Consider the following 53,270-nt stretch of genomic DNA (forward strand, 5'->3'; position numbering starts at 1 on the left):
CTCTTTCGGTCCAATTTTTTCCTATAAGAATAGCAATGACCATGATATATCAACATATGAGCAAACAAAAACATAATGGTGTGTCAAATTTGAAAGGATAATGATATTTTGACTACTAAATTTTGACAACTTTTTTTTACAATATGAAGTATCATCTTCTAAGTGATTTTGAAATATTAAAAATGAGATAATGAAAAAATAAAAAACCGATGACACATAAAGTTGTAAGTGAAAGTTGTCAAAATATAATAGTAATAAAAATCATTTTCCAATTCGAAATTACACGTAACAGAGTTTCACAAGTACCCTAATACCCCAATGACCGATGTTCCATAATATACGAAGTTTGATTATATAAGCATGAACTGAGGAAGGAATATACTAATAAATAAAGGGTATAAACACGATAAAGAAGGTGCAATTTACTCCAATTTTGTAAACCAAGCTCTTCTATAATTGCTTATAATTGCTTATTTACTAGGAATTCTTGAAGGGGACGTTTTTTATCATTTTAAAAATCATTTAAATACTTTTTTAAACATTAAAAATCATATTGAGTATTAAGATTTCAAATATGAATTTGGTTTTATATTAAATAAAAACAATTAAGATAAACAAATATATAAGAAAGAAAAATAATAAATACGTTATTTTAAAAGTTTGGATTGAATGTAATATTTTATATGATTTTATTCATAGATTATGGTGTCAAATCTACGTCACGTTTTCATATCTCCAACATACCCTGAAAGATTCAAGGATTGAAGTCCAAATTGGTCCAGGTGCTACAGCATTTGTACGAATGTTATCCTTTGCCCACTCCAATACTACGTTCTTGGTGAATATATCCATAGCTCCTGAATTAAATTATGGAAAATATCTTTTGACTACTAAATTTTGATAATTTTTTCTTATAATTTTAGGTGGCATCTTCTAAATGATTCTCCATTCCAAATGATTTTCCATTTCTCCATTTTTTCATTTTTAATATTTCAAAACTACTTAAAAGATGACACATCGTTATAAGAGAAAGTTATCAAAATTTAGTAGACAAAATATCATTGTCCTTAAATTATATATTTTGTTTCTATCAACAAGTTATATTAATATATGTGGAAAATTAGAAAAAGAAATTAGTATGTATACCTTTAGCGGCTGAATAAGCGGATAAAGATGCAATAGCTTTTGCACCAGCAATGGATGAAATAAATACTATGCTCCCATATCCAGATTGTTTAAGAAGTGGGTGTGCAAGTTGAGTCAAATGAAACACGGACTCAAAATTGGTAGCCATTATAGTTGATACATCTTCAGCAGTGTGATCTGATATGTCCTTTGTTATTTCTATCGCTGCATTGTTCACCTAATACAACCACATAACAAATAAACAAATCTTAATTATATTCTTAATCTTGCTTCAGAGTTTTTGCAGGGAGTAGATGAATTTAAGATGGGTGGTTGAATAATGTTACCATAATGTTAAGCTTTCCGTGGAAGATTGAGGAAACAGTTTCCATAAGCTTCTGTCGTTGGTGGCTATGTTTGACATCACAGACTGAACCAGAGACGTTGAATCCCTTCTTCTTCCACTCTTCCAAACACTTATCAATATCATCTTGCTTTCGTGAACATATATGAATAGCTGCACCAAATTCTGCCAGTTCCTCTACGATGGCATGTCTAAGACATTCAAAAGGAAGAAGAAAGATTAGAATATAAAAGGAAAAATGAATGCGAAGAGAGAAGAAGATTAAAGCATATGATGAGATGACGAACCCAATGCCTCGGGTGCCTCCTGTCACAAGTGCTGTCTTGCCATGGAGTGACCACCTATTGTCCTTTATGCCGCTCAGCTTTGGTTCCGCCATTTTTGCTTCTGATCAATCCTCCAGAAAACAGAAAACACAGTGCTCTCTCTCTACACGTTTTCACTGAATAGTTGTGATGTGAAGCAGAAGCAAGAGCTGCAAGATAGCTCTCTTTTTATATACATGTCCAAGTTCTGATACATTTGTGGCTGTGAATGATTTTAATCTTATCGCCAAATAAAATGAACCTGAAGTGGGTCCTCAGAAAACAAAACTCGTTGGCCCATAACTATGCATCTAGGAAACATGAGTTTTTTTTAGTAGTATGCGTACATTGTCTTTCGACATATTTGGTTTAATAAATATATTCCGAAATTAAACTTTGTATGTTAAGTTTATTATATTGATCTCATTGAGATAAAGTACTAATGGAAAAATAAACATGTACAAGTCATTTTAACGGAATATTTCACGCTGCACTTCTCATAATGAGTCCATGTCATTTAGTTATGTCAGCATTAGTGTTTAGTTGGGATTAATGCAATTAAAATTGTTTTGATTCTATATGCGGATATAATCAATGGACAAGATGTTTTGGATATACTCAAGGTATATAACGACAATTTTAAGTCCATAAAATCTATCACATTTATAAGAATATATAGTGAGAGATTGTTAACAATTTGGGTCATATATATATATATAAAAAAATATATATATATATATATATATATATATATATATATATATGATAAATAATTAGATGTGTCAGAGTCGTCATATTTTATTAGTCAATTTATTGAAATGATCTGATTAATTATATTTATAGTTAAGAGTATAAACATTATAAAAAAATTATTATTTAGTGGGAGTTAATTTATGGACGTTATAAAAACCCTCCGCAAAATCATAATATTTAAAATGGTTGTGTTAAGTTGTGTAAGTGTTAAGATTAATGGGGATTTTAATTGTTTTTTGAAGAGTTCTATAACCTCCGTAGATTTCTACACCTTTAATTCCCTTATTTTTTTAACCTTTCCCTCCAAAGTTTTACATTCTCGCTCTACTCAAGGTTTTTCCATACATTTCCAAACCCACATTCTCATTTTCATTCAGAATGCTTCCTCAAGCTCGATTTGGATTCATCAAACTGGCATTCATCCTCTCATCTCCGTCCAAGGTTTTACACTCACTTTACTCATGCATTTTCTCCAAAATTTCCAAACACTAGCATTTTCGTTTTTGTTCAGAAAGCTCTATCATCAAATCGGTGTTCTGAAAGCTCGTTCTGGAAGTTCGATTTGGATTCATTAAACCGACGTTCATCTCCATCCTCGCTCGTCCGCCAGTGCTCGTCCTCTCCATCGTCGCTCATCGGCCAGTGGTCCTCGATTAATGTTCGTTGGCCATTGCTCATCTCTCAGTGATCGTCTCTTAGTGAGTGTGAGTTTGACCCTAATTTTTTAACCCTCTTTGATATGCAGAGAGATGTAAATCAATTGCTAGTTCTTTAATTCTCCATTTTTTACTCACAAGTGGACTTCGGATAAATTGAATGGTTCATGTTCCTGTTGTCTACATAATCGGAGCATTTATCCCAGCGACCATGATTGTTGTTCTTTATTTCTTTGTGTTCCCTCCTTGCTTAACTTTAATTTGTCGTATATTAATACTTAATGGATAAACTCTCATTCAATCACTATTTAAAAGACTAAATAACGACTTCTAATTGGTTGCCAGTATAAAATCACATTCTAGATTTAATTGGATAATTATTCTTGTAAAGGCTTTTTTTTTTCTGCATGGAAGACGTTAATGTGTGGCCATATTGAAATTCCTCCAACAAATGCAGTCATACTACATTCTCCAATGCACACAAAGAGTTTGGCAACACTGAAATACCAGGTAATTGATTATGTGTTTTTGTCAATTTCTCCCTAATTAATTTATAATTTTAAGCACTAAATCAACAAGTCTCATTAAAAAACAACAATGGTGGTAAAGTTTCTTTGGAACAAATAATGTGCATAGTTAAGTCCCTTTCATTTGATTGCATAACTTGCATATGTATGTAACTATAATTGAGTTATGCTTCTTCAGCTTTATTATTCTAACTTATAGAAAAGGTTTATGCTTGTTTTCATTCATTATTTGTCTTCTAACTTGTATGATTTACTTTTCTTAGGTGCTTAAGCATTGATGCAAGTTTTGCTTGGTGGTTTTGATTTTTTTTCCCTTTTTATTCAAGTTGGTTAGTAATGAATATTTACTATTCTGTTTTATAAAGGCTACGTACCATCGTAAATTTTAATAGTTCATTTGGACTTTGTTGAAGTGCTTTATTTTGTCACTAATAATTTGGTATATTTTACTATTATCATTTGCTTAGATAGAGATTTTTCTTAATGTAGTGAAATTGAAAGATATGAGCAATTATGTCATGGGCCGCTTTGGGATGATTGTGGACAACTTTAAAGTCGTCAAAGATCCAAACATTGGTTCCTATTCTATCTCATTCCAAAACTACTTTGTGTATAGAAAAGTCATAGCATCAATGATGTTTGAAACTTTTTTAACTCTATTTGCTAATATTTGGTTAGGTCTCGGTTTCATTAACTTTCATCTTCTTGGTTAGGGTTTTCTTGTCATCATGGTTGGGTTCATCTGTCATGGGCTTTGGGGAGTGGCTTATCAAGCGAATGTCACTTGTTCGTCTTATTAGATTGGAAAAGAATAGGTTCTTTTTATATATGTCCTTTTCTTCATTCTATCTCTAATTTCTATTTCCCATTTCTAACTTCTTCTCCAAACAGTGACATCATCCACATGGTTAGTTATGCACCTCTCTTCGTAAACGCCAACGACAAAATGTAATTTTTCTATCCTTTTTCATTTCACCACTATTAATTATTTTTTGTATTCATGCTATTTGATTTGAAATTGTGTAGGTGGACACCGGATGCAGTTGCATTTGACTTTCACCAGCGTTATGGAACTCCCAGCTATTGGATTCAACAGCTTTTTAGCACTTCAAGTGGAGCCACTTTGCTTGATTCAACTCTTGAAACCACTTCGGAGTACATTGTGGCATCAACAATTGAGTATAGAAATCCTGTAGACAAGAACAAGTACTAGAGAATAAAGGTTGTAAACTTTGAGTATGATCCTAATGACTTTAGGTTTTTTATTAGTTTTTATATTTAGAACATTATGTATACTTTTTTCAACATTAGGTATTTTTTTTTCAATATTTACATGGTAATTGTTAACACTTTACCAAATCATCAATAAAATTAATTTTAGTTAATTTTTGTGTACTTTAGGAATTTATATATTTTATTTATTTTTTATTATAAAAATAATTTTATTAAATTAATAAATAATAAATGTAGGTGGGTAATTGCAAATAAAGGAGGTTTCAAACCTCCAGAAAATAATAGTCACTAATAGAAGAGGTTAAAACCCTCCACAAAACAACCTTCGCAATATAACTTGGAAATAGAAGAGGTTAAAACTCTCCACAAAACAACCTCCGCAATATAACTCGAATACCAGGGGTCATTCAAAACCTACGCAAATAGTTTGTGGCAACTCTAACTATGGAGGTTTAGAAAACCTCCACAAATTAATTTGCAGAGGGTGAAAACCCCCACAGATTGAAAAAATAACCTCCACTAAATAATATTTTTTTTGTAGTGAAATATCTATCAGGAAAATATTAACTGTGTAGATATCCGTGATATTCTAATTTCATGAAGGGGGCAAATTAGGAATATTATCTTTAGAAAATAGTAACCAGAAGTTACATAAAGGGGCTATGATCCCCATCTAAGAACATGTTCAAATTTATTTTGTTCCTTTCTCATTCTCCCCATCAGAAAAGTAAATCAAGAGGAATGATGCTCTATAATTGGAAGATCAGATACCAAAATTATCACCATTTCCAATGACACATCCAGTACACTTGCTTCCGCTTTTAGTTCTTTAGAATATGAAAAGTGTTTAATTATCTGTAGAATTTATTGCTCTTTATGTCTCGTAAACTACAGAGCTGAATTTTCTAACACTATTTAGAAATGTACAAGTTATTATACAAAACTTGTTATGTCTGTTTGTTTGATAGTGAACAACCTTCGACTATTTCTTCTACCTTTAGTGGGCCTCGATTTCCATTTCGCATCAAGATTGGGTAAAGGCCGGTGAAGGAAAGAAAGAAAAAAATTTGATACAAAAAGATTAGGTATAATTACTGATTTGGTACCCCAACTATTTGGTTAAGTTCAATTTGGTATCCATACTTTTGGTTTGTTCAATTTAGTACCCCAATTATCTAAAGAGATTCAATTTGGTCATCTCCGTTAAGTTGGAGTTAACACCGTGTCCGTACAGGGCACGTGTCAAGCCATGAAATTTTTATTTTTATTTTTAATTTTTTTTAAATTATTTTTTTTTGAAAAAAAAATTTAAAAACTGTCACGTGTCAGTTTATCATAGTGTCACGTGGCAGCTTACAATCATGATATGTGACAGTGGTAATAATTGTTTTCAATTTAGTACCGAATTTTTTAAAATGATCCAATTTCGTTCTTTCCAATTTCCACCCAAATTAGTAACTAAGTTTAATTATAATTTATATATACATGTTAAAATAATTGTTTTGAATTTATACATCAAATCACTACACCTAAATATTCAAATTATTTTATTTTTTACAAGTGTAAAAAATTACAAAGATTAAAATGTAAAAAGTAAAATAATTTAAGTATTTAGGTGAAATGATTTGATGTATATATTAGAAAAAATTATTGTAACATGTATATATGAGTTGTAATTAAGCTTATTTACTGATTTGGTCTCAAATTGGAGAGGACGAAATTGGATCCTTTCAAAAAATTAGAGTACTAAATTGAACAAAAAATTTAAATTGGGATAATAAATTGAAAAACAACTATTACCACTATCACGTGTCATGATTGTAAGTTGTCACGTGGCACGATGATAAACTGACACGTGACAGTTTTTAAATTTTTTGAAAAAAATTTCATTGCTTGACACGTGTCCAGTACGGATACAGTGTTAACTCCAACTTAACGGAGATGACCAAATTGAATCTCTTTAAATAATTGGGGTACTAAATTGAACAAACCAAATGTTTGGGTACTAAATTGAACTTAACCAAAAAGTTGAAGTACCAAATCAGTAATTATATCAAAAGGTTATTAGGGTGCAAATTAAAGGTTTGAAGGAGTCATACCGTAGATTAACTATTTAATAAAAATTGTACAAAAATTTATAACAGTTAAATAAAATTAACATAAATAAAAATATTTCAGACAGTTTATTTAACTCTTACAAAATAATTGTTACTAAAATATTTTTTTTAATACTTGTACTATGTGCTCGTTTATTAATTATTTCAAATATTAATTAAATTATCTTAAAAAAACAACACAACAAATAAACCAGGATATTATTAAATATTTAATGTAAAAAAGATACATATGTTTTTAAATTGAATGTAAAAAAAATCTAGTAATAGAAATGTTAAATAAGAATATCAAATAACAATTTAGTAAATATTAAAATAATTATAAGAAAAAGTAGAAAGGATAAAATGTGCACCCTAGAATATGTCATAAAAATTAAGGACCAACAAAAGGTTAATATTTTAGATTTCTTGTTTTAATAATTTAAAATGATGATAGATACGAGGACGAAGAGAGAGAATTGATATGTATATATTTATTCCCTCTCTATATTTAATTTTAAAATTCAAATATTACTTATATTTGTATCTAATAAATGTAAAAGTTTCTCATTAGAATTGAGATAAGTTCTATCGACGAATTTATTTATTATTCCTAATTAAAAATATCATTCGTATCTCATAAAAACATTCATCAACATTAAATCTATAAATAGTTTGTTGATTATTAAAATCATGAGTACAAAAATTATAAATTTTCACTTATACACGCCTTCATATTCAAATATACATTTCAAGTGTGAAATTATAAATTTGTAGGTGGTCCAATACCGGCCAAATAATGAATCACACAATAAGTCCAATAAACATTATTATAACATATTCTATATGATTCCAAAACCATATTAGAACGTAAATTTTAAGTTTAACTCAATCTTACAAGTTAATAAAATGTGTAAATTTGTCTCATCGTTTAATTCATGTAATATCACCGACATCTATATAATTATTAAGCAAAAAATTGGGCATAAGATACATACGGGTCAAATACATGCATGATGTTAGACGATGCTTATAATAAGAAAGTTAAAATATTTCATTGGTCTACGTTTTTGTACCAAAATCTCAAATAAGTTTTAATAATTTTTTTAGTCTCAATGAGGTCCATAATTTTGAAAATTTAAGACCTATGAACATAATTGACACTAAAAAAATGTGGATCCATTTGAAGCTAAAAAAAAAAATCTTAAAACCTATTTGAGATTTTGGTATGAAAAGGTGGACCAATAGAGTATTTTAACCTAATAAAAACTTAAGATATAAATGGAGAAGATGGCCGACCAATGATAGTAAGCAATTCAAAGGATAGAAGTGAGTCTTAATTAATTGCGAAGTCACTAATTGAAATTTAAGATGTCAAACCGCCATCAGCATAGAAAATTTGGCCAGTGATGTATGATGCAACTGGAAGACAAAGGAAAGCAAGAGTGGTGATACTTCCCTGGTTTCTCCTACACGACCCAAAAATACCGTGGATGTAATAGCATCACGCTCTTTCGGTTCAAGATTTTCCTGTAAGAATACCATGATATCATGTATGAGCAAACAAAAACATAATGCTAACATATGTGTCAAATTCGAAATTACACAGTTAATGCCATTTTCACACGTAACAGAGTTCCACAAGTACCCTAATGATCCATGCTCCATAATATACGAAGTTTGATTATATAAGCATTAACTAAGCAAGGAATATACTAATAAATAAAGGTAAAAAATAAGTGTCTTGGTCTCTAATCCCATGGATATATTTAGTTTAGTTACCTAATGAATAAATCACTAGCATAAGGGTATAAACACGTTGAAGAAGATGCAATTTACTCCAATGTTGTAAACCAAGCTCTTCTATAATTGCTTATTTGCTAGGAATTCTTGAAAGGGGGCATTTTAATCATTTTGAAAAGGGTTAAATAGGTTTTTGTCCCTCAATTTTAAGTGAAAATTGGAATTAATCCCTTTTTGGAACTCTGGTCCAATTTAGTTCCCCAATTTTAGGATTGTATGAATTTAGTCCTCTTAACCAAATTTTGTTAAATTTATTTGACGTTTTAAATGCGTTTCATTATAATTTCTTAACAAATATTGAAGCAAAAATATGTCAAACGGTGTAAACAACTCAAATGCTATTATAAGATGGGTTTAAAATGTTAAATAAACTTAACAAAATTTGGTTGAAAGAACTAAATCCATACAATGTTAAAGTTGGGAGACATAATTAAGCCAAAGTCTCAAAAAAAAACTAATTCCAAAGTACATAAGCCAAAAATATATTTAATCCTTTTAAAAATCATTTAATACTTTTTTAAATATTAAAAATCAAATTAAGTATTAAGATTTCAAATATGAATTTGGTTCTATATTAAATAAAAACAATTAAGATAAATAATATATAAGAAAGAAAATTAATAAATACGTAGTTTGGATTGAATGTAATATTTCATATTATTTTACTCATATTAAATAATTATTTCTCCAACATACCCTGAAAGATTCAAAGAGTGGAGTCCAAATTGGTCCAGGTGCTACAGCATTTGCGCGAATGTTATCCTTTGCCCACTCCAATGCTACATTCTTGGTGAATATATCCATAGCTCCTGAATTATATTATGTATTTTGTTTAGATCAACAAGTTATATTAATATATGTGGAAAATTAGAAAAAAAATTAGTCTGTGTACCTTTAGTGGCTGAATAAGCAGATAAAGCTGGAAGAGCTTTTGAACCAGCAATGGATGAAATGAATACTATGCTCCCACATCCAGATTGTTTAAGAAGTGGGTGTACAAGTTGAGTCAAATGAAAAGCAGACTCAAAATTAGTAGCCATTACAGTTGATACATCTGCAGCAGTGTGATCTACTATGTTCTTTTTTACGTCTATCGCTGCATTGTTCACCTAAGACAACCACATAACAAATAAACAAATCTTAATTATATTCTTAATCTTGCTTCAGAGTTTTTGCAGGGAGTAGATGAATTTAAGATGGGTGGTTGAATAATGTTACCATAATGTTAAGCTTTCCGTGGAAGATTGAGGAAACAGTTTCCATAAGCTTCTGTCGTTGGTGGCTATGTTTGACATCACAGACTGAACCAGAGACGTTGAATCCCTTCTTCTTCCACTCTTCCAAACACTTATCAATATCATCTTGCTTTCGTGAACATATATGAATAGCTGCACCAAATTCTGCCAGTTCCTCTACGATGGCATGTCTAAGACATTCAAAAGGAAGAAGAAAGATTAGAATATAAAAGGAAAAATGAATGCGAAGAGAGAAGAAGATTAAAGCATATGATGAGATGACGAACCCAATGCCTCGGGTGCCTCCTGTCACAAGAGCCGTCATGCCATGGAGTGACTGTTAGAATTAATTGACGAATTAATTCTATTAGTGACTCATTTGAAATATTATGATGGCCCAATTGTGATTTAATAAATATAGAGACTTATTGGTTATTATTATGGGAAGTGATAATAAAATAAAATAAAGATAAAGATAAAATAAAAACCAACTTGATGGACGTTGGTTTATAAAAAGAATTGGGGTTCTGTCTCTGGCTATAAGGTTCTTTTCACTGTAACTCATCAAGTATGTGTGAGAAGAGAAAGAAAGGCAAAGAGATAGATTGGGAAACGGTGGTTGAAGAGCACACAAGATTATAAATTGAAGAACGCATATTCACAGGATCTCTCATGGATCAAGGTTAGTGCTCTATTATGATTTATCGTGTGAGAATCATAAATCTTAAAGATCCTTAATTAAGTTTTACATGTGGTATCAGAGCCTATGTTGTAGGATTTATGATTCTCCTTTTATGATGTTCGTTTCCAATTTTTATGAACCCTAATTAAAGTTTGAAGGGTTATTTAAGTTTTCCGCTGCTTTAAAATTGAATGCGAATGCCATGGTTGGAAACGAGAATTGTTTTTCGCTGTTGAAACTGAATCTTATTGTGCTGCCATTAACCGGAATTGTTTGCGTAACGTGTCTTTATTTTTTGGCATTGAAGAAAAAAAAAAATCCGTTACGTGTGAAGTTACATGTGAACGTGCATCATGTGAAGTTACTTTTCGCTGTTACTTCTTTATTTTCATTCAAGATTTAGGATTACGTGAATATGCATTATGTTTGATTGGAATAAAGGAATGAATGCGGTGATGTAAACCGTTAGTATGTATGTGCCAATTCCAATTCATTCTCTATTACGCTATTTTACTTGTTTATGTTAATTTATTTATTAACATTAAAGTGTAATGTTTTTATTGGTTTACGTTCCCAATAAATTAATATTAATTATTTTATTTATATAAATAATTAATAATTTTATTTTAATTTGCAATAATATTTATGTTTGTTATTGTTAAATTAAAATTAATGAGGATGTTATATAAAGTCTATAGCAATTAAATGTTTATTTATTTATTTGAAATTAAGTATGATAAATTTTGTTAGTCACCAAAGTGGCCAAAATTTTAAAGTTTATATGATTTCAAATTATTAATGTTTTTTATTTTAATTACCCATAGTATGGATGCTAAATTATGAATAATTAAATTTATGGGTTAATTAAAATTCATTAATTATAAGACATTTAAGGATCGCCCAAAGGTTGATTAATTGTTCTCATAATTAATGAACATGATTGTAGATAATTTTGTATGCGTCACTAGTTTTATTTATATACCCAAAGGTAGTAGGTGGTTCTAGTTGATGCATATTTTAATTATCAATAATGTTATAATATGATTAGCATCATTATGCTTATGTTTGTGTATTAGTGGATCTCCCAAAGGAGAACATTAGTATGCATAGAATGATTGTTTATATCTGAATCTGTTTTTACGTTTAGTTTTATGACTCAAAGCATTAATGTTAGGCATGTGTTAATTGCAGTCTCTGTTCCGGTATCTTTACACGCGCTTGCTTCGTCTGTTCCAGTCTTTAATGGGTTGAATTTCCCTGACTGGAGTGAGCAAGTCCAATTTCACTTAGGTGTGTTGGATCTTGATCTAGCTCTTCTAGTTGAAAAGCCGGCTGCTATCACGGATGCTAGTAGCAATGAAGAGAAAGCCCATTACAAAGCCTGGGTAAGATCAAATAGACTTAGCTTAATGTTTATGAGAATGAGCATAGCAAGTAATATAAAGTCAGCTCTTCCCAAAACTGATGACGCAAAAGAATTTATGAAATTTGTGGAAGAGCGCTCCCAAACTGCTGATAAGTCTCTCGCTGGGACACTGATGAGTACGTTGACCACTATGAAGTTTGACGGTTCGCGTACTATGCATGAGCATGTGATCGAGATGACAAATATTGCAACAAGACTTAAGTCTTTAGGAATGGCAGTGGATGAAGGTTTTCTCGTGCAGTTCATTCTGAACTCATTACCGTCTGAGTATAGTCCGTTCCAGATGAACTATAACACCATGAAAGACAAATGGAATGTACATGAATTGCACAGTATGCTAGTTCAGGAGGAGATCCGACTGAAGAACTTAGGAAGCCACTCTATTCAATATGTGAAGAATCAAGGAGCTGTTGGAAAGAAAGTTGCTAAGAAACATGGAAAGGGTAAAGGACCACTGAAGATTGACGAGTCCTCAACCAAAATCCAGAAGAAAAATGACAAATGTCATTTCTGCGGGAAGTCTGGACATTTCCAGAAGGACTGCATAAAGTGTAAGGCTTGGTTCGAAAAGAAAGGTGAGCATAATGCTTATGTATGTTTTGAATCAAACTTAACTGAAGTTCCCCATAATACGTGGTGGATTGATTCTGGATGTACGACTCATGTTTCTAATGTGATGCAGGGATTTCTTACAACCCGAACCATAAACCCAAATGAGAAGTTTGTCTTCATGGGCAATAAAGAGAAAGTTCCAGTGGAAGCGGTCGGGACTTATCGTCTAATCCTCGACACTGGATATCACTTAGACCTTATGGATACTTTTTATGTACCTAGTATCACTAGAAATTTAATTTCTTTGTCTAAGCTAGATATTGCTGGATATTCTTTTAAGTTTGGGAATGGTTGTTTCAGTTTGTTTAAGCGTACTTTTATGATTGGATCTGGTACACTTTATGATGGTTTATATAAATTGAATTTGGATAATTTATATGCTGAAACTCTTATGACTTTGCATCACAATGTTGGCACTAAACGTAGTTTAGTGGATAAACAATCTGCTTACTTGTGGCATAAACGTTTGGGACATATTTCCAAAGAAAGAATGCAAAGATTAGTAAAGAATGAAATCCTTCCGGATTTAGATTTTACTGATCTGGGTGTGTGTGTGGATTGTATTAAAGGCAAACAAACTAAACACACAAAGAAAGGAGCCACGAGAAGCACTCAGCTTCTTGAAATCATACACACCGATATATGTGGTCCGTTTGATGTAAATTCTTTCAATAAAGAGAAGTACTTCATCACCTTTATTGATGATTTTTCGCGTTATGGACATGTCTATTTACTGCATGAGAAATCTCAGTCAGTAAATGCCTTGGAAGTTTATATAAATGAAGTGGAAAGGCAATTAGACAGAAAGGTGAAAATCGTAAGGTCTGATAGAGGTGGTGAGTATTATGGAAGATATGATGAAAGTGGACAACACCCTGGTCCGTTTGCTAAGTTCCTTGAGAAACGTGGTATTTGTGCTCAATACACAATGCCAGGCACACCACAACAAAATGGTAATCAGAAAGGCGTAATCGAACCTTAATGGATATGGTTAGGAGTATGTTAAGTAATTCATGTTTACCCGTATCATTGTGGATGTATGCTTTAAAGACTGCCATGTATTTGTTGAACAGGGTTCCTAGTAAAGCTGTTCAAAAGACTCCTTTTGAGTTGTGGACGAATAGGAAACCCAGTTTGAGACACCTGCATGTTTGGGGTTGTCAGGCAGAAGTAAGAATATACAATCCGCAAGAAAAGAAACTGGATGAAAGAACAATCAGTGGATTTTTCATTGGTTATCCAGAAAAATCAAAGGGGTACATGTTTTACTGTCCTACCCATAGTACTAGAATCGTTGAAACTGGAAATGCTCGGTTCATTGAAAATGGCGAAACCAGTGGGAGTGAAGCTTCACGAAATGTGGAGATTAAAGAAGTTAGAGTACAAGTTCCTATAACTAGTACTTCTTTATCAAGAGTTGTTGTTCCACATGTTGTAGAAACTCACAACAATCAAGAAGAACAACAAATTAATGATCCCGAGGTTAACAATGAACCGATAATAGAACAACCACAAGAAATAGTATTAAGAAGATCTCACAGAGATAGAAAGTCTGCTATTTCGAATGATTATGTGGTTTATCTACAAGAGTCAGAAAATGACTTAAGTATTGATAATGATCCAATTTCCTTTTCAGAAGCCATTAATGGTGATAATTCTGATAAGTGGTTAGATGCCATGAAAGATGAGCTTAAATCAATGGCACATAATGACGTATGGGACCTTGTGGAATTTCCAGAAGGATGCAAGAGAGTTGGGTGTAAATGGGTCTTTAAGACTAAGCGTGACTCTCAAGGCAATATTGAACGTTACAAGGCCCGTCTTGTTGCCAAAGGTTTTACTCAAAAAGATGGCGTTGACTATAAGGAAACTTTTTCGCCTGTTTCTAAGAAAGACTCTTTTAGAATTATCATGGCATTAGTAGCTCATTATGATCTTGAGTTGCATCAAATGGATGTTAAAACTGCTTTTCTGAATGGGGATTTAGAAGAGGATGTCTATATGGACCAACCGGTGGGGTTCGCTGAAGAAGGAAAGGAGCACATGGTGTGTAAACTTAAGAGATCGATATATGGACTTAAACAAGCTTCTCGACAATGGTATCTTAAGTTCAATGATACTATTGTGTCCTTTGGATTTAAGGAAAACACCGTTGATCGGTGTATATATCTGAAGGTCAGTGGGAGTAAGTTTATATTTCTGATTCTGTATGTTGATGATATCTTGCTTGCGACGAATGATCTTGGTCTATTAAGTGAGACTAAGAGGTTTCTCTCTAATAACTTTGAAATGAAAGATATGGGTGAGGCATACTATGTGATAGGAATAGAAATATTTCGTGACAGATCACAAGGATTGTTAGGTTTGTCTCAGAATGCATATATTAATAAAGTTTTAGAGAGATTCAGAATGGATAAATGTTCAGCATCTCCTGTTCCAATACAGAAAGGAGACAAGTTTAGTCTCATGCAATGTCCAAAGAATGATTTGGAACGGAAACAGATGGAAAATATCCCTTATGCATCTGTTGTTGGGAGTTTGATGTATGCTCAAACCTGTACGAGGCCAGATATTAGCTTTGCAGTTGGTATGCTTGGTAGATACCAAAGTAATCCAGGTCTGGAGCATTGGAAAGCTGCAAAGAAAGTTTTAAGATACCTACAAGGAACAAAGAATCACATGCTTACTTATAGAAAATCTGATCACCTTGAGGTGATAGGTTATACAGATTCAGACTTTGCCGGCTGCGTGGATACAAGAAAGTCTACATTTGGTTATGTGTATCTTTTAGCCGGAGGAGCGATTTCATGGAAAAGTGCGAAGCAGTCTGTCATTGCTGCATCCACCATGGAAGCTGAATTTGTGGCATGCTTTGAGGCCACAGTTCAGGCTAATTGGTTGCGGAACTTTATTTCAGGACTTGGAGTAGTCGACAGTATTTCCAAGCCGCTGAAAATTTATTGTGATAATTCCGCAGCAGTCTTCTTTTCTAAAAACGACAAGTATTCTAAAGGTGTTAAACATTTGGAATTGAAATACTTTGCCGTTAAAGAAGAAGTTCAGAAACGTAAAGTGTCAATAGAACATATTAGCACAGATCTTATGATTGCTGACCCTTTAACAAAAGGGTTACCGCCCAAATTGTATGCTGGTCATGTAAAGAATATGGGCATTATGTCTACTAGTGAATGTTAAATGTTGAATGTTAATGTTTTTAATGTTGATGTGACACTTTGAGCTCCCTAATGTATAAATTTCTGAAATCTGTGTTTTCTTCTTTATGTTTATGCATGCAAATTATGATGAAGAAAACAAATTATGTTATGTTATTGCTTTGTAAAATGACATTGTGTTTGAACCCATTATGGACTTCTCGTTTTTAAGGTCATATTAAGGAGAAAGGGATGATATAGTAGTACATGGAAGGGATCATGTCGATCAAATGATGTGTGACCGCCATGACTCTTATTATTTCTGTATCTTTAATTATGAATAATGATGGAACCAATTTATGCAAGGTCTTTTATTGCGCATTATGTTTATGTATTAAATCACATAATGTTATGACATCGTATGAGTCAAGTGGGAGAATGTTAGAATTAATTGACGAATTAATTCTATTAGTGACTCATTTGAAATATTATGATGGACCAATTGTGATTTAATAAATATAGAGACTTATTGGTTATTATTATGGGAAGTGATAATAAAATAAAATAAAGATAAAGATAAAATAAAAACCAACTTGATGGACGTTGGTTTATAAAAGGAATTGGGGTTCTGTCTCTGGCTATAAGGTTCTTTTCACTGTAACCCATCAAGTACGTGTGAGAAGAGAAAGAAAGGCAAAGAGATAGATTGGGAAACGGTGGTTGAAGAGCACACAAGATTATAAATTGAAGAACGCATATTCACAGGATCTCTCATGGATCAAGGTTAGTGCTCTATTATGATTTATCGTGTGAGAATCATAAATCTTAAAGATCCTTAATTAAGTTTTACAGTGACCACCTATTGTCCTTTATGCTGCTCAGCTTTGGTTCCGCCATTTTTTCTTCTGATCGATCCTCCAGAAAACAGAAAACACAGTGCTCTCTCTCTACATGTTTTCACTGAATAGTTGTGATGTGAAGCAGAAGCAAGAGCTGCAAGATAGCTCTCTTTTCATATACATGTCGAAGTTCTGAAACATTTGTGGCTGTGAATGATTTTAATCTTATCGCCAAATAAAATGAACCTGAAGTACGTACTTTGGGTCTTCAGAAAACAAAACTCGTTGGCCCATAACCCAAAGATTTTGTGGGGGTTTGGATAGGATGAATGAGGATAAATAAAATTAAGTAATTAATAATAGTCGCTTTCGGAATGACCAGAAAACGGAAACGCAATGCTCTCTATTCGTCTTCACTTAACAGACCTGAGGTGAACAGAATCAAGAGATGCAAGTACTCTTCGTATATACATGTTAAAGTTATAATAATTAAAAAAAAAAAAACATAGTATTGAAATAATTTTATCAACGTAGCAAAATTTGTATTAAAATAACATTTATTAGTAGAAAAGAAATTTAAAGATAACAAATTATTCACGAATTTTATCATTTTAATTATCAAAGAAAATATTTATCAGTAATGAATTTATCGATAACTTATAATTTTCATTATTGTAGAATATTTTTGTAGTAAAATCATTTGGGAGCGTCAAAATCTTTAATTATGTTGGTGTAAAATCTGTTAATAAATTTGTTGGTAATCATTTTCTTTTAAAAATTGTAGCTTTTTTAAATCATATATCTTATTTTGAATCTACTCACTACAAGAAAAGAAAAAATGTTTTAGTCACTAATAAAATTAGTAGCAAACATTCCTAATTATAAAAAATAAATAGTAACGAAAATTTTAATCGTAAAACAGTTAGTTATCAATTTCAAAATTATGTGACTAAATAGTCATCGAAATTATGGTCATTAATCTATCACTAAAAATTTGGTCACCTTGAAGTATTGGAGACCAATTTAGCAACCAAAATTTCAGTTGAAAATTTGTTTGCTAATACGAAAAATTTTTAATTTAACAAAATAGTTTTCGATCACTAATTTGGCCGCAAATATATACATTTTTTTAATTTAATTAAAATAGTATTGGTGGATAAAATATAGTTAAATTGGTGACTAATCGGTGACTAAAGTAGTCGTTAAATCAACCTATTTATATTCAATTTTCTAACTTGCTTATGATTGTTGCATGTTTAATTATACTAAATAATAATAAACTCCAACATATAATATAATAAAAAATAGTGTAATACATGATCCAACATAAAACCAAAATGAAACTAGTTCTAAATACATATACAAGTTTACTACATCATCTCCATTACTAGAATGGTTTACTAAATAATCTCGATTGATAGGAGGACTAAAAGGGTCTAACATAAAATTCTTCAACTATATGTTCCTTCTCTTACTCATAATCTTGCATTTGTAATTCTAAATTCAGGCCATAACCATTTGTAATTTCGTATTCCCTTTTTATAATGTTTCCTGTCAAAACATCCAAACTGAATTGTTCATAATTTATCCCAACGGAATTGTTCATAATTTTCAAAGTAGTTGTATGGTAACAAATAAAACTCTTGAAAATTGATTTGTATACATATGCATGTATAAATAGAGGAATAATACTTCTATAACTTGGCAAACATTAACTACACTAATGAGTTCCCATCCTTAAATAATATGTTATAAAGGTTTCTTTTTAGCAAGGCATACTTTGGAAACATCAAGAAAATCCCCTGTCTCAACATCCTTTTCCCTAAAGAGTCAAACGCATATCAGGCTAAAATAATTTCTGCATGTCTTGATAGATTTAAGTGTCAAGTGAGAAAAGGAATAAAAAAGGATTGTATAGGACTTTTTGGTGGCGTTGGAGTGGGTAAAACAATACTTATTATGGAATTGATCAATAACATTGTCAAAGCTCATGGAAGTGTGTCTATATTTGGCAAAGTAGGTAAGCGTACTTGCAAGGAAATGATCTTTATATGGAAATACAAGAATATGGGATAATTAATGAACAAAATATTGCAGAATTCAAAATAGCTCTAGTATATGGTCAAATGAATAAATCACCTAGAACTCGTATGAGAGTTGGTTTAACTACCCTAACTATGGCAAAATATTTTCGAGATGTCAATTAGCAAGATGTACTTCTATTTATCGAAAATATCTTTCGTTTCTTTCAAGAAGGATCTGAAGTATTTGCCTTATTAGGTCGAATGCCCTCTATTATGAGTTATTGATAATTGATATTATCATGTTTTTATTTTATTTATTTTTATATCTTATTTTTATTTTATTTTTGGATTTTATATAATATTTCAGGTTTTATTAAATAAAAGTGGAAAAGATAAATATGTGGATTATATTCTACAAAAAAGGAAATTTCAGAGATTTGGGAATATTATCAACAGAATGAGTGGAATATTGAAGAGTCAAAGATTATCAACAGTATCATATATCCACAAAGTTGGTTACTCAAATTACAGGTCAGAATAATTGAAGAATAATTCAAAGATATGGAATCTCCAAAGATTAAAAGATATATTTCAAGAATTATCTCTTACAATTTATTCAAGTACCCACAATCACACATATCACATTTCCTTACTTCAATTACATCCTCATTTCACATTATATAACACATATATGTCCAATAATAAGAGAACACCATCAAATTTGATATTCACATCCCTCAAATTTAAGTACAATTAATCATATTTTTATCTCTGAATCAAGTGTTAACAGAAAATGCTCAATATATACATCAACACAGATTTTATCTTCTATCACTTATTCAATAAAAATTGGTATGATAATTAGAAAGAACGAGTGTGAGTTTTACTATGCGATTATCCATTTTCGGAGTAAAAGTTCATGTTCGCGTGCTATTTGGTGGCGCAACAACGATCGACGATGGTGTTGTGGTGGACGGGGGCATAGTGGTGCGATGGAGTGTGGTGGACAGTGGCAAAGCAATGGTGGTGTTCACGCAGATAATTTGGAGAAGAGGAACAATGTTCGCGCAGAGGTTTTGGGACGAAGGTGAACAGTGGAAATTCACGAAATTGGGAACCTAAAAAAGGTATATGGCATCGGTTCAATTAGTAACCGAGACTCAAAGTGGATATTGCCTCGGTCCTACTCTACCTAAGGCCAAAGGCTCTGTTGATAATGACAATTTTGAAAAATTGAGAAATTCTGATGAGTTATAGGCTTCGGTTGACTTACAACTGAAAAATAAAAGTCCTTACAGGCTTCAGTTGGTTGGTGACCCAAGGTAGAAAAGTTCAAAAATTTCAAAAATGTCACCGCGTCCTTATAGGCTTCGGTTCCTCAATAACCGAGACTTATAAAGTGATGTAAAAACGCTAAACTGCACTAGTGCTGGTGTTAAAAAAAGTAAAAATCATCACAACAAATAAAACATTATATTATCAAGTATTTATTGTTGAAAGGATACACACTTTCTTTTTTTCTATATCAAATATCAAGAAAAAAATATTTATAAAAATATCAAATAAGAGTATTAAATAATAATTAAATAAATGTCAAAGTAATTATAAAAGGAGAAGAAAATATCATGTGTGTCTTTGAAATAAGTTATAAAAGTGAAGTATGAAAGGAAAGTTAATATTTCTATATTACTTGTTTTATTAGTTTAAAACAATGATAGATACGAGGATGGAGATGAATACTAGATTAAAAACAAGGTACATTTGTGCATATTCATTATGACTTTATATTTATTTTAAAAATTCAGATATTATTCGTACTTATACTTGTAATTGTATCCAATTAGAGTAAAAAAATTTCATTATAATTAAAATAGGTTCGAACAACTTAAAGAATCAAATTCATTTGTCATCCTTAATATTAAATATCAATTCACTCTTATAACACTACAAGAAAACACATGAATAGCCACCCAGTTAAACCCACCCAAACGAAAGAAACGGACGCTATTGAGTCCGCTTTGCGTCCATTTCCAGCGCACCCTCCTAATATGGAAGCTTTTGATCTTTTGTGTGGGGAAGAGGACAGACTCAAACTAGGACGGTCTCACTCACCCTCTCATAGTGCGACTCTTTAGTTTTCTGACAACTTTCGAAATGTGTTTATATAGCGTGGGCTTAGCCGTCGCTTCCCATTTAATATTTAAATTAAAAAACCATATATAGGGAACATCAACCTCCTTGAAAATTGTTTTACTCTTTACATCAATCGTAAAACCGAGGAGTTTGCTTTACACATTGGTTCAACAAGGATTTTTCCCTCAGTGTTTTGTGTTACAATTTTGTCACTTCCTTGGTTACTTCATAAAGCAAGCATCTTTGTTACTTCCTCGGTAATGGTCTCTGTAGGAGCAACTAGTTTACAAACACAAAACAAACAAGGGAAGAAATTGAAAAATTCAAAATAAACCAGTGACTCTTTACAAATCTGAAAGATGAAACTGCAAAAGAAAACCATATTGCAAGGATAATGATAGATTGCAATTGGCGTGTAAGAACTAACATTGAACAAGAAATGATTCACCCACTATTGCACATTGGTGAAAGTTGCACAGACCCATCTCCTTGAGGGTGCGAAGTCAAGGTTTGAAGAGGCTATGACTGCCACCAACACTTGCCGAAGCAAGTCATTGCTTCTCACTCAACTAGAGACAATGCTGGCGCTGGCTACGCGGACGCTATTCCTCTTTCTCTTTGCATGAAGGTGGTTCTTAAATGGAAATCACTAGCGGCAGATGTGTTGGAGGGCAGATAATCCAAAGGCCACCGACCCATCAATGGAGGAAGCCTTTGTGTGTCTCATTAATGATAATGGAGGTATTGGCGATCATGGTTGTTGGAAGATGGAAACTGATACAGTGTGGTTATTGGAGGGGGGAAGGAGATGAATATAGAGGGTAATGCAGCCTCCAATGGTCTGGGTAATGACTAAATGGAGATCCGGATGAGTAGGAAGAATGGAGGTGCTGGAAATCTTGGATGGGTAAGATAATGCCATTAAGAAAAGGATATAATGTTGTTTGAGAAAGGGAAGAGGCAAAATCGAAAATGGAAAGTTAATAGAGGAAAAAAATAATCTGAACTTTAACGATTCAAATTTCATTACATAAGTCCCATGCCTACACACGAGTGGTTTTTTTTTTTCTTATAATTTAAATTAAGAAAATTAATATTTTTATTATTATATTTAAATAAATTATTTATTTATATTATTATATTCTATTATTATAATTACATATATGATATTTAAATAATAAAATAAAAATAATAATTAATTACTATTTTTTTATAATAAATTAATTAAGAGTACATAGAAGTTAATGTTTAAATTCTAAATAGAAGCATATTTAGATACAATAAGATTAAAAGAAAAATAATATTGGAAGGTATTGAGATATGGAATTAGAAAAAAAAAAATTGAAGTTAAACATAAATTATTTTAAATAAAAAGTAACATGCAATTATGAATAAAGTGTAAATATATTGTTAAATGTAATTTTATTAAAAATTTAACATGAATTCATGGTTAAAATTAATAAAAAATATACATAAGATATTGCTATCAATATAGATTTTTGACTCTGAGTTAATTGTTTGATGTGTAAGCATATGTTTTACCGTTAGAGTTGTTAGTTATATATTATATTAAAATAAAATGCATATGTACATTTCATTGTTAAAATAAAATGTAGGTATATTGTGAACTTTGGTCCCGTACAAAAGTATAGTCCACACAAGAATAATTAAATTTAAAAAAATGAAAAAATGCAAATAGTATGCATGATTATAAATTTAAAAAATTGTTTTAAGTAATATTGTAAATACTTTATCACTTTTCTACTTTTCTAATTCAAGTAATGCATTTATATCATTTTTAAAGACATTTATAAATATCTAATTAATAAGTGTGAGCACAATATCGTAGAAACTAAAATATCCCCAAAAGAAATATATATTCTCAAAAATATTCACAAAATATATTTGTTTTTATTGATAAAAATTCATTAAAAAATAACAATTTCAACAATATTCTCGTAGCTTCTCCAACTCCTAATCTCTTATGAAATTTATGGAAACATTAACCTAATTGCGCCATTTAAAGTTCAAAGGGACCAAAGTTTCAATTTTAATCTCTAAAAAGACATTCATCATAAGGTTATCATTGATAATATCATTAACATATCCAAACACCAGTTGTCCTTTAACATAATCATATTACGATAACATCATGTTCTCAACGGGTATGAAATTTCGAGTACTTATATATAGAGAGAGAAAAAGTTCTCAAACAGAATATAGTACAATACAATAATTAAAAAGATCAGTATACCCCAAACCCAGTGGTACATGATCTTTTCAATTTTACTACTACTTAATTTATGTAGAAATCCACATGCATCTACGACATCCCATTATCATTAGGATTCATGTATGTGAGTAAGTGTTTTGAAATAATAATGAGTGACAAATATTCATTTGCAAAACTAAACAAATACTCATTTAAAATGAAATAAATTATCTACGAAAATAACAAAATTTACAAAACAATGGGAGGATTGAGCAAGAAATATAAAGAATAGTGTAATGTGGCAAACAGACTACTATGAATGATCCCTTTGGTAGATTTTCCATCCCACTTTACATTGGAAGCAAATAGAGAAATAATCCAAGAGTATGAAATTTTTCCTACACATTCTTATTTGTAACAGACCTTGCTTCCAAATTCAAAAAGATTCCCCCTGATGCAACAAAGTAAATCAGAGGCCCATTAATTATCAATAAATTCATGGAATATATGGCAATAATTGATTTATCAAACTTAAAGCATGGAAGAAACTATTACACTTCAACCTTGTGCTAAAATAAAAAATTTAGTGACTTCATATAACATACTGACGTAACTTAGTCTGTTTCAAGGTATATGATTACAATACTTCAATCTTTATGATAGAGAGGCTGTTTATAAAATATAGTTTAATCTACACACACAAAGAAACAAATTACAACAATATGTTATACTTGGTTGCATTTACTTTAGCTAAGTTAGTAGGTCTTGCAAATTACAAAATTATGACATTTGATATGGCAGAATCAATAATATTGACTCCACTTTAAACATACCCTCTCTTATGACCTTATAAAGTCAAAACAGAACATGCTTCTAGGAGTAAAATATAATTTCATTGATTTCATATCACTAAAGAGGAACCTTTTGTAATTTACAATGTAATGCATATTTATCATAGCTATCATGCAATTCAAAAAACTATCTTTCAAAACCATTAACTAAATAGAAGATGAGTGTTTTCATTGCCATACCTTCCATGAAGTCAATTATATAAAAGGAAAATCCTTTTTAACTTTGTTTCTGATTGTACTCCAAGGTCTTCTTGCATACCAGTTAAATACAATGCAATGCAAATAAATATGTCAGCATACTTTATTCAAGTAAAAGGTATGTGTTTCATCGGAATCAAGATACTATCAATATAACATAGCCTTTAGATATGATCCCTTAGGTTTGTCTGCAAATTGTACAATTCATCTGGTTTTGTCAATTTTCATCAGTCCATAATCTGATACTCGGCTACAAGACAATTAACACGATTAAATCCAAACTCAATTCAAGATAAAACAAAAAACGATATCATTTTTAGTGAATGTTTAGATCTTATGAATAAGGTGGAGCTCCTTTATTGTGAGAAATCAAATGTTGTAGATTTTCATGTAGAGATACTTGTCATCCATGGGAACACATGAAATTGTGATATCAACATCCGTGTTAAAGTGTCTCTGCAATCATAGTCCCCATCAAAATCAATATTAGTTTCAAAAGACTATAAATGTTATAAGTTGTAATGTTAGATGAAAATTTATACCATTTATACCTGTACAACGTCCATATAGTCCATTCGGTAAAGATGATCCCCAAAAAGTATCAATATATGCTCCGCATTCATGTTCTTAGCATCCTGCAAGATCATGCAGAACCACATTCACCACTCCATATATCAAAATAGTATTTTTAAGAAATACACAACATCATATGTTTTTACCTCAGAAACCCAAATAAATTGCCTAATAACATCAATTGTTCCTTGGAACCATTTCTTCCTTGCTTCTCCAAGCATCTGAGTAGCAGCCAAGGCTTGTTCCTATATAATTTCAAATTATTAAACTTGTAGCAAAAAACACTTTCCAGAAGAACATAAAGATCTTGTTTGGTTCTCTCACCACTTTCTAGTTCTAAAAACCATTTTCTAAAACAATTTTATACCATCCAGCAATCAATTTATCATACAACATCTAATAAGTTCTAAAATCAAAACTTCCTTTCAAACATAACACTAACCTACCTCCATAAAACTGACTCCAAAATTCATGTCATTTCCAAAGTTGTATTTCTAGTTAAAAAAAGGTTAAAATACCTTTTTGGTCTCAATTTTCGTCAAGTTTTTTCAAATAAGTCCTAATTTTGGTTTCGTATTCAAATAACTCCCAATTTTCGTCAATTTTGTTCAATTGGGTCCTTTTTTGCTAACACTATTTAAATCATTAACGACCATGAATAGTGACTGCCACGTGTCACTTCGTGGTTTTTTTGAATTTTTTTGAATTTTTTTAAATTTTTTTTAAAATGTACACGTGTCAACCCAGGAGTGTGCCACGTGTCACTTCGTGGTTTTTCTGAATTTCTTTTGAATTTCTTTTTAAATTTTTTTATAAAATTTTTTTAAAATGTCTACGTGTCAACCGAGTAGCGTGCCACGTGTCAAAGTCAATGTTCTAAATTCAATTTGGTCCCTATATTTGTTATTTTTGTTCAATTAGGTCCCTATTTTTGTTAACAATAACCAATTTGGTACCTCTCCAAATTAAAACAAAATTTAATTTTTATATTAAAATTCACAATTTTTATTAAATATTTTTATATAATATATTAAAATTCACATCATTATGAGTTTGATATAAAAATGAAATTTGGTCACATTTTCGACAAGAACCAAATTGGTTAATGTTAACAAAAATTGGGACCTAATTGAACAAAAATAACAAATATAGGGACCAAATTGAATATAGAATATTGACTTTGACACATGACACACTACTAGGTTGACACATGGACATTTAAAAAAATTAAAAAAATTAAAAAAACATTTAAAAAAAAATTAAAAATTCAAAAAAAACCACCAAGTGACACGTGGCACACTTCTAGGTTGACACGTGTACATTTAAAAAAAATTTAAAAAAAATTTAAAAAATTAAAAAATAAATAAAAAAAAAATTCAAAAAAACCACGAAATGACACGTGGCAATCATTTTTCATGGCCGTTAATGATTTAAATGGTATTAGCAAAAAAGGACCCAATTGAACAAAATTGACAAAAATTGGAACCTATTTGAACACAAAACCAAAATTATTTGAAAAAACTTGACGAAAATTGGGACCAAAAAGGTATTTTAACAAAAAAAAACTTTGAGATGGTTAAGTGATGTGATCTCACTATTGATTATTTTAAAAAGCTACTTTCTATAAATAAAATATATTATATTAATAAAATTATTGAAAATCTAAGATCTTACTGGTAATAAAGTAACATAGGATCCATCTTTTATCTGCACAAAAGAATACCGGAGACTATATACAATATTAGAAGCTATATGCACAAACAATTTTTTCATATTTTTACAAAGATTGATAAAAAAATATGTGGAAATATAATAAAATATGAAGTCAATATATATTACTACTTTTATTTCTCTTCGTATGTAATTGTTATAAATCTAAAATGAGTATCGATTTGGAAAAATTATATTGACTTGGACAAATTATATTGTTATACTCATGGAGTTGGGTCATTCCTAATCACTAATTATAGTAATACAGATGAGAAGGTTCCAAAATACATTATAAGTTGGTAAAGCTTTGGACAATATTACATCATCATTTCACCCATTCTTCTCTATTTTAATAGCCATGGAAATTTTGCTTGTAGATAATTGGGTTGAGTGAAGTTCCTCTGAGATTTGGTCATCATTTGTAACCTCAGTACACAATCTTTTAGTCCGTGTTAAACAGAGAACCTCTGGATCATGATTTGTTATCGTTGATAAACTATGCTGCAATATATAATACAATAGCAATATAAGTATAACTAACCAATTTCTCAAAGTTACCCAGTTGACAAAGTATATTTATATAATTATACTTACAATACAACTATCTGTGTCTGTGTCTGCTCCTAAATCAATAATAGCTCTTGCACTACATTCAACATTCTATCCACACAAAAAATATGAGTTCATAACACCCATTCCAATGCATATAAAACACACACACACACACACACACATATATATATATATATATATATATATATATATATATATATATATATAATTTTATCAGAATACATGCATTACATACCTCTTTTGAATGAAGCAAACTTTTAATGTGCCCAATAATATCAGTATCCAATGATGTTTTCATTACTGACCCACACTTATTTCTTGGTTGGATTCTGACCTTAAATATAATAGTACAATCTAACAACACATTCAAGTCATTTGGAAAACATATTGATCATCTTCTCCATCCTAAATACGAACCGGTCATTGTCCTAAAATATTAAATATATTAGACAATCCATTCATAACCAAAGAAATATATATCATCCATTACCTGAAGGAGGTTTGATTTTTGCTTCAGTCAAAATAATGATCATTGCTTCGGGTTTTGTTTTACAGTTCCAATTACTCAAAAAGTTTGTGGCAAAGCTATCCCACAACGCATAACAAATTCCAGCATCACTACATATTAACACTTACATTCAAAAAAAAATTATAAGTAAGAAAGAAAGTTTGGATGTTGTTGTGGTAGTGTATTACAATATTGGAAGAAACAAAGACGCAAAGACTACTAAACATGCAATAAATACACTGACCGAGCAAATTTGAACCATATCAACAGCAAAAAAAAACACTTCCGTGAATAACGTACTCATAAAAAACAAAGAAATTATTTATGCACAAATTGCAGATCTTGCAAGGTTTAACCTCGTAGACCCACATGTGAGGAACACCACCATCAAACTAAAAAAATAAAAAAATAATAAAAATCAAACCTTTTAAAAATAAAACTTCTTAATAATAATTTTTCATCCTTCTGCTTGAGAACTTTGTTTTGGATCTTTAAAAATCTTCGATATTCTCTTCAATAAAAGAAGAAAACGTGAAGGAACATAGAAACAAAAATGAGAAACATTAGAAAACTCTAGAACAGAGGTACTAACCAAAAAAACATACCTTTGTCACACCCTTACAAACAGAAACGGTAGCACGATCCCGAGCACCACCATCATTAGAGCTCGCGCATCGTGGTCCTAGTTAGTATCATAACTCTCCTTGATAGGTATAACTTTTCCAAAAAAAACCTAAAGAACCATGAAATAAAATCAAATAAGAAAATAAAACCTAGAAATCAAATAAAGCTCAGAAGAAAAAAACCTATCATGATTGCTCAATCGGGAAGGATCATAACATGTTTGTGTGGAGTTCAGTTGTTTCTCCGGTGTCGGAAGGTGCGATCGTTGAGAGGTTAAGAATCGTTTTTTTAAAACTAAATAATGGAGAAACAGAGTATATAAAGGAAAGAAAAGACAAAGGGAATTTCAAACTGAGTTAGGAACCTAAAAGATGAATCTCAATCTAGCAGAGAACGGGAAGAGTTAAAAGGGTTAAAAGAGGAAAATGACAAAAAACCAAAACATTGGACAGGTGTCAAAAATTTAGATATGGATATGAGAATCTTTTCCAGATGTATTTGTTTTCATATATTTTAGATGTTATTTAGTCTTTTTATTTAAATAATAGTTTATTTTTGTCGGTCAAATCATCAAAAGATTTTAATTTTATTTAAAAGTTTGATTAAAAATTGAAACTGTAACGCTGAACTTTAATTATTTACCATAAACATTTATTGCACCCATCATTTAAGCTGACACATAATAATTCAAATAAATTTTTAACTTTAATACACTTTTATCGTGGCACAGCCCACGTTCAAATATAATTTTAAATTAAAGTTTTATTTTAATTATCATTTTGTGTCTGATTAGCTAACGCGTGGCATTTCTATTTTTTTTTTAATATATGTGTGATTTTATAGTATTGTTATTAAGATCCATTCTAAGAAGTATTTTATTTTTGAATATTTTTTATCTCTTTTATGTTGTGTAGCCCACGCTAATAGGGTGGGTTATGTTACGGAAGCTAATTTTTGGCAGCTATTTGTTCACATTTTTGTAGTGTAAAAACATTTATCAACATTAAAAATCAATCACCTTTAAGTAGTTTGTTGATTATTAAAATCATGAGTGCAAAATATAGACGTGTCAAAGTGAGCCGACCCGGCTCACACAGGCTGGCTCACCACGAGTCGGGTTGAAAATGAGTGAACCCAACCCGGCTCATTTTATGGTGAGCCATAAATTTTGTAACCCGGCTTAACCCACCACGGGTTGGTGGGTTAAGTGGATTAGCTCACCAACCCACCTAAAAAAATTATTTATTTATTTATTTATTTATTAGTATTCAAATATTTAAATAAAATTTTAAGTAACAATAATAGTAAATCAAAAACCAATGTTTCGATCATTCTTACCACCAATATACGAAGAATTATTTCTAAGAAAGTATCCATATAGTCTAAGAAAGCATGGCTAATATTAAAAATTTTTTGTCATGCTATTCAACAAAATATAAATAAAAAAACTATACATTTTTTTCATGCTAATTTAGAAAAAAATTGTTTATAAGACGGTTACTTGAGTAATTTATTATAAAGATTATAGTTAAAGATTAAAGTATCAACATATATAATTTGATAATCAAATTAATTAAACATTTAAACCATTCAAATATAATTAAGCAATATTCTAGCATTTAAAAATAGGAAATTGTGAACAAATATAATAGGAGTAGTAAATAATTATTAAAAAATTTAAAAGAAAATTTAAAAAAAATTAAAAAAATTGTAAAAAAAATGTTGGTGGGTTAAGTGGGTCAACCCACCTTCAACCCGACTCGAACCCGTTTAACCCGTGGGTTAAGTGAGCCGGGTTGAGTTCAACCCATTTTTGAAAAAGTTAAATTTTTCTCAACCCAATCCGACTCGAACCTGTGATAAGCCAGATTGGCTCATGGGTTGAAACTCATTTTGACATCTCTAGCAAAAAGTATAATTTTTTTCCAATCGTACGTCTTCTTCATATCAAGACATGAATATCTGAAGTATGAAATTATATATTTGTGGGTTGTCCATACTAGCCCAATAATGAGTCACATAATTTGCCCAACAAACATTATTTTACTAGACTCTAATGGCTCTTGAACCATATTGAAATGTAAATTTTTAGCTTAGCTAAATCTTATAAGCTAATAAAATGAGATTTATATTCATTATAAATTTGTCTCATCTAGTTAATCTGAGATATCCAACAATTACTTTTATAATTATTAAGCAAATATTTGGACACAACACATAGGGACCAAATACACAGGCTTAAGACGCTAGACAATACTTAAGAACTTAAGATAAATGGAAAAGATGGCTTACCAATTATCGTAAGCAAGATTCAGAGGATACATTACATATGAGAGATGGAAAATAGAATAGTTGAACACTAGAGTTCATTCAGCGAAGTGACTCTTATTTAATTGTGGAGTCACTAACTGAAATTTAAGATGTGAAACCGCCATCAACATAGAAAATCTGGCCAGTGATGTACGATGCAGCTGGAAGACAAAGAAAAGCAACGAGTGGTGATACTTCTTTGGTTTCTCCGACACGACCCAAACATATTGTAGATGTAACAATAGCATCCCACTCTTTCGCTCCAGTGTTCTCCTGTAAGAAAACCAATTACTATGTATCAACGTATGAGCAAACAAACACATCATGGTAACATGTTTTTTCTCACAATAACCCATTGTTGTAAGCATGCAATCCACCATGAATATCTGAATCTTCCTCTTAATTTTAATTGTCCAACATTCTTGGGTATTTCGAGAAAGGATCTTGAAGAGATACAACACCAATAAGTCATATATATAAAGGATTAACATCACTTTTAATCCAAAACCTTAAAATAATAAATTTATGAGTCTTTATTTTTATATAATACTTTATTTTCTATTTTTACTCGATATAAAAATTAGAGTCACACTTGGATTTCTTACAAGAATATCACAAACATATACCCTGACAGATTCAAATAGTGGAGTCCAAATTGGTCCAGGTCCTACAGCATTTGCACGAATATTATCCTTTGCCCACTCCAATGCCACGTTCTTGGTGAATTGATTCATGGCTCCTAAATTAAATTATATATTTCGTTCAGATCAACAAGTTAGATTAAAAATAATATTAATATATGGGGAAAATTAGAAAAAAAAAATAGTCTGTATACCTTTAGTGGCTGAATAAGCAGATAAAGCTGGAAGAGCTTTTGCACCAGCAATGGATGAAATAAATACTATGCTCCCACATCCAGATTGTTTAAGAAGTGGGTGTGCAAGTTGAGTCAAATGAAAAGCAGACTCAAAATTGGTAGCCATTATAGTTGATACATCTTCAGCAGTGTGATCTACTATGTTCTTTGTTATGTCTATCCCTGCATTGTTCACCTAAGTGACAACCACATAGCAAACCACCTCATATACAATAATAAAAAATAATCACAAAATCACCAATAATGGAGACTTCACATTGTCAAATTAAAAGCTACCACGTTAGATGCATTGACAGTAAAAAAAACTCTTAAAAATGACCGATCATAAGTGATCATAAATACGAACGCTTAGAGATCAGATACTATTTTTCTAATTAGAGATCAACTTATTTGATAGTCAAGATTATAAATATTATTATCAATTTAAACATCAATTCATAATATTTAGTTATCAATTTAAAAATAATTTATAGTTTTTTGAAATTATTTTATTTACCAACAATTTTTAATGTAAAAATTAGTTATAATAATGATTAATTACTTTTTGTCAATAAGATTAATTATCATTCAAAGATTTTTTTTGTAATAATGCATCAACTGAATTGAATTCCTCACAAGTAGTTTATCATATATTTCTGTATTAAAATTTGATAGAATTAATTTTAGTATAATTATACTTTTTTGAAAAAAAAATGCATTATTATAATTTTAAATGGTTAAATGTAATTAAGTTTAAAAAAATATATATTCTCATGTAATATATTTTATGCACAAATTTCTCGAGTATAAGTTTGTAGAATAATGTCTCTAATAGTCTCGTGTCTTTGTATATAAATCACCATGTGTATAAGCTAAGATGCCAAGTAGACCATGCTTATTTACTTAAATTAATTAGTTAGGTTAGTCAAGGCTTTTCCCAAATCCTTCTAATTTTAAAAGGTTAAACACCAAGTCCTTTATGGCATACAAAATACGTAAGATTATGTTAATAATAATAATAATTACATTAACATTTAACATAATATGATATGTTATAAATTTAAAATAATTGAAATCTTAATAACTTTGATTTAAGTTTTAATATAATTAAGCTCGATTTATCTGATAAAAATTTATAGATAAATTTAATTAAGTTTTAATAGACTATTTAATAAAAAATATTGTATTTAACTTTTATTATTATTATTATTAATTGTTTTTCTATGTGTCGGTCACCTCATTCTTTTTCATTTTAAAAACTAATTAATCGATAAAAAAAATATATTGTAAAGAAAAGGAGTGAACTCATTCACAAGTTGAAAATAAGAGAACGAAAATAATAACTATATATATATATATATATATATATATATATATATATATATATATATATATATATCAGTTTGTTAATAACAAAATTAAATGTTAAAATATTTAAATAAAAATATTTATATTTATAAAATAATTAAACCTTAATTACATTATTATAATTTATTCAAAATATTTACACATAAAAATATAATTTCTATTAAATTTTAGTAAGATTTATTAATATACACATAAATCTAACTCAGTTTTATATGATAGATTAAAACGACTTAAGTTGATTTACATTATAATTTTATTTGGGTGGTTGAATGCTACCAGAATGTTAAGCTTTCCCTGGAAGATTGAAGAAACAGTTTCCATAAGCTTCTGGCGTTGGTGGCTATGTTTGACATCACAGACTGAACCAGTGACGTTGAATCCTTTCTTCTTCCACTCTTCCAAACACTTATCAATATCATCTTGCTTTCGTGAACATATATGAATAGCTGCGCCAAATTCTGCCAGTTCCTCTACGATGGCATGTCTAAGACATTCGAAAGGAAGAAGAAAGATTAGAATAAAAGGAAAAATGAATGCGAAGAGAGAAGAAGATTAAAGCATATGATGAGATGACGAACCCAATGCCTCGGGTGCCTCCTGTCACAAGAGCCGTCATGCCATGGAGTGACCACCTATTGTCCTTTATGCTACTCAGCTTTGGTTCCGCCATTTTTTCTTCTAATCAATGACCTCCTGAAAGAAGAAAACACAGTGCTCTCTCTCTACACGTTTTCACTGAATACATGTGATGTGAAGCACAAACAAGAGCTGCAGGATAGCTCTCTTTTTATATACATGTCCAAGTTCTGATACATTTGTGGCTGTGAATGATTTTAATCTTATCGCCAAATAAAATGAACCTGAAGTGTGTATATAAAGAAGTGGGTACTTCTTTATATACACATCTTCAAGCAAGGGAGTGTTTCACGTCAATAGATTTTAACTTGTCTTTGTACTCGATAATGAATTTGGAACAGTAGAAATTAATAGATTTGAAGGAAGAGAGATATAGAAGGGGTTGGAGTAAGGGACAGAAAATAAGAAATAAAAAAAAATAAGAAGAATTTGGAAAGACGAGGTTGGTTTGATAAATTAAAAAAAAAGAAAGAAAAATAGGTGTTTATATCATGTCTAATAGTTTTATATAGTTTAAGATTCAACGCATAAGGTGGTTTAAATATTTCTTTCTCATTTTATCCTTCTAAAACGTCTTTTAAGAATAAAATTGTGATAGGATTTCAAGTTTCAAAGCAGACAATACCTCAATACAAGATAATTGATCCTAACGATGTCTTGAAGGACATGGAATGGAACATTGGCACCCACGAAGCTATAATGAGATTCTAAAACGAACCATCGAGTCCCTTAAACTGATGGTTTGTCATTTTCCATAGATCTCGACAAGGTTTGTGTTTCTACCACGTCCAAACAAAATGAGAGAAGAATTATGTGAAAGTTGATGAATGATGTGATTTGTTTGATAATTAAAAAGGAAAAATAGGTGTTTCTACCACGTCCAATAACCTTACATTCCTTAAGAGTCGAGTCCTAAGGCGATTTAAATATTTTTTTTCTTCTTCCACCCTTTGAAGCATCTTTTAAAGACAAAACTGTGACAAAGTTCCAAACTCCAAAGCAAACAATAGCTCGAATGCATGGTAATAACAAACCATCGGTCCCTTCAGTTAATGATCCGTCATTTCTCTTAAATCTTAGATGGAGGTTTATCTTCATGTCTCGTCATAGTAAAATCATATTTAACTCAAAAAAAACATTTAAAATAATTCAACATAAGGAATAATTTTAAAAAATATAATTAAAATATATTTAAATAAAATTTATATACTTTGAATTATTTATTGGATTATAATAAATACTAAGTATTTTAATAGTTAATTGAATTAATACATTATATATAATTTATAATCAACTTTTCTTGCACATGTTCGCTTATGTTTTTCAAAATAAGTTTTTTTTTATCGTATTTTTAGTATTTCTTACTTCGTTTTTTTCAAACTTCACTTAAATGTAAGTGTGACAAAGTGGATCGTGACCCACAATACGATTTGATATTCAAAATAGGGTGAGCTAGATTGACATTTTCAACTCAATAACCTGTTTTGGTACAGTCTGTCTAACTTGTGAAATTAATATGCCAAAGACGCGACAAGCGAGCTTACATATTTTTTAAAATTAAAAATAAAAAATCATTTAAAAGGTTAGCTTTTCAATGTTATATTCGTTTAAGGATGTAAATGAGTAATAATATTGTAACTTAATATATTAACACTTACATATATATAAAGGAATACATAATCTAGTATATTTATTGTAACTTAATATATTATGTATTTGCAGCTTTCTAATGCTCCAGACCTGGATTACTTTGGTATCTACCAAGCATACCAACTGCAAAGCTAATATATGGCCTCATACAAGTTTGAGCATACATCAAACTCCCAACAACAGATACATAAGGGATATTTTCCATTTGTTTCCGTTCCAAATCATTCTTTGGACATTGCATGAGACTAAACTTGTCTCCTTTCTGTATTGGAACAGGAGATGCTGAACATTTATCCATTCTAAATCTCTCTAAAACTATTAATATATGCATTCTGAGACAAACCTAACAGTCCTTGTGATCTGTCATGGAATATATCTATTCCTATCACATAGTATGCCTCACCCATATCTTTCATTTCAAAGTTATTAGAGAGAAACCTCTTAGTCTCAATTAATAGACCAAGATCATTAGTCGCAAGCAAGATATCATCAACATACAGAATCAGAAATATAAACTTACTCCCACTGACCTTCAGATATATACACCGATCAACGGTGTTTTCCTTAAATCTAAAGGACACAATAGTATCATTGAACTTAAGATACCATTGCCGAGAAGCTTGCTTAAGTCCACATATCGATCTCTTAAGTTTACACACCATGTGCTCCTTTCCTTCTTCAGCGAACCCCACCAGTTGGTCCATATAGACATCCTCTTCTAAATCCCCATTCAGAAAAGCAGTTTTAACATCCATTTGATGCAACTCAAGATCATAATGAGCTACTAATGCCATGATAATTCTAAAAGAATCTTTCTTAGAAACAGGCGAAAATGTTTCCTTATAGTCAATGCCATCCTTCTGAGTAACACCTTTAGCAACAAGACGGACCTTGTAACGTTCAATATTGCCTTGAGAGTCACGCTTAGTCTTAAAGACCCATTTACACCCAACTCTTTTGCATCCTTCTGGCAATTCCACAAGGTCCCATACGTCATTATGTGCCATTGATTTAAGCTCATCTTTCATGGCATCTAACCACTTATTAGAATTATCACCATTAATGGCTTCTGAAAAAGAAATTGGATCATTATCAATACTTAAGTCATTTTCTGACTCTTGTAGATAAACCACATAATCATTCGAAATAGCAGACTTTCTATCTTTGTGAGATCTTCTTAATACTATTTCTTGTGGTTGTTCTATTATCGGTTCATTATTAACCTCAGGATCATTAATTTGTTGTTCTTCTTGATTGTTGTGAGTTTCTACAACATGTGGAACAACAACTCTTAATAAAGAAGTATTAGTTATAGGAACTTGTACTCTAATTTCCTTAATCTCCATATTTCGTGAAGCTTCACTCTCACTGGTTTCACCATTTTCAATGAACCGAGCATTTCCAGTTTCAACGATTCTTGTACTATGGGTAGGACAGTAAAACATATACCCTTTTGATTTTTCTGGATAACCAATGAAAAATCCACTGATTATTCTTTCATCCAGTTTCTTTTCTTGCGGATTGTATATTCTTACTTCTGCCTGACAACCCCAAACATGCAGATGTCTCAAACTGGGTTTCCTATTCGTCCATAACTCAAAAGGAGTCTTTTGAACAGCTTTACTAGGAACCCTGTTCAACAAATACATGACAGTCTTTAAAGCATACATCCACAATGATACATGTAAACATGAATTACTTAACATACTCCTAACCATATCCATTAAGGTTCGATTACGCCTTTCTGATACACCATTTTGTTGTGGTGTGCCTGGCATTGTGTATTGAGCACAAATACCACGTTTCTCAAGGAACTTAGCGAATGGACCAGGGTGTTGTCCACTTTCATCATATCTTCCATAATACTCACCACCTCTATCAGACCTTACAATTTTCACTTTTCTGTCTAATTGCCTTTCCACTTCATTTATATAAACTTTCAAGGCATTTACTGACTGAGATTTCTCATGCAGTAGATAGACATGTCCATAACGCGAAAAATCATCAATGAAGGTGATGAAGTACTTCTCTTTATTGAAAGAATTTACATCAAACGGACCACATATATCAGTGTGTATGATTTCAAGAAGCTGAGTGCTTCTCGTGGCTCCTTTCTTTGTGTGTTTAGTTTGTTTGCCTTTAATACAATCCACACATACATTCAGATCAGTAAAATCTAAATCCGGAAGGATTTCATTCTTTACTAATCTTTGCATTCTTTCTTTGGAAATATGTCCCAAACGTTTATGCCATAAGTAAGCAGATCGTTCATCCACTGAACTACGTTTAGTGCCAACATTGTGATGTAAAGTCATAAGAGTTTCAGCATATAAATTATCCAAATTCAATTTATATAAACCATCATAAAGTGTACCAGATACAATCATAAAAGTACGCTTAAACAAACTGAAACAACCATTCCCAAACTTAAAAGAATATCCAACAAAATCAAGCTTAGACAAAGAAATTAAAGTCCTAGTGATACTAGGTACATAAAAAGTATCCATAAGGTCTAAGTGATATCTAGTGTCGAGGATTAGACGATAAGTCCCAACCGCTTCCATTGGAACTTTCTCTTTATTGCCCATGAAGACAAACTTCTCATTTGGGTTTATGGTTCGGGTTGTAAGAAATCCCTGCATCACATTAGAAACATGAGTCGTACATCTAGAATCAATCCACCACGTATTATGGGGAACTTCAGTTAAGTTTGATTCAAAACATACGTAAGCATTATGCTCACCTTTCTTTTCGAACCAAGCCTTACGATTTATGCAGTCCTTCTGGAAATGTCCAGACTTCCCGCAGAAATGACATTTGCCATTTTTCTTCTGGATTTTGGTTGAGGACTCGTCAATCTTCAATGGTCCTTTACCCTTTCCATGTTTCTTAGCAACTTTCTTTCCAACAGCTCCTTGATTCTTCACATATTGAATAGAGTAGCTTTCCTAAGTTCTTCAGTCGGGTCTCCTCCTGAACTAGCATACTGTGCAATTCATGCACATTCCACTTGTCTTTCATGGTTTTATAGTTCATCTGGAACGGACTATAGTCAGACGGTAATGAGTTCAGAATGAACTGCACGAGAAAACCTTCATCCACTATCATTCCTAAAGACTTAAGTCTTGCTGCGATATTTGTCATCTCGATCACATGCTCATGCATAGTACGCGAACCATCAAACTTCATAGTGGTCAACGTACTCATCAGTGTCCCAGCGAGAGACTTATCAGCAGTTTGGGAGCGCTCTTCCACAAATTTCATAAATTCTTTTGCGTCATCAGTTTTGGGAAGAGCTGACTTTATATTGCTTGTTATGCTCATTCTCATAAACATTAAGCTAAGTCTGTTTGATCTTGCCCAAGCTTTGTAATGGACTTTCTCTTCATTGCTACTAGCATCCGTGATAGCAACCGACTTTTCAACTTGAAAAGCTAGATCAAGATCCAACACACCTAAGTGAAATTGGACTTGCTCACTCCAGTCAGGGAAATTCAACCCATTAAAGACTGGGACAGACGAAGCATGCGAGTGTAAAGATACCGGAACAGAGACTGCAATTAACACATGCCTAACATCAATGCTTTGAGTCATAAAGCTGAACGTAAAAACAGATTCAGATATAAACAATCATTCTATGCATACTAATGTTCTCCTTTGGGAGATCCAATAATATACAAACATAAGCATAATGATGCTAATCATATTATAACATTATTGATAATTAAAATATGCATCAACTAGAATCACCTACTACCTTTGGGTATATAAATAAAACTAGTGACGCATACAAAATTATCTACAATCATATTCATTAATTATGAGAACAAGTAATCAACCTTTGGGTGATCCTTAAATGTCTTATAATTAATGAATTTTAATTAACCCATAAATTTAATTATTCATAATTTAGCATCCATACTATGGGTAATTAAAATAAAAACATTAATAATTTGAAATCATATAAACTTTAAAATTTTGGCCACTTTGGTGACTAACAAAATTTATCATACTTACTTTCAAATAAATAAATACACATACATTTAATTGCTATAAACTTTATATAGCATCTTCATTAATTTTAATTTAACAATAACAAACATAAATTATTACAAATTAAAATAAAATATTAATTATTTATATAAATAAAATAATTAATATTAATTTATATAAATAAAATAATTAAAATAAATATTATTGCAACTTAACTGATTCACGATGCACGCATTGGCACCTCATTTCATTCACGTTCACACATTACCCATTCACGTTCACACATTATTCCATTCCCACACTTCATTCCAAATTAAAATTAAACAACTTTCATACTATTCACTGATTCATATTCCTTTTACAATAGTAACTGCTTTTAATTTCATTCAATGCCAATTAAAATACAATCACGCATCATGCCCTGTTCACTGATTCAGATTCAGATTTCACACATATATTCATGTACTGTTCATTCATATTCAATAATCCTTCAAACTTTAATCAGGATTCATACAAATTGGAAACAAACATCATAGAAGGAGAAACATCACATAATAGGAGAATCATAAATCCTACAATCTTTTTCTGATACCACATGTAAAACTAATTAAGGATCTTTAAGAGTTATAATTCTCACTCGATAAAACATAATAGAGCACTAACCTTGATGCATGGAAGATCCTATGAATATGCGTTCTTCAATTTGTAATCTTATGTGCTCTTCAATCACTGTTTCCCCATCTATCTCTTTGCCTTTCTTTCTCTTCTCACACATTTTTGATGGGTTACTGTGAAAAGAACCTTATGGCTAGAGACATTCCTTTTTTATAAACCAATGTCCATCAAGTTGGTTTTTATTTTATTTTTATCTTTATTTTATTTTATTATCATTTCCCATAATAATAACCGATAAGTCTTTATATTTTTATATTTTTTTATTAAATTACAATTAGACTTATCATAATATTTCAAATGAGTCACTAATAGAATTAATTCGCCACTTAATTCTAACATACTTAATTTCTGTTTGTTTTGGTACATCTACTGTAAATGTTGATAGAAGAACAATGATTGATTGTGTTTGTTTCAACCAATTTAATATATGTGTGAATGATGAAATGAGGGATGGGAACGGGTGGACTTCGTCAGTATGATGAAGAGAGACATTGAAAAAAACAACTCATTACTTGTGAGATTACACAATTGCACCTTTTGTTTTCACATGTTTTTTCACATTGTGATGTTTTTGTTATGTTGTCTTTAATTAGTTTGTTAAAGATCGGGTGTCTGTAGTCTCTGTAAAGGTGTATAGAGTTGTGTGAAGTGGTGAGAGTTTGATTTTTCTGTTAAGTTTTTTAGTTAGATATTAAAAATATATTGTTTTAATATTTTAAAAATAATTTTAATATATTTTAAAATTTTAAAATTAATGATCATTAATAAAGAAATAATAAAAAAAAACAGTAAAAAATTTAAACTTGAAACTGTTAAGTGTGAAGATGTGTAAAGCTTTGGAACAAAATAAAGGTATGTGAAACTGGTGTTGTTGTTAGAGATGAGATTTGATAAGGTAATAGCCATGAGAAAGAATGAATTATCGTAGGCCATAATTGAGTGGATAATCCATCCTCTTTACTGTTCTTTCCCATATAATTGAGTCTTAGAGGTGTATGTGTGTAAAGAATTAATTCTCCTCACTGGTGCTGTAATATCTACAATAGTATCTTCCTTTATTGCAATCTCTGTACTGAAAAAGAAATCGATAAAGACCTATATTGCGATCCCTAAACCGACGAAGTTAATAATAATAATCTAATTTTATTTTAATATAATTTCATCAATTATTTTTTTATTTTAAATAATAATTCATATTTCATTATAACCTTACACCAATAACATTTTATTTTAAACTACATTTTAAATATAAAAATAAAATTATAATCTTACAATTTTATCAATTAAAACATATTTTTAATTTACCAAACAAATCACTTAATCACCAACTTTTTTTTAAATTTTTCTTTATTTCTCACCGTTTTTTCTTTAATATAAATAATCTGTCTTTTCTTTCTCTAATCTATTTATTTGTATTCCTTTAAATTCATCTTCAAACCCTACAAAGTAAGTTATGGAAAGAGAGTTGGCAATAGATTAAAAAAAAAACGAAATTGTCGTAATGAGATGAGTACGTTTTTGGTGTGTGTACAGGTGAGGTGCAGTGTAAAGTCGGTTTTTTTTGTTTGTATTGAGATACGTACAGAGTGAACCAAAGAAAGAAACAGTACAGAGATAGGAAATTAGGATAACATATTTTAAATTATTTTTACCAATTAGATTTTATTTTATTAAAAAGATACACTTATAATTTTATAATTATTTTTTTATTCATCATATTTATAAAATCATTGATAAAATTTTTGTATGGCTTTTTATTTTGTTATTTTCCATCTTTCAATTCAAATAATTTTATTTTTCGCTATATCATTTACTTCAAAGGAAAACAAGTACAATAATTTTGATCTTAACGTCAGTAGCATGCGCAACCACCCCTGCCTACCATTTTCTACTGGTCCAGAGGAAACAGAACTCGTTGGTCCATATCCCAACAAATTTGTGGCAGATTTGGATGCACTATCATTTTTGGTATAAATTATATAACTAAGTAAACAAATACAAAGGGAAAATATTTAAGTTTTTTAAGTAAATGCCCGTTGTTAATATTTTAAGTTTTTTTTTTTCATTCCACACATTGATTCGACAAATTAAAATTATACTCTTTGTTGGTTTTGTTGTCTATAAACTAGTGTGTGGTTCAATTGTTTTTTCATTTCCCACGCAACTATGTCCTCTGATGTCATTCTCTCCATTTATACATTATATCTTAAAATCTAAGGTAGTTTCTTTCATTACGAATCATGTTAAGTTTTTTAGATTGTCCTGGATTTTCAGGTTTTCAATATGCTATGGACTTTAGTTTTGTTGAATGTTAAGGTAAAATGGTGAATTCCTTCTCGTTCTCTCTGTTTTTCTCGTCTCCTCCTTCTTCAATATTTTTCCATTTTTGTTGTCGTATGACCTTTTTGTTTAACATGATACAGTTTGTTTATTTTATTTTTTTTCTTCTTCTTTTATTTCTTCATCCACGGTTTTTAGAATGATTTGATTTTTTAAAAGGTTTAATTTTTATCATTTTTCTATATTTTTTTTTGAAAGAATTAAATATAATTTTTGTCATTAATTCTTAATTTTCAGTAAAAGTTAGACATTAGTTTCTGAAAATTTAGTTTAATATAGTCTTCCGATTTTAAAAATATATAAATTTAATTTTTTAAACCAAATTTTTTAAAATTTATTAATATTTTAAATATTTTTTTCTGTCAATATTAAAATAAAAATATGTTAAATAAGATAAAAAAATTTAAATAGTACTCTAAAATATATTAGAAACATGAAATAAATTTAATAAAATTTTATTAAAATAATTAAATTCTCATATTTTTAAAATTAAGAGACTAAATTTAATTAAATTTAAAAAAATCAAATTTTATTTAAAGTTATAAAAGACATATTAAATTTTTTAAAATAAAATAAAATCGTATCAATTTTTTTTGTCTGTGCGCAATAATCTTTTACATTTGTCGTGTTTCGATATATCTTCTGCAGTGTAACATTATTTTATTTATTCTGAGTGATGTTGACCTATAAGGGAAAAACTGAAGTGACAGAAAAAAAAGATAATGAGAAGGTGAATAATACATCGGCTTTATAATTGGACATATGAGATCACACGAGCTTTACGCTATTATCATTGAGTGTGTATCAGAACGTCTGTGCACTGTGCACGGAAGAGTGTGTGAACTAAGATAATGAATGTGTGTGTACCCATTACATAACTGATGCAGTGTAATGTGTGAGTATGTACTGTATATGTAATCGGTACTGTGTGTTACATTAATTACATAACCAGGGTCGTGTGTATGCGTTTTTTTAATTTTATTAAAATTTTTAAAAAATTCATTCAATTTATATTATTTAATTTTAATATTTTTATCACATCAAATTATCATTTCATTCTATTTTTACTATCAATGATATTTTGCGGTAAACTTCAAATTCTATCTAGTTTCACAATTTTTTAATTTATCATATTAATTAAATTATTCACTAACTTTTATAAAATTTATCTCCAAATTTACTTATTTTAATGTCTAAATGTATTAAAAAAAAATACACATATTCATCCATTTAAATCTGCACAAATCCATTTTCACACTCTCCTCCAAATTTATCATATAAATAATCATATCCTTAAGAAGTAAAATTATCTCGTGCCATTTTAGTATTTCTTTTTTTACCAATAATTAAACATGTCTTTCAAAATAAAAAACACCTAACCTCTGTTTGTTTCAACAAATTTATTATTGAGAAGCGAGTGAATCTTTGTTTGTTTCGGCCAATTTGCACGGAGATGAGGGTGTGGATTTGGAAGAATGAGCTAAATATGCATCTTCGCATATTAGAGAAGATTTGCGCCAATGAACATTAAAATTATTAGATGGTCCTTCTTTTTCCCATTATTTTTATTAGGGATGACAATTAGGGCTCGACCCGCAGAAAAAACGCGGGGCGGGACAAGGTAGTGAGCCCACAGGCCCGCGCGGGCTCAGCCCGCAAGCCCGCATAAAATTAAAAAAAAAAAACTTGTACTTGTGTATATTAATTACTTCTTTTATGGAATCTTTCATTAACGTTTCAAATTCTTGTATAACTGGAAAAGACAAATATTATGTAATTTTTAATGTGCTAAAATTTAAAGAATACATTGTGTATGTCATAGTATGAATATGATGAAAATGTTGAATTATCAATTTATCATCTAATTATCCAAAGTCTTTACTTAATTTTGTGAACTTCTTAAAGTTTCCCAATTTTTAAACATTGAAAGTTTTATCATAAAAATTAAAAAATAAAAATAAAAAAAAAGTGGACCGGCCCGCGAGCCAAGGAGTATGCGGGGCGGGCCAGTGTTTTCAGCCCGCATAAAATATGCGGGGCGAGGCGGGCCAACCCGCATTGTGCGGGCCTTATGCGGGGCGGGCCTAAATGGGGCCGGCCGGCCCGCATTACCACCCCTACATTTTATAGCTTTTATGAGAGGTGTGTGAGATTCATGTATTCCACTAATTTTAAATAATTAATTTATTTTATTAATTTTTATAATTTATTTTTTTAAAGTGCAGTATTAAATAAAAAATTTAAAAATAATTATAATGCATACAAATACTAATTTATATTACTTATTATTTAAAGGGTAAAATGATAATCTCCTTTTTTTATATACTAAAATATTTTTTATCTATCACGCCAATTATATCACTCACAAACTTTACTTTCAAATTCACTCACATTTAATTCTAAATTTAAAAAAAAAAAATAACACACATTTTTCTTTAAATTCATCAAATTCATCTTCTATTTCCCACAAAACTATCTACCTAAATCAACAAATTTATCTACCGAAATAAACAAAGTCGTAATCTTAATAGAGTCAAACATTTCCATTTATCACTAAATTGTAGATGTCGGACACCGAAGCTGTCACATTAGTTTTTCCAGAATTGTAAACAGTTATCAATCTCAAATTGGTTTGATGATCATATTTTCACAAAAACAAATCAACCAAATTATATATATATATATATATATATATATATATATATATATATATATATATATATGAGAAGAGGAATTAATGAATAAGGTTATATTCACTTATCATTCTTTTTGAAAAAATTATCTAATTGGATACATCAAAAACAAAAATATTCGTAACTATTTTATATTTAAAGAAATATCCGAACAAATTACGTGAAAATATATGTTTATTTCATAATGGTGCAACTACAAATTTAAAAGCTTTTTAATTATATAACATAAAGTAGAATAAATTTTGATTCAATTGTTCACATATTTTACCTTTAGTGTAATAAGAAAAAAATTATAATTTTAGAATAAAGGTTTTAATTTTATTAATTATCATACGTATTTATTAAAATAAAAATAATATCAATATATGAAATTAATTTTAAAGCATTCTTTATTTTTTGTTTTGTAAATTTAAAATTCTTAGAGTTTCTTTAAATATTAACGTTAATTTTTGTTTTAATAACACACGTCACCATGTTATTAAAGATTAAACATGTGTTCAATTCTCTAATTATTAATGGATTTTAAATAATACTAACAAAATTAAAGCTTTTGTTCTAAAATTGTAAGTTCTTTTTTTCTTATTGTACTATAATTAAAATATATCAACTTCTTGTACTGGACCGATTATTTATCCTATATCTTGGAACGGGATTTTAACATTTCTACAAAATTAAAATACTTAGTAATTGAATTATTTATAATTGTAATATCTTCATTTATTAAATAATTAGTTTTAATGAAGTAATTAAAATATTTTAAATTTCAATATTTTTTGTTTGGATAAAATATATTAATTTCTATTTTATGGCGAGCACAATTCTATTTTTTAGTCTAACTTAACTCCACTTTTAATTCGATACGATTCGTCTTGACTTTTGGTTCAAGTCGACCTTTGACCTGATTTAACCTTCAGCTTGACCTGGGCCAATTCGACTTGACCTTCGGCCTGATTTGACCTGGCTTGACCTTCGACATAACTCGACCTTTGACCCGAATCGGCTCGTCTCGACCTTCTGTCTGTCCCAACTCAATTTTTTGGACTTGTGGACTTTTTTTGTCCTAACCACGATTTCACAACTTGGGAAATCTCAATTTCCTTCTTTTTTGAGTGAATTTAAAATTCTACTATTTTAGTTATTTGAAATACTTTCTTAAAATTTCTCAATTTCAATTCTTTTTAATTTCCTCATCCAAACATATTATTTTTCTTGAAAGAATTTCAAATTCTACAAATAAATGAATTACTCTATTAATCTACCTTATCTAAACACACCAATAAGGCATAAGAAAAATTGATTCAAGAAGAAAATCTTTATAAAATTCTTAAATTCTCATATAGTAAATGGTTTGATAGTTGAAGTATTTAGTGGTATGAGACAACTTGGTTACACTGGTTCATCTATCTTTTACAATATCTTTGTCTTTATAGCATTTTATGGTATGAGGCTATTTACCTTACAACAAATTATAACTAATTTTTCAGTGTCTGAATCTACCTTCTCGACATTTTTGGCTCAAATATGGGAGCATTATTTAAGTGACCTATCCACCAATTTAAGTGACGCAGCTTTTCGTTGTCACTGTCATGGTTGACATTAACATTGGTAATCGTCAATCAGATCCATCATTGTTGGTACTCCCCACTACACCACCTTGTCACTAGATCTATCAAAGGAAATCACCAGCGTTGTCAGAACCATTGTTTTCCCAAACACATTTCTCCTCCATTCGAAAACCCAAGATAAATTTGGCATGTAAATGAGTTATTTCTAATGGAGAGTGAAGTGTGATTGAATGATGAAAATGGATTGGGGATGGAGTGTTTGGTTACGAAGATGAACTGAATTGGTGGGGAATGATTGAGAAGTTGTGATTGATGTTGTTGGCAAAGGCATGAGTTAGAAGAAAATTAAAGAAGTTATAGGGAATTTTTTTCTTTGGTAATTATCGACAAATTTTATTGATGAATTTTTTTTGTTGCTAATAACCAACAAATGTTTTTGTCGATAATTTCCGACAGATTCTTATTCCATCGGTAAAATTTACCGATGAGAATTTTATCAACGAATTTTTTGTCATCGATAATCTATTGGTAATTTTGATTTACCAAAGAATTTAATGCATTACCGACAGATTTTGGTCACACATAACATCAAATTTTCTTTTAGTGTAAAGAAATGGGATGAACTATCTAGATAATGGTTAATTGAAGTTATTTGAGAATTTCTTGGTTGAATTTCGTAAAAGAGTTTTTGGTCTTAAGTTTTCAACTTAAATGTGATGGATGGACCATTATGTGTCATTCTTATTTTTCTAAGTTTAATTTGCTTATGTTTTGTTCATACTCTAATTTTAGTCTGATTTTTTGTTTTTACAATGAAGTTAGACGCGCATAATTAGATATTAATTTACTTGTAGCCCCATTCAACCTTAAACTTCTTATCCTTATTTTAAGCCCATCATAAAGCTTTAGAAAGAAAAAAAAAATCATGTTCTCCCATTCCTTATGAAGAAAGAAGGAGCTAATAGATAATATTAGAAAGAGTTGATGAATAAAGTGTGGAAGTGTGTTCCTCGACCATGGAAATAAAAAAGAAAAAAGGAAGAAAAGTGTGAAGGAAAGAAAAAGAAAAGGAAAAACAAGTAAACAACAAGAAAATAGAAAGATGTAGAAAAAGAAAATTAATTATTGTTTTAAAAGGAGAAATATATATATATATATATATATATATATATATATATATATATATATATATATATATATATATATATATATATATATCACTCTTTATTTTAAAACCTCTAAATCTTAATTAATTTTCTTACCTTTACCTTGGTCCCATTATAACCCTTGAAAAGTCTTCATGATCATTGAATGCATGTTTTCCAAAAAGTGTGTGAATGTTAGAATTTTGCTAAGTTATAGTAGTGTTTACTTATATGTCTATTTTGAATGAAAACACAAACCTAAACACTTAAGAGAGCATTGGTGAGAGAATTTATAATTTGACTTGTGTGGTGTCTATCATACTTGATTTCCTTGTAAATTGAAAAGATTAACTCTGATTATGAAAGAACTATGAACTTGATTCTTTATTATTTAATTGATGATTTTATGAAAATGTATATTGATTATAGCGTGGTTAAATTAAAATCCAAAAGTTCTCATTTAGATAATTTGATAGAGTCTTTTGAAAGAATGAGAAAACATGGTTTGAAAATGAATCCATTAAAATGTGCATTTTAAGTGCAAGTGAATTCTTATGATTCACTGTTCATGAAAAAGGCATCTAGATCGATGGGAACAAGGTCAAAGCAATAATGATAAAAGTGTTGAGGAAGTGAAACAAGCGTTGATTAATCTCATAGGATTGATACTGGTTCCTCAAGGAAAATCATTGAAGTTATTTGTACGATGATTACAATAGTAAGCGTGTTTAACACAAGAAGACTCAAATGGAATGAAATGTGCCACTTATTATTTGAGTAGAATATTAATAAATGTTCAAAGTTGATGTAGTGATATGGAGAAATTGTATTTATGTTTGTTTTATTTTTATTGTAAGTTGAAACAATATTTTGAAACCCCATGAAGTTATTGTCTTTTCAAATAACAATGTATTAAAGTTCTTTTTTATCGAAACCTATTATTCATAATCGAGTCAGTAAGTAGATGCTAGCATTAATTGAGTTTTCACTTCAATTCGAAAGTTTAAAAGCAACTAAAGGACAAGGATATTATGGCCAACCATACTCAAGATTGTATTGAATAATTACTTTAAGTAGAAAATGATCAATGGATATTGTATTTCGATAGATCAAGCACAATTAATGGAATTGGTGTAAGCATAGTAATAATTTCCCCTAATAGTATCCACACTAAAGTGTTGCATGAAATTCGATCAAATTGTTCAAATAATAAAGTCAAGTATGAAGCGTTAATTTTGGGTTTCAAGACATCAATTAGATTATGCACCAAAAATGTGTTAGTACGATATAATTTTCATTTGATTATAAAACAAGTGACTCAAGAATACAAGTGTTTAAATTTTAATTTACTGGGGGTATCTCGTAAGAATATAATATTGCCATGACAAAAGTCTATATAGGAATTTGTGGATCTTATATGATGCTGAAAAAATGAAATAGATGTTGTATTCACACGCATGAATATGCTAAGTCATGAATTCTTAATTAATATTCACGTAAGAAGACAATTCACCAAATTAGATATATTTGTCAAATTGGTTTATAATGTAAGTGGTCTACACATAAATTTTGTGTCAATGTTGAAATCTTGAATTAAAATTCTATAATTTAAACTGAAAAATAATTTATTTGCTAGTCCTGTTAGAAGAATTTACGTCGAGTTTATTCACCAAAACAGACTTGAACAAGCATCGAACAAAATTCTTGAAAAACACCCTTACAAGAGCATCCATCAACATTAAAAGTTGAGTTACCTATAAATAGTTTTTATGGTTTTATTAAATCACCGGTACTTAAAAATTATAAATAATTTGTGACACATTCCATGAGCATAAAACTAAATATTTATAAACAATTCAATAGCAATATAATAATAAGTTAACAGGATAAACTCAACACACATAACTAGAATAGGATTTAAATAGAAGTAAATTTACACTTAATTATATAATATAAATTAACTATATCTCTTCAAAAATTATATTCATAATTATTAAGCAAATATTTGTACACAACATATAGGGGCGAAATATAGCAATCTTAAGACGAGAGAAAATGCTTAAGAACTTTAAGATAAATGAAAAAGATGGCTTACCAATGATGGTATGCAAGATTGAAAGGAAACATATGAACGATGGAGAATAAAAATTGAAGAGTAGAAGTGAGTCTTAATTAATTGTGCAGTGAGAAATTGGGATTTAAGATGTGAAACCGCCGTCTACATATAAAATCTGGCCAGTGATGTATGATGCAGCTGGGAGACAAAGAAAAGCAACCAGTGGTGATACTTCCTTGGTTTCTCCTATACGACCACAAGGTATTTTAGATGTAACATTACCATCATACTCTTCTGCTCCAGTTTTCTCCTGTAACAACAACAATCACTACCACATCAACTGTGCATTTTCCTCTTTAATGTTAATTGGGAAAGAAGGGGAGTTTTCAGGTAAAACTTGTTTTGCACATTATCAATATCTATATTTCGTATCTTAAACATACCCTGATAGATTCAAGGAGTGGAGTCCAAATTGGTCCAGGTGCTACAGCATTTGCACGAATGTTATCCTTTGCCCATTCCAATGCTACGTTCTTGGTGAATATATCCATAGCTCCTGAATTATATTATATATTTTGTTCAGATCAACAACTTCGATTCCCAAAAATATTAATATATCAGGAAAATTAGAAAAAGAAATTAGTATGTATACCTTTAGCGGCTGAATAAGTAGATAAAGATGGAATAGCTTTTGCACCAGCAATGGATGAAATAAATACTATGCTCCCATATCCAGATTGTTTAAGAAGTGGGTGTGCAAGTTGAGTCAAATGAAACACAGACTCAAAATTTATAGCCATTATAGTTGATACATCTTCAGCGGTGTGATCTAATATGTCCTTTGTTAGTTCCATCGCTGCATTGTTCACCTAAGAGACAACAGCATATCAAATAGCCTCAAATACAATAATGAAAACTGAATCACAAAATCAACAAATGGAGACTTCACAGAAGAAATTAAAAGCTACCATGTTAGATGCATCGAATGCATTAACTGAATTGAATGCCTCACTAGGAGTTTATTACATATTCTATTGTATTAAAATTTGATAGAATTAATTTTAGCATAATTATACTTTTATGTAAAAAAAGTATAATTATAATTTTAAAGTGTTAAATGTAATTACGTTTAAATCATTTTTATTCTCGTGTGATATTTTATCTACAAATCTCTGAATATAAATATATAGAATTGTCTCTAATAGCTGGTCTCAAATGTCTTTCTATATAAACATAAATTACCATTTGTACCTATGTGCCAATGGCAACGAAAATAATCCAAGTTAATTAATTCTCAGCTCAGATATTTGATATATTTTAAAACATTAAAATTAGTGTCTATAAATGAATTTTGGGTTGGGGGTTGAATGTTACCAGAATGTCAAGCTTTCCGTGGAAGATTTCGGAAACAGTTTCCATAAGGTTCTGGCGTTGGTGGCTATGTTGGACATTGCAGACTGAACCAGTGACGTTGAATCCTTTCTTCTTCCACTCTTCCAGACACTTATCAATATCATCTTGCTTTCGTGAACATATATGAATAGCTGCGCCAAATTCTGCCAGTTCCTCTACGATGGCATGTCTAAGACATTCGAAAGGAAGAAGAAAGATTAGAATAAAAGGAAAAATGAATGCGAAGAGAGAAGAAGATTAAAGCATATGATGAGATGACGAACCCAATGCCTCGGGTGCCTCCTGTCACAAGTGCCGTCTTGCCATGGAGTGACCACCTATTGTCCTTTATGCCACTCTGCTTTGGTTCCGCCATTTTTGCTTCTAATCAGTGAGCTCCAGAAAACGGAAACACAGTTTTTAATGAATAGATATGATGTGAAGCAGAAACAAGAGCTGCAAGATAGCTCTCTTTATATGTATACATGTCGAAGTTCTGAAACGCTTTGTGGCTGTGAATCATTTTAATCTTATCGCCAAATACAATGAGCCATCACACTCTCGGTGCGGAGACAACAAAACTCGTTGGACCATAACCCAACAAATTTGTGGGAAACATGTACACACTTTCGGTTTAGATCGGATGACTATAGGGTCTCGTTTTACAACCAACCAGGGTTAAACTAAAAAACCCTCACTTTAATCCGATTCAACTTTTTGATTAGATATAAATTTTGCAAATCGGTCCTAATCACAAGTTGTAAGGTTTGTGAATCATCTCATTTACAAAAAATGTATTTTATAATTTATTTTGTATATTTATTATATTATAATAGAGTGAACTTTTTTAATTTATTTTTTATAATAGTGAAATTAAATTGTTTATTTAATTCTTAAAATATTATTATAAAAATAATAATTAAAAATTAAAATATTAACATATATAATATGACAAACAAATTAATTAAGCATTCAAATATTATTGAATAACATTCTAGTATTTAAAAATTATAACAAAATATTGTAGAAAAAATATTGGTGTGTTAAGTGGGTCAATCCACCTTTAATCCAATCCGTTTATCCGTTGATTAAGTGAGTCAAACCCATTACAAAAAAATTGAATTTTTCTAAACCTAATCGACTCGAACTTGTGATAAACTAAATTGACTGATAAATTGAAACCATTACGACATCTTGTACCTAAATAATAATCGCTTTCAAAATGAAGATTATATTTTTGTAAATGAAAACTTTTACATTACACCTTCCCATTTCTATGTCTCCTTTCAAGGACACTCCCTCAACCTTAAAAATCTTAGAATCATTGGTTTTCTTGCTTATGTTCACATTAGGCAACGTAAATTAGATGCTTCAATTGTTAAATGCATGTTTCTTGGGTATTTAAAAAGTGTTAATTGTAACATCCCAAAAACTGGATAACCTCAAATTAATAAAACATCACATACATGGATATTCAGAGAGTACGGAGTTTAGAGTATGAAGGTGTACAGTACATCAAATATACCCAGATTACATGAAAGAGGCCCCACACGGCCCAAACAAAGTACACTGGAAAACAAATAATTATACTAGGTCTTGTACGGACAAGAGAATCATAACTAATAAAATGCTTCAGTGATGGGCCCCACAATGGGCCCAATACCCGTCCAATCCATCAAGCTGCAACATCCCTATTTTCATTACCACTGCCAGGGATTCTCACATCTGCTCACATCAATGAAATTGATGATCATTGAAATAGAGAAAACCACACACAACATACAAGCAAGCAAAAGGATAAGCTAGTGTAAAGGAAACATATATCATAACAGTCAACATGTAGTTTGCAAAGTCAGCCACAAAAAACAGACATTCATCCATATTACCAAAATCATTTGAGACCACAAGACTCGACTTATCCGGATACGTAAACTGAGACACTACCACAAAACAGTGGAATTACGTCCTAACAGTGAGGCGTCACCACGAGGCCTTCGCGGAATTACACCCTTACAAGAGGCACCACCACGTGGCCTTCGTGGAATTACGTCCTGGCCTTGAGGCACCACCACGATCTTCGCGTGGAATTACGTCCTTATGTTGAGGCACCACCATGAACTCTCACCACGAGGTTCATGGACTTAAGTCCAATAGGAGAGGCATCACTGGGGACTCCCCTTAGGAGGGTCCATGGAATTACGTCTGACGCATGAGGCGCCACCATGAGCTCTCGCTACAAGAGTCATGGAATTACGTCCTACTCACACTTTGTACATGATTCACCAACCAATCAGAAAGTCCCCATAATACTAATATCATGCATAACAACCCATCATACAACTCATGCTTTCCAATTCAAACACCATGAAGCAACATATCA

At 30.4% G+C, this 53,270-nt stretch overlaps 3 protein-coding genes and 1 pseudogene across 5 annotated transcripts in view; all 4 read right to left on the bottom strand.

The window, feature by feature from the left end:
• The window catches only part of LOC114183172 (tropinone reductase homolog At5g06060-like), a 2,286-nt gene extending 280 nt beyond the window's left edge, over positions 1 to 2,006 (bottom strand). The window contains exons 1-5 of the mRNA XM_028070092.2: positions 1,777 to 2,006; positions 1,473 to 1,680; positions 1,147 to 1,363; positions 745 to 857; positions 1 to 21 (exon numbers count right to left, since the gene is read on the bottom strand). The exon at positions 1 to 21 is cut by the window's left edge and continues 280 nt beyond it. Coding sequence (XP_027925893.2) covers positions 1 to 21; positions 745 to 857; positions 1,147 to 1,363; positions 1,473 to 1,680; positions 1,777 to 1,868 — 651 coding nt within the window. The 5' untranslated portion in view covers positions 1,869 to 2,006. The remainder of the gene's footprint in view (positions 22 to 744; positions 858 to 1,146; positions 1,364 to 1,472; positions 1,681 to 1,776) is intronic.
• A 5,980-nt stretch (positions 2,007 to 7,986) lies between these two features.
• Positions 7,987 to 17,024, bottom strand: LOC114183171 (tropinone reductase 1-like; annotated as a pseudogene). The gene is made up of 6 exons (XR_014994838.1): positions 16,817 to 17,024; positions 10,382 to 10,426; positions 10,078 to 10,285; positions 9,752 to 9,968; positions 9,556 to 9,668; positions 7,987 to 8,586 (listed from the first exon to the last, which is right to left on the bottom strand). The product of XR_014994838.1 is annotated as a tropinone reductase 1-like (transcript).
• A 13,349-nt stretch (positions 17,025 to 30,373) lies between these two features.
• Positions 30,374 to 33,540, bottom strand: LOC114183605 (tropinone reductase homolog At5g06060-like). 2 transcript variants are annotated; one of them, XM_085673558.1, is made up of 5 exons: positions 33,324 to 33,540; positions 33,022 to 33,229; positions 31,357 to 31,573; positions 31,127 to 31,260; positions 30,374 to 30,794 (listed from the first exon to the last, which is right to left on the bottom strand). In XM_085673558.1, exons 1-5 carry the CDS (start codon positions 33,413 to 33,415, stop codon positions 30,627 to 30,629), a joined length of 819 nt encoding a protein of 272 aa, XP_085529684.1. In that variant the 5' UTR covers positions 33,416 to 33,540; the 3' UTR covers positions 30,374 to 30,626. The 2 variants fall into 2 exon arrangements, with proteins under 2 accessions (XP_085529684.1, XP_085529685.1); XM_085673559.1 differs by having other exon boundaries at positions 31,148 to 31,260; positions 33,324 to 33,534.
• A 15,872-nt stretch (positions 33,541 to 49,412) lies between these two features.
• Positions 49,413 to 51,459, bottom strand: LOC114183604 (tropinone reductase homolog At5g06060-like). Its single transcript, XM_028070685.2, has 5 exons — positions 51,175 to 51,459; positions 50,873 to 51,080; positions 50,151 to 50,367; positions 49,942 to 50,054; positions 49,413 to 49,808 (listed from the first exon to the last, which is right to left on the bottom strand). Exons 1-5 carry the CDS (start codon positions 51,264 to 51,266, stop codon positions 49,641 to 49,643), a joined length of 798 nt encoding a protein of 265 aa, XP_027926486.2. The 5' UTR covers positions 51,267 to 51,459; the 3' UTR covers positions 49,413 to 49,640.
• Positions 51,460 to 53,270: the final 1,811 nt, after the last annotated feature.

Source organism: Vigna unguiculata, chromosome 5 (assembly GCF_037176805.1).
Source record: "Vigna unguiculata cultivar grain cowpea cultivar isolate G323 ecotype 2 chromosome 5, ASM3717680v1, whole genome shotgun sequence".
In the NCBI taxonomy this organism is placed as follows: Eukaryota; Viridiplantae; Streptophyta; class Magnoliopsida; order Fabales; family Fabaceae; genus Vigna; species Vigna unguiculata.

What these genes read in the sequence shown, in the direction of transcription:
- LOC114183605 (XM_085673558.1), bottom strand. Translation starts at nt 33,415, where the DNA reads ATGGCGGAACCAAAGCTGAGTAGCATAAAGGACAATAGGTGGTCACTC. An exon ending in AGGGAAAGCTTAACATTCTG is followed by an intron (nt 31,574 to 33,021) that starts GTAGCATTCAAC and finishes GTTGTCACTTAG; the next exon opens with GTGAACAATGCAGGGATAGA. An exon ending in TGCTTATTCAGCCACTAAAG is followed by an intron (nt 31,261 to 31,356) that starts GTATACAGACTA and finishes AATTTAATTTAG; the next exon opens with GAGCCATGAATCAATTCACC.
- LOC114183604 (XM_028070685.2), bottom strand. Translation starts at nt 51,266, where the DNA reads ATGGCGGAACCAAAGCAGAGTGGCATAAAGGACAATAGGTGGTCACTC. An exon ending in ACGGAAAGCTTGACATTCTG is followed by an intron (nt 50,368 to 50,872) that starts GTAACATTCAAC and finishes GTTGTCTCTTAG; the next exon opens with GTGAACAATGCAGCGATGGA. An exon ending in TACTTATTCAGCCGCTAAAG is followed by an intron (nt 50,055 to 50,150) that starts GTATACATACTA and finishes AATATAATTCAG; the next exon opens with GAGCTATGGATATATTCACC.